Consider the following 70,317-nt stretch of genomic DNA (forward strand, 5'->3'; position numbering starts at 1 on the left):
TGGGCTAACAGGGATCTTCCTGCAGTTGTCACTTTCTCCATCATCACCTACAATAAGGAAAGCGAGGACATGCGTACGATTAGGCACCCGCATAACATTTATCGGTAGTAGCCTACAAGTCATTGCTCACCTTGACTGAGTTCCGGGAGATACATTTGAATGACCTACCGGGGGCCTCTGCATGCTGCAAAGGTTCTGGAAACAAGACACTCTGCTAGGAGAAGAGATTATATTAACAGCTATTAATACAGCAATACAAACCAAAAAACAACACTCCATCTTCATCGTAGTCAGGAATTATTGGAAAATGCAAAGCACCCGGAACTGAATCAACAAATGAAACATAATGACAAACAACCTTTCTACCACAGCTGCTACTGAACCTTTGCTGCGCCCGAAGCTCTTCCCTCAAACGGACACCTCCGCTTCTCCTGAGACGTCTGCCCAGGTAGCTGAAACGGCTCAAAAGCTGCCGACTGCCGAAGGAGCGGCAGAGAACCAGCACCAAAGCCATCCTGGAGCAGAGTGAGCTCCCTACCCGGGGACTGGGGCTCAAATACCCTGAGCCCTGCCCACCCCTTCCCACAATCCCCTAGGAAAGGGGAGGGATCAATCACCCCAGGCCCCACCCACCACCCTTATCAAATTACCTGGAATCTCACTTGAAGTGACAGCACCTGCACTTTATTACTGCTATTGCATCTACAATGAGACTCAGTATGGATGTCAACTTAGGTTTTCTAGGGAGCAGATAAAAAATGAGATACAATAACCAATGCTCCATCTTCATCGTGGTCAGGAATTACTGGAAAATGCAAAGCACCCGGAACTGAATCAACAAATGAAACATAATGACAAACAACTTTTCTACTACAGCTGCTACTGAACCTTTGCTGCGCCCGAAGCTCTTCCCTCAAACGGACACCTCCGCTTCTCCTGAGACGTCTGCCCACGTAGCTGAGACGGCTCAAAAGCTGCCGACTGCCGAAGGAGCGGCAGAGAACCAGCACCGCAGCCGTCCCGGAGCGGAATGAGCTCCCTAGCTGGGGACTGGGGCTCAAATACCCTGAGCCCTGCCCACCCCTTCCCACAATCCCCTGGGAAAGGGGAGGGATCAATGACCCCAAGCCCTGCCCACCACCCTTATCAAATTACCTGGAATCTCACTAGAAATGACAGCACCTGCACTTTATTACCGCTATTGCACTTGCCATGTGACTGAATACAGATTTCAACTTAGATTTTCTAGGGAGTAGATAGAAAATGAGACACAATAATTAGATTACTAATAAAATTGTGTATTGAAATTTCCTATAAAAGGGGTCAGAGGTCAGCAATGAAGGGTCTGAAGTCAAGAGTCATATGTCAAGGATCAAAAGTCAAGGGTCATAGCTCAAAGGTCACATGTAGATGGTCGGGGGGTCAGACTCAAAATGCAGAAGTCAAAGGTCTAGTGTCAGAGGTCCAAGGTCTAAGGTGGAAGGTCACGGGGTCAAAGGTCCCCAAAGGTCAAAAGGTCACCAGAGGTCAAAGGGTCACCTGAGGTCAAAAGGTCACCTGGGGTCAAAGGCCACGGGGTCAAAGGTCAGAGGGGTCCCGCACTGTATCCTTGGCTCCCGAGGACAGGGGTCCACACAACATCCTTAGGGTGTCCCCTAGCCCCTGTAGACTCTGCCCCTAGCCCCCGCTTTCAAGAACATGGATGGGGCTGTGTCCCCAAACAGCACCCCGGCCCTGTCCCCCAGAGAGCAGCAACAGCAGTAAAATCCATCACTTTAATGGAATGGGGGGGGCAAGGGGTGAGCCCCCTGCGAGGGTGAAAAAAAAATCACGGACTCCACACAATCCAATATGAATTCAAGCAAAGCTATTTATTACAGAAATAAGCCTCCTTATATATGCGGTTATTTCTTGATCACGCGTCCACGCTCCGAGCGTGCGTTAGCTGATTGGATATTGCCTGTGTTCGAGAGCTGTCCACGCGCCCGAGTCTCGCTGTCGGTAGGTTTGTTGATTTACGTTGTGTTTTCGGCTTTCCGAGGTGGCCTTGAAATTCCTTGGGGCCTGGCTAGTTCGGTAACAAATCTCCATCTAAAGAAACGCGTCCACACATTAACTTCAAGAAAATCCCTCAAATCTCTCACGGTCCCCCTTTTTCTTTTTGAACTGGCCAGGCCTGATTTCAGCGCGTTGTAAACAAGCTGTACTTATGTCGTTAATCATATGTTGTACGCTGCAGCGTAACTGCATGATGTGTAATTGTAATTAATAAGATCAAACAACTACCCACCTATTTCCCAGCTTTAAAACCATTTGTCAAACCCTAATTCTACTATAGAAAAACTAAAACAGCATGTTAATAAGATTGTGAAATTACTACGAATAGATTCCGAAGGATCGGACAAGTTAATATGATACATTCCCTCAAATTCTTCACAACCGTGACCTGGTGTTAAAAGGAAAAGGTCTACGGGGAATCGGGCGGCGTGGGAAACGCGGCATCCGCGGAAGAAAAAGCAATAGCGAAAAGTATTCTGCGGCTGGCTGCACGAACAGAAAAATCTTTGGAAAAAGGCGCGGTGGGGCCTCTTTTACTATTGGCCCGACGGAAGGGGTGTGTCCGATCGACGGACGGATTTTTTTTCTCCCGGTACGTGGGAGGAGATCGGGACTGAACTGTGGGAAGCGGTCACCAGGGGGAGCCGCGAGGCTCGCGCCCTCGCCGGACCCTGGCGGGGGGAGGTCAGTCGGCCGACGGAGGATGTCTCGGGGGAGCCGGAAGCGTGTGCCGTCGCCTCGGAGCTGCCTGTCGCGGGCTGCCCCCGCTCTGAGAACTCTGAAAAATCGATACCCCTGGTATGTCCAGTATCACATTTGGAGTTCTGGAGCGGAGAGCAAATTATACCCTCTGCACCCTTTGAGCCGTCGCCTGCCTACGAAGACAAACGGCAGCAACCGGCAAGTTTCGACGAGCCGGGACGAGTTAATCCGGCTGACGTGCCTTTGCCGGAGGACCTGATGGAGCGCTGGGATGGAGCGCCGCGGATTTGCCCTGACTGCCGGGAGGAGAGCCGTGTGCAGAGCCCGAATGACTTACTGAGACGGCAGGAGAGCCAGATGCAGGAAGTTTTAAAAGCTAAGAAACCATTAGATGGCAGTAAAGGTAAAACTTCGTGGTTAATAGCGTATCAAAAGGCATCATATACAATGAAGGACGGGTGAGAGGTGATTGGCAGGGAATGTGAAAAACGGGGAAAATGGGAACGGGAGGGGCGGAATTGGACCTCGTTCCCGAGGAGCTCCGTATTAAAACGGAGCGACTACAGAAATGGGCTAGATGATGTGCAGAGGATGGGATGTGGTCTGTGCTTCTGTAAGAGAAGCGGATGAATATTTGAGAGCGCGATATGGAAAAGGGCTGGAGACTGGGTCGCTAGATCGATTTACAAATATGCGTCGACTTACTGATCTGCAGGGAAAGACAAGGGAATTGTATAGGAGTGATAGTAATGATATTTTGGGTGCTGCCCCTATGCATCAGGGTAGAGATACTCCTCGAGATGACTCTCATAATGCAGGGCGACGCTGACAATGGGTAGTGAGCGATGCGACCGTTGAAGGGATTGTTACCTGGCGGTATTACAGCAATGCCAGTGCACATAAATAACGGAGGACAAAGGCAGTGGTCGCCCTTTGATCGGAAAACGGTTAGGCGATTGCAAAGTGCAGTTATGCAATATGGTATGGATAATAGGCCCGTGATGTAGCTAAGGGATTCATTTTTCAAGGGGCAAGTACTAACTCCGACAGATATTAAGGCATTGCTAGAGTTATTGCTTCCCCCAATGGGGTATTAGCTGCTCTTGGACAAGTGGCAGGAAAAGGTGGAATTGGCAGTATTAGAAAATGTTCATTTACCAGCTGATGATCCGTTACGATTAGCTAGCGCGGACCGATTACCGGGTCGTGGCGACATGCGAATGGTGCTCCTCGGGCGGCGCTTCCTCCGAGGATTTTGTGGCGAGGGCTCGCTGTGGCGGCGGTGAAAGAATTACCAAATATAGGTAACCCTGTGCCACCCTATTCTACAATAAAGCGGGATCCTGGGGAGCCATATATGAAGTTTGTGGACCGCTTAAAAGAAGCTATAGATGCTTCTCCTAACCTGACTCCAGAGGCAAAAGCTGCTGTGGGAAAGATTTGACCGTGACAAATGCAAACACCCGATACTGACGGATGTGAGCCGGCTTGGGAAAAACAGCTTCTCGGGCGGAGATGGTGGAAGCTTGTATAAGGGTACCGATTATGCGACAGGAGGTAGAAAAAGCAAAAATACGCGCTCGAGCCCACACTGAGGCTTTGGCTGTGGCGTTTTTAGCCGGCGACGAAAGGCCGAAGCCCTTCTTGTCGCGGCCTAGCGTGTTTTACTTGCGTACAGACGGGACATCTTAGAAGAAACTGCCCTCGATACGCTTAGCGGCGTTACAAAAATGGCATAACTGCCCAATTAGTCCGGTAGCAGATTCTCTTTACGGTGTGGGAGTTGTACAAACGCTACGTACAGCGCTTTTGCGGTGAGTTTCCAATGCCTTGTTGTTTGAGGCATCGTTAGATGTGTGGAACGTGTTCGATTATAGGACAGTGCCAGTATTTATAATGCATATAAAAAGCCACTCTAACCTACCAGGTGGTCTAGTTGAGGGAAACAACATTATACGCAAACTTGAGGCAGTGACAGATGTATCTCCTTTTGAACAAGCCAGACGGGCTCACGAGTACTTCCGTCTATCCTCGGCATCGCTCCGAAAGCGGTTTGCGCTTACCGAGGAACGAGCTCGATCCGTTGTTGCGGCTCGTCCCGATCGTGCCCGCGTAATGCCTTTGCGACAAAAAGGAGTAAATCCTCGGGGCTTGCGGCCGGGTCGGTTACGGCAAATCGATATTACTGAATTTGCACCGTTTGGCCGACAAAAGTACGTTCGTGTGTCCATAGATACCTGTGTGGGGCTGCTGCTGGAGTCCTCGGCGAATGCAAAAGCGGTAAAGCGTTATTTATTACGAGCTTTTGCTGTCACGGGTGTTCCTACGCAGATTTAAACAGAGAATGGTCTTGCGTATCGTTCTGACACGCTTGCGACCTTCCTCGTCCGGTGAAATGTACGACACCTGTTCGGAGTCCCTTATAATTCTCCTGTCCGGGCAATTATTGAGCGTGCACATGGCACCCTGAAAAATCTTTCGTCTGTTTTGAAAAAACAAGGGGGAATTGGTGTGAGTCCAGAAGAGGTTTAGATAAAGGCACTGTATGTGATGAACTGGCTTAATCCTAAAAGTGAGACTGAAATGGAACCTGTTGTTATGCACTGTATAAAAAATGTCAAAGACTTTCCCGAAAATGTACTTAAGGTTAGTGTGTTTAATCGGACAACGCAACAATGGGAAGGTCCGACATCATTAATAACCTGGGGAAGGTGATATGCTTGTGTTTCTACAGGTAACCATAAAAATTTGTGGATCTCAGCAAAGGGGGTGAGACCTTCCTAGCGAACAAATAAGAAACCTATTACAATGACAACAACCTTTAACCTCAAAGGTGTTATCGCTTTTAGCGACGGATGTAGCCGATGTTGAGAATACCGCTTGTCCTGTCCCGACGGACGGAATGAGGAATGAGTTGACTCTGAACGCGACACGCGCCCCGACTCGACGGATGAGATCGGGTGTGAGTTAACTCCGGGTAATTCGGCGGGGCGATGCGAAGTGAATGACAGACGATCGTTCCGGGGGTCCAAATATGAATTTACTAAAAGCACATGGTGGTATACAAATTACAGCAATCGGTGACTTGGCAAAAGTATGTTATAATACCACAAAACTTATCAATACATTGACAGCAAAAGCCCTTCTAAAAGCAGTGGATTGGCAACAATTACTAACTGTAATGCAAAACTTAACAAGACTTTAGCAGCAGAACTTAAACATATAAATACCATTGTAAGGAAAAGGAAGAGAGAGAGAAGAGGAAAACTAAGATATCAGAAAGAGAAAGGGAGAGAGACAGAGAGAGAGACGGACAGTAAGATATCACCGCTCCACGGGTACGTCGGTCCCGCGACGACCTCCGGAGGGGGGGACGCGTTGAAGATTTACACGCCGCCGACCGGTATCGTACGTGAGGTTGTTTTATAAGCCGGTTCATTTACGTGCAAGATAGGAGAAGGCGGTTCGTCTCCTCCCTCTGCTCGCTCTTCCTGCTAATTTGGAAAACTCTTTGGGAAAGACTCTGGGGTCTTCAAACTAGGGGAAAGTTCACGGTACTGACCAGAAGCGAGTTGTCTTGCCCGTCAGGGGTAGCTGTTGGTTCGCGGTCTCTTTGGGTAGTTGGTTGTCCGACAGATGGTTCATCTCTATCATGCCAATTAGGCCATGAAACCTTTCACGGCAACACTGTTAATTGTCCGTATCTTCCAAGGTGTCCGCCTTCGTGGCCATAAAACTTTGGGAAAGATAACATGAGGTGTCATCTATCTCTTCCTCCCAACGTAACTAAAAACAGACGTTTAATGGATAACAAGGTCTTTGTTCTGCTAAACATGAGGGGCAGTACTTCAAGGTTGTCCCACCACTTTGTAAAACAGAGCAGCGATTAATTTTGTATTATTAGCCATGGTCACAGTTATGAAGAGTTTGACAGTGTGAAATACAGCGTATTTTTTAGGTTCAAACAACACATACAGTCTTCAAAGCATGATACAGCTTAGGAACATTAAGGCTAATATAATTACAATTAACAAGAACAGTTCCGTTTTCAATATTCCTTTGAACCAAACTGGGTATCCAACTCAGAAAACCCAACATCTTCTGTTATTTTCATGTTCTGCAAATCTTTTATCTTATATTTTATTTAATACAATATTAACGAGGGGGAGATGTAGTGGCAGAGCCCCCCCTCCTGGAGGGATGGGGTTGTCGCCAGCCTGGCGGAGCGGTGAAGCCAGAGACCAAGGAAACAAAAGGAGCCCCATTAGAAGGTAACAATGAATGAGCAAGCGCGGGACACGCGTGTGCAGAGCGCGTGGACAGTGCGTGCAGCCTATCACGTTATTGTATAGCATGTGTTACAACCCATCACATTGTTACAAGGCACGTGGAGAGGGCAGCTTTGGTATAAAGCTAACCCGGTCCGACAGCAAAGTGAACTCGGTAAAATCACATTGGTGCGTCAGGTTCCGTCTCTCGCATGGAAAAGCGACAATACAGTCCAAGAGTAATAGTTGAGTCTGGGGTCTTTGTGATTCTCAGAGGATTTTTTTGTACTGATCACAGACAGGTATTTGATTTGTGCAGCTGTAGATATTATTTACAGTCATATTAACAATGTGGTCACCTAAAAAAAAAAAAAATTATTAGAATACTCTGTGAAAAAACAGCACACTACAGAAAACGGTAGCCAAAAACAGTCTTGAGTAAGAACTGTAAAACACCAGTAAAGGGACTGTCCACCCTCCTGCCCATCGCAACTCCCTGCCAGATGATCGTACAATCTTTGCCTACGCAATTTAATGTGTCAACAAATTAACGGTGGACGCCTAGAGCTCAGTCCACCCACCCCTGACTCTACAAGTCCAGGCACAGCAGCTCCGAGCCAAACATCCACATGTGCACACCAAGGCTCCACAGAACGTGATAGACAACATGACTCCAACAACAACAAAAAAGCTAAACAACAAGAACAACTCCAAGACCAGACACGGCATCGATCAAAAGAACCTGCAGGGAGGCAGTGGTAAGGCAAGGGGCCACTACTGCAACCCCAGAATAAAAAGGAACCAAACTCCACGACACCGCCGCAACGAGCCGAGACGGCAGCACCAGCGCAAAAAGCTGGTGCAAACCCTAAAAACTTCAAGATGCTGGGAAGAAGTGCCAGTCCCTCAGACTGGATGAGTAGAGAGCAGAGCTGCCGACGCAGCCCTCAACAACACCATAAACACAACTGAACGGAAAGGTTCAAAACGCAAGGACCTGCCACGCTTTCAATTGCTGATACAAGAAAACCAGCAGACGATTAGCGCTACGCCAATCGGCACCGGCGTTCCAGATCCTGGGACGGCACCCGAGATGCCTTTCGTGTCCCTCGAACGCAACGAGACCCCAGGATCGTCTGACAGGCGCAAGGCAGGCTTCCCGAACTACACCACAACGCAGACACAGGCTGGAGCTGCCCTGCCCGGCACAAGCAGGCATCGCACTGTGAAATCCCCCAGGCCCTTTACCTGCGCCAAGGGGACGGTTCCTGGACGGCCCTTGCCCCGAACAGAACTAAACCCCCCGTCCCTGCGGTTCCCAGCCCCTCCCCAGCCCTCGTGCCTCCACTTAGCTTTCAGAGGGCCAAGGGGCTGCATCAACCTTCAGAGAAAAACACCACGTGCGCTAATAAGCATCTTCCTGCATTGCCCAATTTCTCCTCAACATCTGCAGTAACACAAGAAAACACACACTCACTTAGCAGAGACAACACACATTATACAGGCACACAGCACATCTTCCCACTGACACCACCCAACGACCCACCTGCTTACGGCGCACAGCTCGCCTCCTCTGTCGCTCTTTCGTGCCAAGTTGTCCCTCTGCACCTAAAATCAAGTTATTCAGCAAGTCACCCAGATGCTCATCAACAGCTTGACCATTCCACAGGTCTGCTTTCTGTTTAGGAATCCCACCAGAAGCTCTAATTGAGTCTCTAAAACCCTGGGGAAGGGACAGTCCGCTCCCCTGCCCACGGCTACTCCATCCCAGATGACTGCACAACCTTTGCCTGCGCAGTTTAACACGTCAACAGATCAACCGTGCACCCCTAGAGCTCCGTCCACCCACCCCTGACTCCACGCCTCCGGGCAGAGCAGCTCCTAGCCAAAGGTGCACGTGCGCAGACAGACGCACCTCAGAACGTTATCGACAACACATCAACAGCGCCAAAAACGCTCTATAACAACAACGACTCCAAAACAGAGACTGCATCGATCAAAAGAACCTGCAGGGAGGCAGAGTGAGGCGAGGAGTCTCTACCGCAACCCCAGAAAAAAATAAGAGCCAAACGGCACGGCCCCTTACGAGACGGCGGCGCTGGCGCAAACACACAGAGACGGCGGCGCTGGCGCAAGCACACAGAGACGGCGGCGCTGGCACAAACACACAGAGACGGCGGCACGGCTTAAAAACTTCAAGATGCTGGGAAGAAGTGCCAGTCCTTGAGACTGGATGCGTAGAGAGCAGAGCTGCCGACGCAGCCCGCAACGACACCAGAAAACACAACTGACCAGAAACGTCCGAAACGCAAGGACCTCCCATGCTTTCAATTGCTGATACAAGAAAGCCAGCACCCGATTGGCGCTACGCCAGTCGGCACCGGGGTTCCAGATCCCGGGACGGCACCCGAGACGCCTTTCGTGTTCCTCGAACGCAACGAGACCCCAGGATCGTCTGACAGGCGCAAGGCAGGCGTCCCGAACTACACCACAACGCAGACACAGGCTGGAGCTGCCCTGCCCGGCACATGCTGGCGTCACACTGGGAAATTCCCTGGACCCTTCACCTGCCCAAAGGGGACTGTTCCTGGATGGCCCTTGCCCCGAACAGAAATTTACCTCCCTCCCTGCAGTTCCCAGCCCCTCCCCAGCCCCCCAGCCTCCACTTAGCTTTCAGAGGGCCAAGAGACCGAATCCATCTTCAACAGATGAAAACGCCACGTGCGCTGACAGGGATATTCCAGCGTCGCCGGGTTCCTCCTCAACATCTACAGCAACACAACACACGCTGACTAAGCAGAGCAAACACACAGTATAAAGGCACAAGGCACATCTTCCCTCTGACACCACGCACCGCCCCACCTGCTTACAGTGCTCGGCTCGCCTCTTTTCTCACTCTTTCTTGCCAAGTTGTCCCTCTGCCTACAACCTTTGCCTACACGAGAACAGACACGGGCTGGAGCTGCCCCGCCGTGCACAAGCTGGCATCAGTCCGTGAAGTTCCCTGGACCCTTTAGCTGCCCAAAGGGCACTGTTCCTGGACGGCCTTTGCCCCTATGAGAGCTTTAAACCCCCTCCATGCAATTCCCAGCCCCTCCCCAGCCCTCGAGCCTCCGCTTACCTGTCAGAGGGCCAAGGGGCTGCATCAATCTGCAGAGAAAAACACCACGTGCACTAGTAAGCATCTTCCTGCATTGCCCAATTTCTCTTCAACATCTGCAGTAACACAAGAAAACACACACTCACTTAGCAGAGACAACGCACATTAGAAAGGCACACAGCACATCTTCCCACTGACACCACGCAACAACCCACCTGCACCCCTAGAGCTCCGTCCACCCACCCCGGACTCCACGCCTCCGGGCAGAGCAGCTCCTAGCCAAAGGTGCACGTGCGCAGACAGACGCACCTCAGAACGTTATCGACAACACATCAACAGCACCAAAAACGCTCTATAACAACAACGACTCCAAACCAGAGACTGCATCGATCAAAAGAACCTGCAGGGAGGCAGCGGTGAGGCGAGGAGTCTCTACTGCAACCCCAGAAAAAAATAAGAGCCGAACATCACGGCCTATTATGAGACGGCGGCGCTGGCGCAAGCACACAGAGACGGCGGCGCTGGCGCAAACACACAGAGACGGCGGCGCTGGCGCAAACACACAGAGACGGCGGCAAGACTAAGAACTTCTTCCCAGCATCTTGAAGTGCCAGTCCCTTAGACTGGATGGGTAGAGAGCAGAGCTGCTGCTGATGCAGCCCAGAAGGATGCCATAAATCACAACTGACCGGAAACATCCGAAATGCAAACACCATCCACACTTTTGGCTGATGACACAAGAATCCAGGACCCAATTGGCACCAAGCCAATTGGCACTGGCATTCCAGATCCCGGGAAGCACGCAAGATGCATGTTGTGCCCGTTGAGCACAACGAGACCCCAGGATCGTCTGACAGGTGCAAGGCAGGCTTCCCGAACTACACCACAACGCAGACAGGCTGGAGCTGCCCTGCCCGGCACACGCTGGCGTCGCACTGGAAAGGTCCCCGGGCCCTTTACCCGCGCCAAGGGGACGGTTCCTGGACGGCCCTTGCCCTTATCAGAACTAAACCCACCGTCCCTGCGATTCCCAGCCCCTTGCCAGCCCTCGTGCCTCCACTTAGCTTTCAGAGGGCCAAGGGACCGAACCCGTCTTCAACAGAGGAAAACGCCACGTGCGCAAACGGCCGTCTTCCTGCATCGCCGGGTTCCTCTTCAGCGTCTGCAGGAACACGAGAAAACGCACGCTCGCTAAGGCGTGCCAGCACACGGCGTCGTGGGGTAAACGCCGACCCCTTCCGCAACACCCACCTCCTGCTAAGTTCCACGGCGTTCCGTTCGGCGCGTCGTACCGTGGGCGCGGTCACCAACCCTTGTCGCTCGTGACGCCTAAGACGGCGAGAAGCAAAAGAACTGTAGCGCCTGGAACGAGTCCCCGGCCGCAAACGCTCCTCCTCGCCCCTAGCCCGGCTCACCTCAAATGCTCCTCCCAGGCCAAAGGGCCCACAAAGCGCCTGCAAAGGGAGAAGGAAGCGCTGAACCGAGTCACCGGGCAATACCGGGCTCCTCAACACCCACCGCCGCCTCACCTTCTCGGCTGCCGGCCGGCGTGCGGCTTCGCCCCTCCCAGCTCGTCTGCGGCACCTGCAAAACCAGAGGCACGCGCTCGGACGCCGCCCGAAAACACAGCCTGCCGCAGACGCCCCCATCTCGCCCTCCCTTACCGGGGCCGCTCGCCCACCCGGCCGCCCTTGCTTTTGGCTGCCACGCTGTTGACCACGAAGACGCTCAGCTACCGCCTGTAAAACACAACCAAAGGACGCTCAGACCTGCACCAGCAACACGGCACCTGAAACGAGCTGCCGCTTCAGCCCAGCACTCCGTGCTCACCTTGCCCCAGGACCTGCGCTGCCGATACCCAGCTTTCCTCTTCGCTTCCCACCTAGGAAAAGCAGAAACGACTGGGCTTAGCTAGAGCCACACAGCACAGCTTCCCTCTGGCACCACGCACCGACCCACCTGCTTACGGCGCACAGCTCGCCTCCTGCGTCGCCCCTTCTGTGCCAAGCTGTCCCTCTGCACCTGAAATCAAGTTATTCAGCAAGTCACCCAGCAGCTCATCAACAGCTTGACCATTCCGCACGTCTGCTTTCTATTGCGCAATAGCATTCCAAGCTCTCGGGGAGTCTCCAAAACGCCTGCGCGGGGACCCTCCACTCCCCTGCCCACGGCTACTCCAGCCCAGATGACCGCGCTACCTCTGCCTACGCAATTTAACGCGTCAGCAGATTGGCCGGGGACTCCCAGAGCCCCGTCCACCCACCCCGGACTCCACGCGTCCCGGCAGAGCAGCTCCGAGCCAAACGCGCACCCGCGCGGACAGACGCTCCACAGAACGTTATCGACCACACGACGGCCACAGCACCAAAAACGCTCCACAACGAAAACGACACTCCGAGACCAGACAGGCATCCATCCAAAGAATCTACGGGGAGGCAGCGGTGAGGCCAGGAGCCTCTCCTACAACCCCAAATGAAAAAGGAGCCCAACGTCACGGCTCCTGACGAGACGGCGGCACCGCCGCAACCCAGCAGAGACGGCGCAACCAAACGAGAAGCTGCTGCAACGCCTAAGAACTTCTTCCCAGCATCTTGAAGTGCCAGTCCCCGAGACTGGAAGGGTAGAGAGCACAGCTGCCGGCACAGCCCAGGACAACGCCACAAACACCACCGACCAGAAACGACCGAAACGCAAGAACCCTCTACGCTTTCGGCTGCTGATACCAGAAAACCAGCGCCCAACTGGCGCTACGCCAGTCGGCACCGGGGTTCCAGATCCCGGGACGGCACCCGAGACGCCTTTCGTGTCCCTCGAACGCAACGAGACCCCAGGATCGTCTGACAGGCGCAAGGCAGGCGTCCCGAACTACACCACAACGCAGACACAGGCTGGAGCTGCCCTGCCCGGCACACGCTGGCGTCGCACTGGAAAGGTCCCCGGGCCCTTCACCTGCCCAAAGGGGACTGTTCCTGGATAGCCCTTGCCCCGAACAGAACTTTACCCCCCTCCCTGCGCTTCCCAGCCCCTTCCCAGCCGCCCAGCCTCCACTTAGCTTTCAGAGGGCCAAGAGACCGAATCCATCTTCAACGGATGAAAACGCCACGTGCGCCGACAGGGATATTCCAGCATCGCCGGCTTCCTCCTCAACATCTACAGCAACACAGGAAAACACACGCTGACTAAGCAGAGCAAACACACAGTATAAAGGCACAAGGCACATCTTCCCTCTGACACCACGCACCGCCCCACCTGCTTACAGTGCTCGGCTCGCCTCTTTTCTCACTCTTTCTTGCCAAGTTGTCCCTCTGCCTACAACCTTTGCCTACACGATAACAGACACGGGCTGGAGCTGCCCCGCCGTGCACAAGCTGGCATCAGTCCGTAAAGTTCCCTGGACCCTTTAGCTGCCCAAAGGGCACTGTTCCTGGACGGCCTTTGCCCCTATGAGAGCTTTAAACCCCCTCCATGCAATTCCCAGCCCCTCCCCAGCCCTCGAGCCTCCGCTTACCTGTCAGAGGGCCAAGGGGCTGCATCAATCTTCAGAGAAAAACACCACGTGCACTAGTAAGCATCTTCCTGCATTGCCCAATTTCTCCTCAACATCTGCAGTAACACAAGAAAACACACACTCACTTAGCAGAGACAACGCACATTATACAGGCACACAGCACATCTTCCCACTGACACCACGCAACGACCCACCTGCTTACGGCGCACAGCTCGCCTCCTGCGTCGCCCCTTCTGTGCCAAGTTGTCCCTCTGCACCTGAAATCAAGGTATTCAGCAAGTCACCCAGATGCTCATCAACAGCTTGACCATTCCACAGGTCTGCTTTCTGTTTAGGAATCCCACCAGAAGCTCTAATTGAGTCTCTAAAACACTGCGGAAGGGACAGTCCGCTCCCCTGCCCACAGCTACTCCATCCCAGACGACTGCACCACCTTTGCCTGCGCAGTTTAACACGTCAACAGATCAACCGTGCACCCCTAGAGCTCCGTCCACCCACCCCGGACTCCACGCCTCCGGGCAGAGCAGCTCCTAGCCAAAGGTGCACCTGCGCAGACAGACACACCTCAGAACGTTATCGACAACACATCAACAGCGCCAAAAACGCTCTATAAAAGCAACGACTCCAAACCAGAGACTGCATCGATCAAAAGAACCTGCAGGGAGGCAGCGGTGAGGCGAGGAGTCTCTACTGCAACCCCAGAAAAAAATAAGAGCCGAACGGCACGGCCCCTTAGGAGACAGCGGCGCTGGCGCAAACACACAGAGAGGGCGGCACGGCTTAAAAACTTCAAGATGCTGGGAAGAAGTGCCAGTCCCTGAGACTGGATGGGTAGAGAGCAGAGCTGCCGACGCAGCCCTCAATGACACCATAAAACACCACCGACCAGAAACGTCCCAAACGCAAGGACCTGCCACGCTTTCGGCTGCTGATACCAGAAAACCAGCGCCCAATTGGCGCTACGCCAGTCGGAACCGGGATTCCAGATCCCGGGACGGCACCTGAGACGCCTTTCGTGTCCCTCGAACGCAATGAGACCCCAGGATCGTCTGACAGGCGCAAGGCAGGCGTCCCGAACTACACCACAACGCAGACACAGGCTGGAGCTGCCCTGCCCGGCACACGCTGGCGTCGCACTGGAAAGGTCCCCGGGCCCTTTACCCGCGCCAAGGGGACGGTTCCTGGACAGCCCTTGCCCTTATCAGAACTAAACCCACCGTCCCTGCGATTCCCAGCCCCTTGCCAGCCCTCGTGCCTCCACTTAGCTTTCAGAGGGCCAAGGGACCGAACCCGTCTTCAACAGAGGAAAACGCCACGTGCGCGAACGGCCGTCTTCCTGCATCGCCGGGTTCCTCTTCAGCGTCTGCAGGAACACGAGAAAACGCACGCTCGCTAAGGCGTGCCAGCACACGGCGTCGTGGGGTAAACGCCGACCCCTTCCGCAACACCCACCTCCTGCTAAGTTCCACGGCGTTCCGTTCGGCGCGTCGTGCCGCGGGCGCGGTCACCAACCCTGGTCGCTCGTGACGCCTAAGACGGTGAGAAGCAAAAGAACTGTAGCGCCTGGAACGAGTCCCCGGCCGCAAACGCTCCTCCTCGCCCCTAGCCCGGCTCACCTCAAATGCTCCTCCCAGGCCAAAGGGCCCACAAAGCGCCTGCAAAGAGAGAAGGAAGCGCTGAACCGAGTCACCGGGCAATACCGGGCTCCTCAACACCCACCGCCGCCTCACCTTCTCGGCTGCCGGCCGGCGTGCGGCTTCGCCCCTCCCAGCTCGTCTGCGGCACCTGCAAAACCAGAGGCACGCGCTCGGATGCCGCCCTCAATATACTTTTTAACGGAAATTATGTGAATATACTACATATTAGAGCAGCCTCTTGACATCAGGAAGGAGACCTGTCTTAACAGTGATGCTGCTGAAGAACATTAAATGAACAATATACATCTTGTCCTGTTAAAGGGCTTTACAGAAGACCATAATAAAGTTTTCTGTGAGATGTGGCTCTGGGCTGGTTCAGACCATCTCTTCCCCAGTCCATCTCTCCTTTAAGTACCAGAAATAAGCTTCCACACGGACAAGGGGTGGTTTAGGAAAAGTCAACAGACTAGGAGGCATTTATATGAAAAGCACTTAAATTATCTAATCTCTGTAGCTCATTTAAGGACTGCTAGGGGAAGAGAAGGTAGAGATAAAGAAACTTAATGAGGTCAGGCCAAAAAATCAACACATGATCAGCAATCAAATGCTTGCTAACTGCTGCCTGGTCACTATAAGTGATGAGTTTGACAGTTTCTCAAGAAGGGAGACCATTACAAAAATAGTAAGAACGTTCCACTAAAAAAAACCCCACTGAGCCAGTATTAAAGCCATAGTAAACAGTGAAAGCCTAGTAAAGCACTGTTAGTCATTGCTAAAGTATCGCTAAGCAACCCTTTAGCCTCCTCAGGACCGGATCAGCTTAATCACAGCAATAACTCACAGCCCCTCAGCCCTGCTTGCAAGGTTTAGTTTGAAGGGCTGTGTAATTTCCTCTGACACTCAGTGAGAGTTGCCACTCCAACTCCCAGCCCCTACAGGACTGCAGATCCCAGGGGTTCCAGAAGCCAGGCTGCAGGACACAGCAGCCAACTCATCCTAAAAGACACACAATGTTAATTCATCCTCACACTTCACTTCTTTGCTGGTTGATAATCAGCAGCTGATACCCATTTCAGTACTGATTTAAAGGAGCTCAGCCTTGTTCTTGCCCAAAGCTACACTAGCTGCAGTCAAGATTTCTGCTAAAACTGGATTTAACTCCAGTAAAAGACTGAAACCAGGGAACTCCTGGGCACAGACCTCATTGGACTATTGCTCTGAGGTGACAGCTTACTGCTAGGCATTGCTACCATTTCCCATCTTTATTTTGTATGCCATTTACATCTGTACCATCTCAGCAGGACCTCCAGAGTGGTCCTTCCCTGTATATTAGTAATAAATCACCCACCACAGTGAATTCAACCAGGGTGCCAGCCCACTTGGTCTAGTCTCTAAAGCAAGCTCCAAAGAAAGACAAAAGGAATAAGTGACTTGACCATCACCAACCTGATGTGAAACCCAATGTGATGAGAGGTCAATTAGAGAAGAGCACAAATAAACTGATACTTCAAAAAAAGCCAAGGAGCCTGAGAAAAACAAGTTAAGCAAGTCTTGCAGGTATCCCTAGTGCTGCCCACCCTGTGGTCCCAGGCGCTGGGGAAGCAGCATCCGGCAACACATCCACTTTCCCAGACTGCAGCCAACAACACGGGGAGTTCCCAGACACCTTCCCAGCCTTTCTTTGCCTCCATCTGAACGTCATTCTCAGATTAGCATAGCTATACTAACAACCAAGCTCCTCAGCCTACCCAGTGCTTTGACAAAGGTACAGCCACTTTCATCTCCAGTCTGACAGATGTGGTTTGTCACCAGCTAGACCCACAGCGTGGTTTTAACGAGCCGTGAGGATTTACTCCTGTAGTTATCTGCTTCCCTTGGCAAGGTGATAATTTCCCGTGAACCAGAATTACTTGTTCACTCCAAAAGTTTAAGTCCATGCCACAAGAGACATATTTGCTCACAGTAATTTTTATAACAGGAAAATAAAGAGATGGGGGGCAGTATTGCTTTTTAGTGAAATCAGGGTGACAGCTACAGAAATACATACTCAGATATTGCGCCTTTGTCAGAATTACCATTTCAGAGCAGGAAAGAGGCGCCATAGAAGTCAGAAACCATTATATATTATCTTTGCTTGAGGAAGATCCCAAAAAATTCATGCCCTGTCATAGAGCTTGATGTCTGAGGCAGATGGGGCCAGCTCATGTACTCTTACTCACATGGATGAAGAAATGCTCTCCCGCCAACACGACGGTCTGGGGGAACTCCTCCCTAATTTAAACAATTCAACTCCCAGCTCACGAAGAAAGAGTTCCTTTCTTTACTTCCTGAAAAGACAATGCACATAAGCAACGTACAAGGTGGTTTAGCTTCATTACAGCGACTGCTCCAGATGCTCCCTGAGGGAAAGGAACCAAGAGCAACCCCAGTGAGGGCTCTGCCCAGCTCCCACAGAGCCCAGACACAGCAAACAGAACCACCAAGGGATGAACAGGCCCAGGGCCACCCAAGGAACCCAGTCAGGAGCAAATGCAGACAGGACCAGACAAGCCACAACACACACGCAAGGGGCCATCCAGGAGACACCTACCGACAGCATCAGTCCAAGGAGCACAGGCAACAACAAGGCTGCAGACCAGCACTCCTGCAGCAGAGCTCAAAGAGCAGGTGAGAGCCCTGGGCTGAGCTTAAATAGGATCCAGGGCCTGTGGTCAGGCTGTGGGTGAGGTCCCAGGTGAAGCTGTTCAGACCCATTAAGTCCACCTGACACATAGACCTGCTGATATACGGTGCATTAAGCCATACTGATTTATTCCTGTGTAAGACCAAAAGCAGACACCCGTCACATATCAGAACATCTCCCAAAACAACCCCGTGATAAAATCCTTTGGCTTCCCTGAACCGTGGATCTCTGGTTGTGAGCAGCCCATTCTCAGGTTAGACCTCGCCTTGCCTGATGAAAATGCTGGGCTGACAACAGGCAGTGGCAGTGCAGATAGATTTTATGTTTTTTTCTGAGTTCCCAAATTCCTCCGGTTAACGCCACCCCAGAAAAAGCACATCACGCAGTTTAAAAACTAAGCCGCCTCCAGTTGAATTTACTTTCCCGCACACCAGCTCCCCTGGGGCAGAGCTCTGAGGAACAGAAATGCCTGGCTTTAGACAGTCAGATTTGAATAAGGCCGTGATAAATTTATTTTTCCTAAAATCCAGCATGTATAGACAGTGTAGCCCACCCTTCCTTTCACGTCTTCCCTATCTGAGGCTGAGCCATCTTCCTTATATTATCATCTCGTGCTCTGGTACAGCACAATTATTTGTTACCCACTAGCAGTACCAAACAGAACACTGTAGCATAATGTAAGTCAAAATGGCTCGCATCAACATCAGACTCATAAGATCAACACTGATGGAGCTGTGAAGCCGCAGCTCCTGCCGGTTCTGACGGTTCTTTCTTATCTGGCACCTCTGACTGCTTGTGTTTCTTATCTGGCACCTCTGGCTGCTTCGGGGCAAGCAGCGTCTCTGCCCCCTGGCCGTGCGCTGCAGTACCCGAGTTTCGCCACAGGGCGGCAGCACTGAGACCCGCCGCAGCACCGCATTGGGGCGGCCGGTGCAGCACCGCGCTTTGTCCACAGGACGGCGACACTGAGACCCGCCGCGGCACCGCATTGGGGCGGCCGGTGCAGCACCGCGCTTTGCCCGCAGCCTTTCCCTCCTTGTCCAGTTCATACAGTGGCCTCTGCTCACAGCAGCTTCTGCTGTAGTTTTTGCCGTTCGAGTGCACAGTCAGAACCGAGACGACCCGACCGAGACGAGGAGTCTCTCCAGAGAAATCCCCCGGGCGCACCGAGAGAGTCCTCGACTCTAACCCTAAGCCTAACCCAACCCTAACCCAACCCAACCCTAACCCAGCCATAACGCAACCCTGACCCCCTACTGTTATTTTGGGATCACCCTGTGATGTGAGGCACCAAATCCCCCCAAACCGATTTCAAATCCCATCACTTTGGGGTGTTTTATTGTGCACGTTCAGCCGCGGGGACCCCGGGAGCCGCCGCTGGGGACACCGGGGACACCGGGGACACGTGGCGGTGCCGCTCGCACACGGGGCGCCCGTTGTCCTCGAAGAAGGTGCCGCTGGGGAAGGGGGAGGAGCACACCTGGGGACGTGGGGACATTAGGGGTACGGGGACATGGGATGTGGGACACCAGGGATGGGGACACACAGGGAACATGGGGACACCGGGGCCCATGGGGACACCAGGGATCACGGGGAGATGGAGACATGGGGACACCAGGGACACCAAGGACCAGGAGACACGGGCCGGGGGGACCCCAGGGGCACAGAGATGCAGGGACACGGGTGGGGTGTCCCAGGGGACACGGGTGGGGGTTCCCAGGGTGTCACCTGGCAGACGAAGCACCGCGGGTGCCACAGCCCCCCCATGGCGGCCACGAACTCGGCGACAACGGGAGCCGAGCAGCCCGGGCAGCGCGGGGAGAACAGCAGCGAGAAGTCGCGGGGACAGAAGGGACGGCCGTCCTGCTCCACGAACCCTGCGGCACCGGGGACAGCGCGGGGACATCAGCGGGGGGACATCACGGGATGGAGGGGACAGCGCGGGGACATCAGCGGGGGGACATCACGGGATGGAGGGGACAGCGCGGGGACATCACAAGGGCATCATAGGGACGTCACAGGGCCATGGGGACGGAGGGATGAGGAGACAGGGGGACGGGGGGATGGGGGAACATGGGGACAGAGGGACAGTGGGACAGGGGGACGGGGGGACAGGGGAACGGGGGGACAGAAGGACAGGGCGACATGGGACATGGGGACAGGGAGACATGGGCAATCCCTGACATTCTGTGATTCTGTGATGGGGACATGGGGACAGGGGGACATGGGGACATGAGGACACGGGGACAGGGGAACGGGGGGACAGAAGGACAGGGGGACATGGGACATGGGGACAGGGGGACATGGGCAATCCCTGACATTCTGTGATTCTGTGATGGGGACATGGGGACAGAGGGACTGGGGGATGGGGGGACATGGGGACAGGGGCACTGGGGAGCGGGGGACGTGGGGACAGGGGCACTGGGGGATGGGGGGACGTGGGGACAGGGGCACTGGGGAACGGGGGGACGTGGGGACAGGGGCACTGGGGAGGGGGGGACGTGGGGACAGGGGGACAGGGGCACTGGGGAGGGGGGGACGTGGGGACAGGGCACCCACCCTGGTCCCCCAGGGCCTTCCCGCAGTGGGCGCAGCAGAAGTGCTGCGGGTGCCACGTGTGTCCCAGCGCCGTCACCACCTCCTGGGGACACGGGGACGTGGGGACGTCACCCGGGAGCTCCCGCCACCCCGTGTCCCCACGCGGCCTCCCACGGCCCCCATGGCCCCCCAGAAGGTCCCACGTCCCCCCCGACCCCCCATAAGGTCCCATGTCCCCCACATCCCACCATGTCCCCCCATATCCCCCCAGAAGGTCCCATGTCCCCTCCTGACCCCCACATCTCCCTCTGACCCCCCATAAGGTCCCATGTCCCCCCAACCTCCATGTCCCCCCACATCCCCCCATGTCCCCCCATAAGATCCCATGTCCCCCCACATCCCCCCATGTCCCCCCATAAGGTCCCATGTCCCCCCATAAGGTCCCATGTCCCCCCCAACCTCCATGTCCCCCCACATCCCCCCATGTCCCCCCATAAGGTCCCATGTCCCCCCATAAGGTCCCATCTCCCCCCACATCCCCCCATGTCCCCCCATAAGGTCCCATGTCCCCCCATAAGGTCCCATGTCCCCCCCAACCTCCATGTCCCCCCACATCCCCCCATGTCCCCCCATAAGGTCCCACGTCCCCCCATAAGGTCCCATGTCCCCCCCAACCTCCATGTGCCCCCCACATCCCCCCATGTCCCCCCATAAGATCCCATGTCCCCCCACATCCCCCCATGTCCCCCCATAAGGTCCCATGTCCCCCCAACCTCCATGTCCCCCCACATCCCCCCATGTCCCCCCATAAGGTCCCATGTCCCCCCATAAGGTCCCATGTCCCCCCCATAAGATCCCATGTCCCCCCACATCCCCCCATGTCCCCCCATAAGGTCCCATGTCCCCCCATAAGGTCCCATGTCCCCCCACATCCCGCCATGTCCCCCCATAAGGCCCCACGTCCCTCCATGCCCCCTCATGTCCCCCCATCCCCCGTGTCCCCATTGTCACCTGCAGCACGGGCTGGTGGCACTGGGCGCATTTGGGGGCAAAGAGGCGTCCGTAGTCGGGGGGGCAATAGGGGACCCCCCCCCGCTCCAGAAACGGGGACCCCCCCAGGGCCCCCCCGCAATGGCCACACACCAGATGTTCGGGGTGCCAGAGGCGCCCCAAAGCCACCAGAGCCTGGGGGGACATTAGGGACACCCTCCAGTTGGGGGACACCCCCACTTGGAGGGGGCACCAAAGGACCCCCCATTGTTGGGGTTCAATGAGGGACCATCCCCATCTTGGCCCATTGAAGGGGCCTCCAAAGAAGCCCCAACTTTGGGGTTCACCGCAAGACCCCTCCCCACAACATTGGGGTTCCCCACCAGCCCCCCATGTTGGGGTTCACCAAGTGTCCCCCCCACGCTGAGGTACACAAACACCCCCCACACTTTGGGGTTCACCAAAAGACCCCCCCATTTTGGGGGTTCAATGAAGAGCCATCCCCATCTTGGCCCCATTGAAGGTACCTCCAAAAAAGCCCCAACTTTGGGGTTCCCCACAAAAACCCCCAACTTTTTGGGGTCTCCCCCACCTTTGGGCTCCCCCCCCGCCCAGGGGGGCCCCCACAAACCTACCTTGCCCGCGATTGGCCGCCGACAACCCCCACAAACCCCCTTGTCCTGCGTGGGGACTCCCCGATTGGCCAGGTCCTGCTCCAGTGTCACCAGAAGCTCCTCAAGGTTCCCCCCGCTGGGACCCCCCAATTTTTGGGGGAGCTGGGGGGGGAAATGACCCCAAAAGAAACTTATGGGTGGGGAGGGGTCATGTGGGGGGGGACACCCCAAAACCCCCTGGGACTTACGGGGGGGTGAAGGTTGAAGTCGGCGAGTGAGGCCATCAAACGGTCCAGCTCCTGCATGGCCGAGGAGGGGGGCGCCCCCACATTTCTACGGGGCATGGGGGGAGTTTTGGGGTGAAAATGGCGGGTTTGGGGGGTCGGGGGGTGGGGAGGTACTCACTGCGCCCCAGATTTGGGGGGAGGTGGGAGCTCTGGGGTCTTCGTGGGGGAGACGTGGGGCTCGAGTTCAGCTGGAGGGGGATTTGGGGCCATTTAGGGAGTGATTTGGGGGGTGCTGTTGAAGGGTTTGGGGGTGATTTGGGGGATCTTTGGGGTGACTTCAGGTCTGATTTGGGGGTGATTTGGGAGTTTTTGGGGTCCCGGTACCTGCGGGTCCCCCCTGGGTGCCGTCCAGGTCCTGCAGGAGGCGCTCGAGCTGCCCCAGGGTGGGCGGGGCCCGGGGGGGGCGGGGCCTCCACACCGAGCTGGGGGAGGGGACACGGCCCCATGGCCCCAATGGCCCCGTGTCCCCATTGTCCCCATTGTCCCCATATCCCCGTTGTCCCCAACATCCCCCTGTCCCCATTATCCCATTATCCCCATTGTCCCCATATCCCCATTGTCCCCAACATCCCCATGTCCCCATTATCCCATTATCCCATTATCCCCATTGTCCCCATTGTCCCCATATCCCCATTGTCCCCAACGTCCCCATGTCCCCATTATCCCATTATCCCCATTGTCCCCATATCCCCATTGTCCCCAACGTCCCCATGTCCCCATTATCCCATTATCCCCATTGTCCCTATATCCCCATTGTCCCCAACATCCCCCTGTCCCCATTATCCCATTATCCCCATTGTCCCCATATCCCCATTGTCCCCAACATCCCCCTGTCCCCATTGTCCCCATATCCCCATTGTCCCCATGTCCCCATTCTCCCCAACATCCCCCTGTCCCCATTGTCCCCAACATCCCCATGTCCCCATTGTCCCCATTATCCCATTATCCCATTATCCCCATTGTCCCCAACGTCCCCATGTCCCCATTATCCCCATTGTCCCCATTGTCCCCATATCCCCATTGTCCCCAACGTCCCCATGTCCCCATTGTCCCCATTATCCCATTATCCCCATTGTCCCCATTATCCCCATTGTCCCCATATCCCCATTGTCCCCAATGTCCCCATGTCCTCATTGTCCCCATTATCCCCATTGTCCCCATTGTCCCCATATCCCCATTGTCCCCAACGTCCCCATGTCCTCATTGTCCCCATTATCCCCATTGTCCCCATTATCCCATTATCCCCACTATCCCATTGTCTCCCCGTTGTCCCCATTGTCCCCCAATGTCCCCATGTTCCCCCCCAGACCTGTAAAGCTGCTCCGTGTCCCCCCCCGGCACCTGGGGACAGAAACATTGGGGGGTTAAATGGGGACATGAGACATCGTCACCCCCCAGTGCCCCCAGTGTCCCCAGTGTCCCCAGTGCCCCCAGTGCCCCCAATGTCCCCAGTGTCCCCAGTGTCCCCCAGTGCTGCCAGTGTCCCCTGTGCTCCCAATGTCCCCAGTGTTCCCAGTGTCCCCCAGTGCTCCCAGTGTCCCCAGTGCCCCCAATGCCCCCAATGTCCCCAGTGTCCCCAGTGCCCCAAATGTCCCCAGTGCTCCCAGTGTCCCCCAGTGTCCCCCAGTGTCCCCCAGTGTCCCCATCGCTCACATGACCGTAGGGGAGCGGTGGTCGGGGTGGGGGGATGTCCCCGCCCGGGGGGGAGGGGGGGCGCGCCAGCCGTGACGTCATCTCCAGGTCAGCCAATAGGGCGTCTGGGGAGGGGGTGTGAGGGGACCCAGGAGTTCAGGAGGGACCCAGGCGTCCAGGTCCCCCCCCCCCCCCCCCGCCCAGGACCGACGGACGGACGGACAGACGGACGCAGTCCTTACCCAGGTCCTCCATGGCTGGGATTGGGTGTGGCCCCCCCGGGTGACGTCACTGCACGCGGGCCCCTTGGTGGCCTTGTATGGAAGCAGCCGGACGCCTGGGTCCCCCCCCGGACGCCTGGGTCCCCCCGGACCCCAGGGTCCCCTGCAGTTTCAGGGTGCTCCCGGATGCCTGGGTCCCCTGTGGCGGGGGGGGTTTCCCCGGACGCCTGGGTCCTCACTGGCTTTGGGGTGCTCCAGGAGGCCTGGGTCCCCCCGGATGCCTGGGTCCCCTGTAGTATTGGGGTGCTCCTGGATGCCTGGGTCCTCAGTGATCCTGGGGTTCCCTATAGTATTGGGGTGCTCCCGGATGCCTGGGTCCTCAGTGATCCTGGGGTTCCCTATAGTATTGGGGTGCTCCCGGACGCCTGGGTCCTCAGTGATCCTGGGGTTCCCTATAGTATTGGGGTGCTCCCGGACGCCTGGGTCCTCAGTGATCCTGGGGTTCCCTGTAGTATTGGGGTCCCCCCGGACGCCTGGGTCCTCAGTGATCCTGGGGTTCCCTGTAGCGTTGGGGTCCTCCCGGATGCCTGGGTCCTCAGTGATCCTGGGGTTCCCTATAGTATTGGGGTGCTCCCGGACGCCTGGGTCCTCAGTGATCCTGGGGTTCCCTATAGTATTGGGGTGCTCCCGGATGCCTGGGTCCTCAGTGGTCCTGGGGTGCTCTGTGATTTCAGGGTTCCCCCGGACTCCTGGGTCCCCTGTAGTACTGGTGTTCTCCCGGACGCCTGGGTCCCGCGTGGTTCCAGGGCTCTCCCGGACGCCTGGGTCCCCCATTGTTGGGGTGTCCCCCCAGTCTCCAGGCTCCTCCCAGCTGTCGGGGTCCCCCCAGATGTCGGGGTCCCCCCCGTCCTCCTCTTCCTCCTCTTCCTCGCGGGGGTCGGGGGGGGTCTGGCTGAAATAGGCCTCCCGGGTGACCCCCAGAATCCAGCGCTCGTATTGGGGGGCGGCCGTGAACTTGGGGGGGCCCTGGGCCCCGCAGCCCCCCCCGCCGGCCACCCCCAGCAGGAACCAGACCCCCCGCTCCAGGCAGAACAGGGGGGACCCCGGCGGCGCCTGCGGGGACACCCCAAAGTCAGGGTCATGGCGGGGGGGAGGACACCCCGAAAGTGGGGACGGAGTGTCCTGGGGTCACCCCCCCCAAAGGGAGACACCCCGAGGGACCCCAAAACATCCCAGAAGGGACCCCAGAAAGGGACATGAGGACACCAGGGACCCCAAAAAGGACCCCAACCCACCCAAAAGGGACCCCAGAATGAGACACGGGGACTCCAAAATGGGACCCTGGGACCCCAAAACCCCCCAAAAGGGATCTGGGGACCCCAAAAGGGATGTTTGGGACCCCCCAAAGGACCCAAAAGGGACATGGGGACCCCCACCCCCCCAAAGGGACATGGGGACCCCGGGAGGCCGTTTGGGGACCTGGCAGGCGCTGTCGCTCTCGGGGCCGGTGACACAGACGGTGTCAGGGGGGGTCGGGGTCCCCTCGGGGTCCCCAGCGTCCCCGCAGGACTCGGCCATTGTCACCTCCACGCTGAGCAGCTGCTCGGGGACCCAGGGACCTGGGGGACACGGGACGGGGGACATGGGGACGGGGGGACATGGGGGGACGGGGGACATGGGGACAGGGGGGGACAAAGGGACATGGGGATATGGGGGGACATGGGACAGGGGACATGGGGACAGGGGAACATGGGGATGTGGGAGGACACGGGGACACAGGGACATGGGGATATGGGGGGACACGGGGACAGGGGACATGGGGACGGGGGACATGGGGACAGGGGGGGACACGGGGACACAGGGACATGGGGATCATGGGGATTTGGGGGGACACGGGGGTTATGAGAGGACATGGCGGGGGACATGGGGATGTCACCGGGGGGGACACAAGAGATGGCAACACCAGGGATGGAGGTGACACTGAAACTGGCGACACCAAGGTTGGGGACATCAGGGCCAAGAGTGACACCAGGGATGGAGACAACAAGGATGGAGGTGACACCAGAAATGGGGACACCGGGGAGGGGGACACCGGGGAGGGGGACACCGGGGAGGGGACACCGGGGTGCAGGTGACACAGGTGACACGGGGTGACGGGATGACACGGGCTGCCCGGCGCCACTCACCCCGCGGCCCCAGGAGGGTCCAGCAGCGCGTCCCCGGGGGCGGCCGGTGGTCCCCGTAGGGCAGGCAGAGCGGGCGCAGGCTCCTCCCGAGCTGCAGGGGGCGCTGCAGCCGCAGCAGCGCCACGTCGTGGCCCCGCCCGGCGCCCACGAAGGCGCCGTGGAGCTGCAGCCGCGACCCCGCGTGGGCAGCACCGCCCGTGGCCACCACCTGCCAGCCCTGCGGGTCCTGAGCCCTGCGGGAAACGGGCCTCACCGGACGCCGGGGTCCCTCCCGAACGCCTGGGTCCCTCCCGGACGCCTGGGTCCCTCCTGGATGCCTGGGTCCCTCCTGAACTCCTGGGTCCCTCCCGGACATCGGGGTCCCTCCTGAACTCCTGGATCCCTCCCGGACGCCTGGGTCCCCTCCCGGACGCCTGGGTCCCCCCCGAACTCCTGGGTCCCCTCCCGGATGCCTGGGTCCCTCCCGAACTCCTGGGTCCCTCCTGAACTCGTGGGTCCCCCCCGAACTCCTGGGTCCTTCCTGAACTCCCGGGTCCCCCCCCGAACTCCTGGGTCCCTCCTGAACCCCTGGGTCCCCCCCCGAACTCCTGGGTCCCTCCTGAACTCCTGGGTCCCCTCCCGAACTCCTGGGTCCTTCCTGAACTCCCGGGTCCCCCCCCGAACTCCTGGGTCCCTTCCGGACGCCTGGGTCCCTCCTGAACTCCTGGGTCCCCTCCCGAACTCCTGGGTCCCCTCCCGAACTCCTGGGTCCCCTCCCGAACTCCTGGGTCCCTCCTGAACTCCTGGGTCCCCCCCCGAACTCCTGGGTCCCTCCCGAACACCTGGGTCCACCCCCGAACTCCCGGGTCCCTCCTGAACTCCCGGGTCCCTCCCGAACTCCTGGGTCCCTCCCCGAACTCCTGGGTGCCCCCCGGTTCAGGGTTCCCCAGCTCACCCAGGCACAGTCCGTCCTCCAGCCCAGCAGGGGGCGCCTCCCTGGGGCTGGGCGGGAAGGCGGCAGGCGGGAGGTGGCGCCGCAGCCACCGCGCGTGGGCCGGGAGCCCCGTGGCTACGGCCGGACCCCCCGCGCGGGCACAACCCGCCGAGAACGACAGGACCCCGGCCTGGACCCACCGACCGCCGGACAGACACACAACCGGGCCCCCCGAGTCCGCCTGGGGGGACACAGCCATAGAGACACCATGGAGACGCCATAGAGCGTCTACAAACCCCAGAGAGACACCATGGAGACACCATGGAGACGCCATAGAGCGTCTACAAACCCCAGAGAGACACCATGGAGACACCATGGAGACACCATGGAGCGTCTACAAACCCCATAGAGACACCATGGAGACACCATGGAGACACCATAGAGCGTCTACAAACCCCATAGAGACACCATAGAGACACCATGGAGACACCATAGAGCGTCTACAAACCCCAGAGAGACACCATAGAGACACCATGGAGACGCCATAGAGCGTCTACAAACCCCATAGAGACACCATAGAGACACCATGGAGACGCCATGGAGACGCCATAGAGCGTCTACAAACCCCATAGAGACACCATGGAGACACCATGGAGACACCATAGAGCGTCTACAAACCCCATAGAGACACCATAGAGACACCATGGAGACGCCATAGAGCGTCTACAAACCCCAGAGAGACACCATAGAGACACCATGGAGACACCATAGAGCGTCTACAAACCCCATAGAGACACCATAGAGACGCCATGGAGACGCCATAGAGCGTCTACAAACCCCAGAGAGACACCATAGAGACACCATGGAGACACCATAGAGCGTCTACAAACCCCATAGAGACACCATGGAGACACCATGGAGACGCCATAGAGCGTCTACAAACCCCATAGAGACACCATAGAGACACCATGGACACACTATAGAGCGTCTACAAACCCCATAGAGACACCATAGAGCATCCACAGGTACCATAGAGACACTTAAAGGCACCATGGAGACCAATACAGACCACACAGAGACCACATACAGACCCACGGACATAAAACGCCCCCCCCGAGTCTGCCTGGGGGGTACAGAGCACCTATAGACACCTATAGAGCCCTGTGTATCCATATAGAGCTCTATAGAGCCCCACAGACCAGCCCCAGCGCCCCCAAGTCCGCCTGGAACCCCCATAGGGCCCATAGCCCCCCTATGGACTCTACACATTCTACAAGATCTGTAGGTGACCCTATGGATTCTATGGCATCTATAGGGTGTTCTATAGGTCCCTGACGGGCCGCATGCCCCTCCTGTCCGCCCACACACACCATGCCGCGCCCCCGAACCCCCATAACCCCACACCCCCATATCCCTATGGGAGGCTCCCGAGGGTCTATAGGGTGTATAGGTGGCTCTATAGGCACCTGGCAGGCTCCGTGGCCCTCGGTGCCGCCCGCGCACACCATGCCGTGCCCCCGAACCCCCATAACCCCACACCCCCACATCCCTATGGGAGGCTCCTGAGGGTCTATAGGGTGTATAGGTGGCTCTATAGGCACCTGGCAGGCTCCGTGGCCCTCGGTGCCGCCCGCGCACACCATGCCGCGCCCCCGAACCCCCATAACCCCCACACCCCCACATCCCTATGGGAGGCTCCCGAGGGACTATAGGGTGTATAGGTGGCTCTATAGGCACCTGGCAGGCTCCGTGGCCCTCGGTGCCGCCCGCGCACACCATGCCGCGCCCCCGAACCCCCATAACCCCCACACCCCCACATCCCTATGGGAGGCTCCCGAGGGACTATAGGGTGTATAGGTGGCTCTATAGGCACCTGGCAGGCTCCGTGGCCCTCGGTGCTGCCCGCGCACACCATGCCGCGCCCCCGAACCCCCATATCCCCCACACCCCCACATCCCTATGGGAGGCTCCCGAGGGTCTATAGGGTGTATAGGTGGCTCTATAGGCACCTGGCAGGCTCCGTGGCCCTCGGTGCCGCCCGCGCACACCATGCCGCGCCCCCGAACCCCCATAACCCCACACCCCCACATCCCTATGGGAGGCTCCCGAGGGTCTATAGGGTGTATAGGTGGCTCTATAGGCACCTGGCAGGCTCCGTGGCCCTCGGTGCCGCCCGCGCACACCATGCCGCGCCGCGCCGGCCGCTCCAGCTCGCGCCGCCGCAGGGTCCCGTGCAGGCAGTTACAGGTCGGGGGGCTCAGCAGGGACAGCGCCACCTGCTGGAGGGGGGACCCCGCGGGCAGGGACACTGCGGGGGACAGGGACATGGGGGACAATGGGGACAATGGGGACAATGGGGACAATGGGGACAATGGGGACAATGGGGACAACAGAACAGGGAGACATGGGGACAGGGGGGACAATGGGGACAATGGGGACGGGGGGAAATGGGACAATGGGGTCAATGGGACAATGGGGACAATGGGACAGGAGGACAGGGGGACAATGGGATATGGGATAATGGGGACAATGGGGACAATGGAACAGGGAGACATGGGGACAGGGGGACAATGAGGACAATGGGGACGGGGGGAAATGGGACAATGGGGTCAATGGGGACAATGGGGACAATGGGACAATGGGGTCAATGGGACAATGGGGTCAATGGGGACAATGGGGACGGGGGAAATGGGACAATGGGACAATGGGGTCAATGGGACAATGGGGTCAATGGGACCATGGGGTCAATGGGACAATGGGGACGGAGGGACATGGGGACAATGGGGGCAATGGGATAATAGGGACAGGGGGACATGGGGACAGGGGGAAAATGGGACAATGGGGACAATGGAGACAATGGGACAATGGGACAGGGGACGGGGGACAATGGGAACAATGGGCCATGGGGCCGTGTCCCCCCCAAGAGGACCCAGGCATCCGGGTCCCCCTCACTGTTCTCGGCCACGTGTCCCCAGCCGGTGACCCAGCAGGTGGCGCCGTATGGGAGGGCGTGGCCGGGGCGGGGCAGGCACACGGGGGCCACGCCCGAGCCCGGCCCCGCCCACAGCGGCTCGGCCAATCGCAGCAGGGCCAGGTCGTGACCGCCAGCCACGCCCCGGAAACCAGGGTGAACCAAGATGGCCGACAGCGCCCGCTGACCTCATCGCTGACGTCATCGCCATCGGCCAATCGGAGCTGCCCGGCCACCACCTGCCACGCCCGCAGCTCCGCCCGGGGGCCCGAGGGGCTGGGGGGGGACAGGGGGGACAATGGGGGAGGGGGGCGAGGAGGGACAGGGTGACAATGGGGAGGGGAGCGGGGGGGTCTGGGTGTTCACGGGCCCGGGGGGGCCCAACAGGGGTCTACGTGGCCCAAGAAGGTTTCAGGTGGCCCAGTAGGGTTCTGGGTGGCCCAACCAGGTTCTAGGGCTCCCAACCGGGTTCTAGGTGGCCCAAGGGGGTTCCAAGTGGTTCCAGGGGGTTCAAGGGATCCCGGCGATGCTCTAGGTAGCCCAATAAGGTCCCAGGTGGCCCAAGGAGGTTCTAGGGAGCCCAACGGGGGTCTGGGTGGCCCAAGGGGGCTCTAGGGGGCCCGGTGCCATTATAGGTGGCCCAGTGATGCTCTAGGTGGCCCAGGGAGGGTCCCGGGCTCTCCCAAGGCCCCAGGGGGTTCCCCAGCCCCCCCACAACCCCCAGACTCACCCCATGAAGCAGTGAGCGGCCGACAGGACCCACCGGGGGGCCACCAGGGTCCCCCCGCAGAAGTGCTGCCCCCGCAGCTGCAGACTCACCTGCCACGGCCACTGCCCGGCCCTGGCGGCCGAGCCCCCGACCACGCGGCCCCGCTCGCGCTGCCGCCCGCACTCCAGCCCTGGAACGCGCCCGCACGCCTGGGTCCGGCCCCCAGAAACCTGGGTCCCCCCCGGGACACCTGGGTCCAGCCCCCCCAGACACCCGGGTCCATCCCCCCCAGACACCCGGGTCCATCCCCAGACACCTGGGTCCATCCCCCAGACACCCGGGTCCATCCCCCAGACACCCGGGTCCATCCCCCCAGACACCCGGGTCCATCCCCCCAGACACCCGGGTCCATCCCCCCCAGACACCCGGGTCCATCCCCCCAGACACCCGGGTCCATCCCCCAGACACCCGGGTCCATCCCCCCAGACACCCGGGTCCATCCCCCCCAGACACCCGGGTCCATCCCCCCCAGACACCCGGGTCCATCCCCCCCAGACACCCGGGTCCATCCCCCCAGACACCCGGGTCCATCCCGGGACACCCGGGTCCATCCCCCAGACACCCGGGTCCATCCCCCAGACACCCGGGTCCATCCCCCCCAGACACCCGGGTCCATCCCGGGACACCCGGGTCCATCCCCCAGACACCCGGGTCCATCCCCCAGACACCCGGGTCCATCCCCCAGACACCCGGGTCCATCCCCCCCAGACACCCGGGTCCATCCCCCAGACACCCGGGTCCATCCCCCCCAGACACCCGGGTCCATCCCCCCAGACACCCGGGTCCATCCCCCAGACACCCGGGTCCATCCCCCAGACACCTGGGTCCATCCCCCAGACACCCGGGTCCATCCCCCAGACACCCGGGTCCATCCCCCAGACACCCGGGTCCCCCCCGGGACACCTGTGTTCCCCCTCCCGGACGCCTGGGTCCCTCTCCCTGGACACCCAGGTCCCCTCCCGGACGCCTGGGTCCCCTTAGCGGAGGGTCCCCTGGACTCCTGGGTCCATCCCCCCAGAAACCCGGGTCCCCCCCGGGACACCTGGGTTCCCCTCCCGGACGCCTGGGTCCCTTTGGAGAGGGTCCCCCGGATGCCTGGGTCCGTTGTTCCTCCCCCTCCCGTTTCAACTGTCCTGGGGGTTGTTGCGACAGCAGGGTGGGGGATGGGGGTCCCTCCCGGACGCCTGGGTCCCCTCCCGAACTCCTGGGTCCCCCCGGACTCCTGGGTCCCCCCGGAATCGCTGTGGGAGGAGCCAAGGGGCTGCTCATGAATATGCAGAGTCTCATTTGCATGTTTCTCACCTGGGGGAACCTCCCCAGCTGGAATTCCAGCGTCTGTGGGGAAAAATAATCCATAAAAATGCCGGTGGCAGAACCTGGGAGCGACCCCCGCTCCCCAACGAGGGACCCAGGAGTTCGGGAGGGACCCAGGAGTTCGGGGGGGGACCCAGGCGTCCGGGAGGGGACCCAGGCGTCCGGGAGGGGACCCAGGCGTACGGGAAGGACCCAGGAGTTTGGGAGGGGACCCAGGAGTTCGGGAGGGGACCCAGGCGTCCGGGAAGGACCCAGGAGTTCGGGAGGGGACCCAGGTGTTCGGGAGGGGACCCAGGAGTCCGGGAGGGACCCAGGAGTTCAGGGGGGACCCAGGTGTTCGGGAGGGACCCAGGAGTTCGGGAAGGACCCAGGAGTTCGGGAGGGGACCCAGGTGTTCGGGAGGGGACCCAGGTGTTCGGGAGGGACCCAGGCGTTCGGGAGGGGACCCAGGTGTTCGGGAGGGACCCAGGAGTTCGGGAAGGACCCAGGAGTTCGGGAAGGACCCAGGAGTTCGGGAGGGACCCAGGAGTTCGGGAAGGACCCAGGAGTTCGGGGGGGACCCAGGAGTTCGGGGGGGACCCAGGAGTTCGGGAAGGACCCAGGAGTTCGGGAAGGACCCAGGTGTTCGGGAAGGACCCAGGAGTTCGGGAGAGACCCAGGAGTTCGGGGGGGACCCAGGAGTTCGGGAAGGACCCAGGAGTTCGGGAGGGACCCAGGAGTTCGGGAGGGGACCCAGGCGTCCGGGAGGGGACCCAGGCGTTCGGGAGGGGACCCAGGAGTTCAGGGGGGACCCAGGTGTTCGGGAGGGACCCAGGAGTTCGGGAGGGACCCAGGAGTTCGGGAAGGACCTAGGAGTTCGGGAAGGACCCAGGAGTTCGGGAGGGACCCAGGAGTTCGGGAGGGACCCAGGAGTTCGGGAGGGGACCCAGGAGTCCGGGAGGGACCCAGGCGTTCGGGAGGGGACCCAGGAGTTCAGGGGGGACCCAGGTGTTCGGGGGGACCCAGGTGTTCGGGAGGGGACCCAGGAGTTCGAGGGGACCCAGGTGTTCGGGAAGGACCCAGGAGTTCGGGAGGGGACCCAGGAGTTCAGGGGGGACCCAGGAGTTCAGGGGGGACCCAGGAGTTCAGGGGGGACCCAGGTGTTCGGGAGGGACCCAGGAGTTCGGGAGGGACCCAGGAGTTCGGGAAGGACCCAGGAGTTCGGGAGGGACCCAGGTGTTCGGGAAGGACCCAGGTGTTCGGGAGGGACCCAGGAGTTCAGGGGGGACCCAGGTGTTCGGGAGGGACCCAGGAGTTCGGAAGGGGACCCAGGAGTTCAGGGGGGACCCAGGTGTTCGGGAGGGACCCAGGAGTTCGGGAAGGACCCAGGAGTTCGGGAGGGACCCAGGAGTTCGGGAAGGACCCAGGAGTTCGGGAGGGACCCAGGAGTTCAGGGGGGACCCAGGAGCTCGGGAGGGACCCAGGCGTTCGGGAGGGGACCCAGGAGTCCGGGAAGGACCCAGGAGTCCGGGAGGGGACCCAGGAGTCCGGGAAGGAACCAGGCGTCCAGGAAGGACCCAGGAGTTCGGGAAGGAACCAGGCGTCCAGGAAGGACCCAGGAGTTCGGGAGGGGACCCAGGCGTCCGGGAAGGACCCAAGAGTTCGGGAGGGGACCCAGGAGTTCGGGAGGGACCCAGGCGTTCGGGAGGGGACCCAGGCGTTCGGGAGGGGACCCAGGAGTCCGGGAGGGGACCCAGGAGTCCGGGAGGGGACCCAGGAGTCCGGGAGGGGACCCAGGAGTTCGGGAGGGACCCAGGAGTTCGGGGGGGGACCCAGGAGTTCGGGGGGGACCCAGGAGTTCGGGAGGGACCCAGGAGTTCGGGAAGGACCCAGGAGTTCGGGAGGGACCCAGGAGTTCGGGGGGGACCCAGGAGTTCGGGGGGGACCCAGGAGTCCGGGAGGGACCCAGGAGTTCGGTAGGGGACCCAGGAGTCCGGGAAGGACCCAGGACTTCGGGAGGGGACCCAGGAGTGCCCCAAGGGACCCAGGAGTCCGGGAGGGACCCAGGAGCTCGGGAGGGACCCAGGAGTCCGGGAGGGGACACAGGAGTCCGGGAAGGACCCAGGCGTCCGCGAAGGACCCAGGAGTTCGGGAGGGGACCCAGGCGTCCGGGAAGGACCCAGGAGTTCGGGAGGGGACCCAGGAGTTCGGGAGGGACCCAGGCGTCCGGGAGGGGACCCAGGCGTTCGGGAGGGACCCAGGCGTCCGGGAGGGGACCCAGGCGTCCGGGAGGGGACCCAGGAGTTCAGGGGGGACCCAGGAGTTCAGGGGGGACCCAGGAGTTCGGGAGGGGACCCAGGAGTTCGGGAAGGACCCAGGAGTCCGGGAAGGACCCAGGAGTTCGGGAAGGACCCAGGAGTTCGGGAGGGACCCAGGAGTTCAGGGGGGACCCGGGTGTTCGGGAGGGACCCAGGAGTGCCCCAAGGGACCCAGGAGTTCGGGAGGGACCCAGGAGTTCGGGAGAGGACCCAGGAGTTCGGGAGGGACCCAGGAGTTCGGGAGGGGACCCAGGCGTCCGGGAGGGGACCCAGGAGTTCGGGAGGGGACCCAGGCGTCCGGGAAGGACCCAGGAGTCCGGGAGGGACCCAGGTGTTCGGGAGGGGACCCAGGAGATCGGGAGGGACCCAGGAGTTCGGGAGGGGACCCAGGAGTTCGGGAGGGACCCAAGAGTTCGGGAGGGACCCAGGAGTTCGGGAAGGACCCAGGAGTTCGGGATGGACCCAGGAGTTCGGGAGGGGACCCAGGAGTTCGGGAGGGGACCCAGGAGCTCGGGAGGGACCCAGGCGTTCGGGAGGGGACCCAGGAGTTCGGGAGGGGACCCAGGAGTTCGGGAGGGGACCCAGGTGTTCAGGAGGGACCCAGGTGTTCGGGGGGACCCAGGTGTTCGGGGGGACCCAGGTGTTCGGGAGGGACCCAGGAGTTCGGGAGGGGACCCAGGAGTTCGGGAGGGGACCCAGGTGTTCGGGAAGGACCCAGAAGTTCGGGAGGGGACCCAGGAGTTCGGGGGGACCCAGGAGTTCAGGAGGGGACCCAGGAGTTCGGGAGGGACCCAGGAGTTCGGGAGGGGACCCAGGAGTTCAGGGGGGACCCAGGTGTTCGGGAGGGACCCAGGTGTTCGGGAGGGACCCAGGAGTTCGGGAAGGACCCAGGAGTTCGGGAGGGACCCAGGAGTTCAGGGGGGACCCAGGAGTTCGGGAGGGACCCAGGAGTTCGGGAGGGGACCCAGGCGTCCGGGAGGGGACCCAGGAGTTCGGGAGGGGACCCAGGAGTCCGGGAATGACCCAGGAGTTCGGGAGGGACCCAGGAGTTCGGGAGGGACCCAGGAGTTCGGGAGGGGACCCAGGAGTTCGGGAGGGGACCCAGGAGTTCGGGAGGGACCCAGGAGTTCGGGAGGGGACCCAGGAGTTCGGGAGGGGACCCAGGAGTTCGGGAGGGGACCCAGGAGTTCGGGAGGGACCCAGGAGTTCGGGAGGGACCCAGGAGCTCGGGAGGGACCCAGGAGCTCGGGAGGGACCCAGGCGTTCGGGAGGGGACCCAGGAGTTCGGGAGGGGACCCAGGAGTTCGGGAGGGGACCCAGGAGTTCGGGAGGGGACCCAGGAGTTCGGGGGGACCCAGGTGTTCGGGAAGGACCCAGGAGTTCGGGAAGGACCCAGGAGTTCGGGAGGGGACCCAGGAGTTCGGGAAGGACCCAGGAGTCCGGGAAGGACCCAGGCGTCCGGGAGGGACCCAGGAGTTCGGGAAGGACCCAGGAGTTCGGGAGGGACCCAGGTGTTCGGGAGGGACCCAGAAGTTCGGGAGGGACCCAGGAGTGCCCCAAGGAACCCAGGAGTGCGGGAGGGGACCCAGGCGTCCGGGAGGGGACCCAGGAGTTCAGGGGGGACCCAGGTGTTCAGGAGGGACCCAGGAGTTCGGGAAGGACCCAGGTGTACGGGAGGGACCTAGGAGTTCGGGAGGGACCCAGGAGTTCGGGAAGGACCCAGGAGTTCGGGAGGGACCCAGGAGTCCGGGAAGGACCCAGGAGTCCGGGAAGGACCCAGGAGTCCGGGAAGGACCCAGGAGTTCGGGGGGGACCCGGGTGTTCGGGAGGGACCCAGGAGTGCCCCAAGGGACCCAGGAGTTCGGGAGGGACCCAGGAGTTCGGGAGAGGACCCAGGAGTTCGGGAGGGACCCAGGAGTTCGGGAGGGACCCAGGAGTTCGGGAGGGGACCCAGGCGTCCGGGAGGGGACCCAGGAGTTCGGGAGGGGACCCAGGCGTCCGGGAAGGACCCAGGAGTCCGGGAGGGACCCAGGTGTTCGGGAGGGACCCAGGAGTTTGGGAGGGACCCAAGAGTTCGGGAGGGGACCCAGGAGTTCGGGAGGGACCCAGGAGTTCGGGAGGGACCCAGGAGTTCGGGAGGGACCCAGGAGTTCGGGAGGGACCCAGGAGTTCGGGAGGGACCCAGGTGTTCGGGAGGGACATAGGAGTTCGGGAGGGACGCAGGAGTTCGGGAGGGACCCAGGAGTTCTGGAGGGACCCAGGAGTTCGGGGGGGACCCAGGTGTTAGGGGGGACCCAGGTGTTAGGGGGGACCCAGGTGTTAGGGGGGACCCAGGTGTTCGGGAGGGACCCAGGTGTTCGGGAGGGACCCAAGAGTTCGGGAGGGACCCAGGTGTTAGGGGGGACCCAGGTGTTCGGGAGGGACCCAGGAGTTCGGGAGGGAACCAGGAGTTCAGGGGGGACCCAGGAGTTCGGGAGGGGACCCAGGCGTTCGGGAGGGACCCAGGAGTTCGGGAGGGGACCCAGGCGTTCGGGAGGGGACCCAGGTGTTCGGGAGGGACCCAGGAGTTCAGGGGGGACCCAGGTGTTCGGGAGGGACCCAGGAGTTCGGGAAGGACCCAGGAGTTCGGGAGGGGACCCAGGTGTTCGGGAGGGACCCAGGCGTTCGGGAGGGGACCCAGGTGTTCGGGAGGGACCCAGGAGTTCGGGAAGGACCCAGGAGTTCGGGGGGGACCCAGGAGTTCGGGGGGGACCCAGGAGTTCGGGGGGGACCCAGGAGTTCGGGGGGGACCCAGGAGTTCGGGAAGGACCCAGGAGTTCGGGAGAGACCCAGGAGTTCGGGGGGGACCCAGGAGTTCGGGAAGGACCCAGGAGTTCGGGAGGGACCCAGGAGTCCGGGAGGGACCCAGGAGTTCAGGGGGGACCCAGGTGTTCGGGAGGGACCCAGGAGTTCGGGAAGGACCCAGGAGTTCGGGAAGGACCCAGGAGTTCGGGAGGGGACCCAGGTGTTCGGGAGGGACCCAGGCGTTCGGGAGGGGACCCAGGTGTTCGGGAGGGACCCAGGAGTTCGGGAGGGACCCAGGAGTTCGGGAAGGACCCAGGAGTTCGGGAGGGACCCAGGAGTTCGGGAAGGACCCAGGAGTTCGGGGGGGACCCAGGAGTTCGGGGGGGACCCAGGAGTTCGGGAAGGACCCAGGTGTTCGGGAAGGACCCAGGAGTTCGGGAGAGACCCAGGAGTTCGGGGGGGACCCAGGAGTTCGGGGGGGACCCAGGAGTTCGGGAAGGACCCAGGCGTTCGGGAGGGGACCCAGGCGTCCGGGAGGGGACCCAGGCGTTCGGGAGGGGACCCAGGAGTTCAGGGGGGACCCAGGTGTTCGGGAGGGACCCAGGTGTTCGGGAGGGACCCAGGAGTTCGGGAAGGACCTAGGAGTTCGGGAAGGACCCAGGAGTTCGGGAGGGACCCAGGAGTTCGGGAGGGACCCAGGAGTTCGGGAGGGGACCCAGGAGTCCGGGAGGGACCCAGGCGTTCGGGAGGGGACCCAGGAGTTCAGGGGGGACCCAGGTGTTCGGGGGGACCCAGGTGTTCGGGAAGGACCCAGGAGTTCGGGAGCGACCCAGGAGTTCGGGAGGGGACCCAGGAGTTCAGGGGGGACCCAGGAGTTCAGGGGGGACCCAGGTGTTCGGGAGGGACCCAGGAGTTCGGGAGGGACCCAGGAGTTCGGGAAGGACCCAGGAGTTCGGGAGGGACCCAGGAGTTCGGGAGGGACCCAGGTGTTCGGGAAGGACCCAGGAGTTCAGGGGGGACCCAGGTGTTCGGGAGGGACCCAGGAGTTCGGAAGGGGACCCAGGAGTTCAGGGGGGACCCAGGTGTTCGGGAGGGACCCAGGAGTTCGGGAAGGACCCAGGAGTTCGGGAGGGACCCAGGAGTTCGGGAAGGACCCAGGAGTTCGGGAGGGACCCAGGAGTTCAGGGGGGACCCAGGAGCTCGGGAGGGACCCAGGCGTTCGGGAGGGGACCCAGGCGTTCGGGAGGGGACCCAGGAGTCCGGGAAGGACCCAGGAGTCCGGGAGGGGACCCAGGAGTCCGGGAAGGAACCAGGCGTCCAGGAAGGACCCAGGAGTTCGGGAAGGAACCAGGCGTCCAGGAAGGACCCAGGAGTTCGGGAGGGGACCCAGGCGTCCGGGAAGGACCCAGGAGTTCGGGAGGGACCCAGGCGTTCGGGAGGGGACCCAGGCGTTCGGGAGGGGACCCAGGCGTTCGGGAGGGGACCCAGGAGTCCGGGAGGGGACCCAGGAGTTCGGGAGGGACCCAGGAGTTCGGGGGGGGACCCAGGAGTTCGGGGGGGGACCCAGGAGTTCGGGAAGGACCCAGGAGTTCGGGAGGGACCCAGGAGTTCGGGAAGGACCCAGGAGTTCGGGAGGGACCCAGGAGTTCGGGAGGGACCCAGGAGTTCGGGGGGGACCCAGGAGTCCGGGAGGGACCCAGGAGTTCGGTAGGGGACCCCGGAGTCCGGGAAGAACCCAGGACTTCGGGAGGGGACCCAGGAGTGCCCCAAGGGACCCAGGAGTCCGGGAGGGACCCAGGAGCTCGGGAGGGACCCAGGAGTCCGGGAGGGGACACAGGAGTCCGGGAAGGACCCAGGCGTCCGCGAAGGACCCAGGAGTTCGGGAGGGGACCCAGGCGTCCGGGAAGGACCCAGGAGTTCGGGAGGGGACCCAGGAGTTCGGGAAGGACCCAGGAGTTCGGGAGGGGACCCAGGAGTTCGGGAGGGACCCAGGAGTTCGGGAGGGGACCCAGGAGTTCGGGAGGGACCCAGGCGTCCGGGAGGGGACCCAGGCGTCCGGGAGGGGACCCAGGCGTTCGGGAGGGACCCAGGCGTCCGGGAGGGGACCCAGGCGTTCGGGAGGGGACCCAGGAGTTCGGGAGGGACCCAGGAGTTCGGGAGGGACCCAGGAGTTCAGGGGGGACCCAGGAGTTCAGGGGGGACCCAGGAGTTCAGGGGGGACCCAGGAGTTCGGGAGGGGACCCAGGAGTTCGGGAAGGACCCAGGAGTCCGGGAAGGACCCAGGAGTTCGGGAAGGACCCAGGAGTTCGGGAGGGACCCAGGAGTTCAGGGGGGACCCGGGTGTTCGGGAGGGACCCAGGAGTGCCCCAAGGGACCCAGGAGTTCGGGAGGGACCCAGGAGTTCGGGAGAGGACCCAGGAGTTCGGGAGGGACCCAGGAGTTCGGGAGGGGACCCAGGCGTCCGGGAGGGGACCCAGGAGTTCGGGAGGGGACCCAGGCGTCCGGGAAGGACCCAGGAGTCCGGGAGGGACCCAGGTGTTCGGGAGGGGACCCAGGAGATCGGGAGGGACCCAGGAGTTCGGGAGGGGACCCAGGAGTTCGGGAGGGACCCAAGAGTTCGGGAGGGACCCAGGAGTTCGGGAAGGACCCAGGAGTTCGGGATGGACCCAGGAGTTCGGGAGGGGACCCAGGAGCTCGGGAGGGACCCAGGCGTTCGGGAGGGGACCCAGGAGTTCGGGAGGGGACCCAGGAGTTCGGGAGGGGACCCAGGTGTTCAGGAGGGACCCAGGTGTTCGGGGGGACCCAGGTGTTCGGGAGGGACCCAGGAGTTCGGGAGGGGACCCAGGAGTTCGGGAGGGGACCCAGGTGTTCGGGAAGGACCCAGAAGTTCGGGAGGGGACCCAGGAGTTCGGGGGGACCCAGGAGTTCAGGAGGGGACCCAGGAGTTCGGGAGGGACCCAGGAGTTCGGGAGGGGACCCAGGAGTTCAGGGGGGACCCAGGAGTTCAGGGGGGACCCAGGTGTTCGAGAGGGACCCAGGTGTTCGGGAGGGACCCAGGAGTTCGGGAAGGACCCAGGAGTTCGGGAAGGACCCAGGAGTTCGGGAGGGACCCAGGAGTTCGGGAAGGACCCAGGAGTTCGGGAAGGACCCAGGAGTTCGGGAGGGACCCAGGAGTTCAGGGGGGACCCAGGAGTTCGGGAGGGACCCAGGAGTTCGGGAGGGGACCCAGGCGTCCGGGAGGGGACCCAGGAGTTCGGGAGGGGACCCAGGCGTCCGGGAAGGACCCAGGAGTCTGGGAGGGACCCAGGTGTTCGGGAGGGACCCAGGAGTTCGGGAGGGACCCAGGAGTTCGGGAGGGGACCCAGGAGTTCGGGAGGGACCCAGGAGTTCGGGAGGGGACCCAGGAGTTCGGGAGGGGACCCAGGAGTTCGGGAGGGACCCAGGAGTTCGGGAGGGACCCAGGAGTTCGGGAGGGACCCAGGCGTTCGGGAGGGGACCCAGGAGTTCGGGAGGGGACCCAGGAGTTCGGGGGGACCCAGGTGTTCGGGAAGGACCCAGGAGTTCGGGAGGGGACCCAGGAGTTCGGGAAGGACCCAGGAGTCCGGGAAGGACCCAGGCGTCCGGGAGGGACCCAGGAGTTCGGGAAGGACCCAGGAGTTCGGGAGGGACCCAGGTGTTCGGGAGGGACCCAGAAGTTCGGGAGGGACCCAGGAGTGCCCCAAGGAACCCAGGAGTTCGGGAGGGGACCCAGGCGTCCGGGAGGGGACCCAGGAGTTCAGGGGGGACCCAGGTGTTCAGGAGGGACCCAGGAGTTCGGGAAGGACCCAGGTGTACGGGAGGGACCTAGGAGTTCGGGAGGGACCCAGGAGTTCGGGAAGGACCCAGGAGTCCGGGAAGGACCCAGGAGTCCGGGAGGGACCCAGGAGTTCAGGGGGGACCCGGGTGTTCGGGAGGGACCCAGGAGTGCCCCAAGGGACCCAGGAGTTCGGGAGGGACCCAGGAGTTCGGGAGAGGACCCAGGAGTTCGGGAGGGACCCAGGAGTTCGGGAGGGGACCCAGGCGTCCGGGAGGGGACCCAGGAGTTCGGGAGGGGACCCAGGCGTCCGGGAAGGACCCAGGAGTCCGGGAGGGACCCAGGTGTTCGGGAGGGACCCAGGAGTTCGGGAGGGACCCAAGAGTTCGGGAGGGGACCCAGGAGTTCGGGAGGGACCCAGGAGTTCGGGAGGGACCCAGGAGTTCGGGAGGGACCCAGGTGTTCGGGAGGGACATAGGAGTTCGGGAGGGACGCAGGAGTTCGGGAGGGACCCAGGAGTGCCCCAAGGGACCCAGGAGTTCTGGAGGGACCCAGGAGTTCGGGGGGGACCCAGGTGTTAGGGGGGACCCAGGTGTTCGGGAGGGACCCAAGAGTTCGGGAGGGACCCAAGAGTTCAGGGGGGACCCAGGTGTTAGGGGGGACCCAGGTGTTCGGGAGGGACCCAGGAGTTCGGGAGGGAACCAGGAGTTCGGGAGGGGACCCAGGTGTTCAGGGGGGACCCAGGAGTTCAGAGGGGACCCAGGAGTTCGGGAGGGGACCCAGGTGTTCGGGGGGAACCAGGAGTTCGGGAGGGGACCCAGGTGTTCGGGAGGGACCCAGGAGTTCTGGAGGGACCCAGGCGTCCGGGAGGGGACCCAGGAGTTCTGGAGGGACCCAGGCGTCCGGGAGGGGACCCAGGAGTTCGGGAGGGGACCCAGGCGTCCGGGAAGGACCCAGGAGTCCGGGGAGGACCCAGGAGTTCGGGAAGGACCCAGGTGTTCGGGAGGGACCCAGGAGTTCGGGAGGGACCCAGGAGTTCGGGAGGGACCCAGGAGTTCGGGAGGGACGTAGGAGTTCGGGAGGGACGTAGGAGTTCGGGAGGGGACCCAGGAGTTCGGGAAGGACCCAGGAGTTCAGGGGGGACCCAGGTGTTCGGGAGGGACCCAGGAGTTCGGGAGGGGACCCAGGAGTTCGGGAGGGGACCCAGGAGTTCGGGAGGGGACCCAGGCGTCCGGGAGGGGACCCAGGAGTTCGGGAGGGGACCCAGGCGTCCGGGAAGGACCCAGGCGTCCGGGAGGGACCCAGGAGTTCGGGAGGGGACCCAGGAGTCCGGGAGGGGACCCAGGAGTCCGGGAGGGGACCCAGGAGTTCGGGAGGGACCCAGGAGTTCGGGAGGGACCCAGGAGTTCGGGGCGACCCAGGTGTTCGGGAAGGACCCAGGAGTTCGGGAGGGGACCCAGGAGTTCGGGAGGGACCCAGGAGTTCGGGAAGGACCCAGGAGTTCGGGAGGGACCCAGGAGTTCAGGAGGGGACCCAGGAGTTCAGGGGGGACCCAGGTGTTCGGGAGGGACCCAGGAGTTCGGGAAGGACCCAGGAGTTCGGGAGGGACCCAGGAGTTCGGGAGGGACCCAGGAGTTCGGGAGGGACCCAGGAGTTCAGGGGGGACCCAGGTGTTCGGGAGGGACCCAGGAGTTCGGGAGGGACCCAGGAGTGCCCCAAGGGACCCAGGAGTGCCCCAAGGGACCCAGGAGTTCGGGAGGGACCCAGGAGTTCGGGAGGGACCCAGGAGTTCAGGAGGGGACCCAGGTGTTCAGGAGGGACCCAGGAGTGCCCCAAGGGACCCAGGAGTTCGGGAGGGGACCCAGGCGTCCGGGAGGGGACTCAGGAGTTCGGGAGGGGACCCAGAAGTTCGGGAGGGGACCCAGGTGTTCGGGAGGGACCCAGGAGTTCAGGGGGGACCCAGGTGTTCGGGAGGGGACCCAGGAGTTCAGGGGGGGACCCAGGTGTTCGGGAGGGACCCAGGAGTTCAGGGGGGGACCCAGGTGTTCGGGAGGGGACCCAGGAGTTCAGGGGGGGACCCAGGCGTCCGGGAGGGACCCAGGAGTTCGGGAGGGACCCAGGAGTTCGGGAGGGGACCCAGGAGTTCGGGAGGGGACCCAGGCGTCCGGGAAGGACCCAGGAGTTCGGGAAGGACCTAGGAGTTCGGGAGGGACCCAGGAGTTCAGGGGGGACCCAGGTGTTCGGGAGGGACCCAGGAGTTCGGGAGGGACCCAGGAGTGCCCCAAGGGACCCAGGAGTTCGGGAGGGACCCAGGAGTTCGGGAGGGGACCCAGGAGTTCGGGAGGGGACCCAGGAGTTCGGGAGGGGACCCAGGAGTTCAGGGGGGACCCAGGAGTTCAGGGGGGACCCAGGAGTTCGGGAAGGACCCAGGAGTTCGGGAGGGACCCAGGAGTTCGGGAAGGACCCAGGAGTTCGGGAAGGACCCAGGAGTTCGGGAGGGGACCCAGGAGTTCGGGAGGGACCCAGGAGTGCCCCAAGGGACCCAGGAGTTCGGGAAGGACCCAGGAGTTCGGGAGGGACCCAGGAGTTCGGGAGGGACCCAGGAGTGCCCCAAGGGACCCAGGAGTTCGGGAGGGGACCCAGGCGTCCGGGAGGGGACCCAGGAGTTCGGGAGGGGACCCAGGAGTTCGGGAGGGACCCAGGAGTTCGGGAGGGACCCAGGAGTTCGGGAGGGACCCAGGAGTGCCCCAAGGGACCCAGGAGTTCGGGAGGGGACCCAGGAGTTTGGGGGGGACCCAGGTGTTCGGGAGGGGACCCAGGAGTTCGGGAAGGACCCAGGAGTTCGGGAGGGACCCAGGAGTTCGGGAAGGACCCAGGAGTTCGGGAGGGGACCCAGGAGTTCGGGAGGGACCCAGGAGTGCCCCAAGGGACCCAGGAGTTCGGGAGGGACCCAGGAGTTCGGGAGGGACCCAGGAGTGCCCCAAGGGACCCAGGAGTGCCCCAAGGGACCCAGGAGTTCGGGAGGGGACCCAGGCGTCCGGGAGGGGACCCAGGAGTTCGGGAGGGGACCCAGGAGTTCGGGAGGGGACCCAGGAGTTTGGGGGGACCCAGGTGTTCGGGAAGGACCCAGGAGTTCGGGTGGGGACCCAGGAGTTCAGGCGGGACCCAGGAGTTCGGGAGGGGACCCAGGAGTTTGGGAGGGACCCAGGAGTTCGGGAAGGACCCAGGAGTTCGGGAAGGACCCAGGAGTTCGGGAGGGGACTAAGAACTTCGGGAGGGGACCCAGGAGTTCGGGAGGGACCCAGGAGTTCGGGAAGGACCCAGGAGTTCGGGAGGGGACCCAGGAGTTCGGGAGGGGACCCAGGAGTTCGGGAGGGGACCCAGGTGTTCGGGAAGGACCCAGGAGTCCGGGAGGGACCCAGGAGTTCGGGAGGGACCCAGGAGTTCAGGGGGGACCCAGGTGTCCGGGAAGGACCCAGGAGTCCGGGAGGGGACCCAGGAGTCCGGGAAGGACCCAGGAGTCCGGGAGGGACCCAGGAGTTTGGGAGGGGACCCAGGCGTCCGGGAAGGACCCAGGAGTTCGGGAGGGACCCAGGAGTTCAGGGGGGACCCAGGTGTTCGGGAGGGACCCAGGAATTCGGGAGGGACCCAGGAATTCGGGAGGGACCCAGGAGTTCAGGGGGGACCCAGGTGTCCGGGAAGGACCCAGGAGTCCGGGAGGGGACCCAGGAGTCCGGGAAGGACCCAGGAGTCCAGGAAGGACCCAGGAGTTCGGGAGGGGACCCAGGAGTTCGGGAGGGACCCAGGTGTTCGGGAAGGACCCAGGAGTTCAGGGGGGACCCAGGTGTTCGGGAGGGACCCAGGCGTTCGGGAGGGACCCAGGCGTTCGGGAGGGACCCAGGAGTTCGGGAGGGACCCAGGAGTTCGGGAGGGACCCAGGAGTTCGGGAGGGGACCCAGAAGTTGGGAAGGGCCCAGGAGTTCGGGAGGGACCTAGGAGTTGGGAGGGGACCCAGGAGTTCGGGAGGGGACCCAGGTGTTCGGGAGGGACCCAGGAGTTCGGGAGGGACCCAGGAGTTCGGGAGGGACCCAGGAGTTCGGGAAGGACCCAGGAGTTCGGGAAGGACCCAGGAGTTCGGGAAGGACCCAGGAGTTCGGGAGGGACCCAGGCGTTCGGGAGGGGACCCAGGAGTCCGGGAAGGACCCAGGAGTTCGGGAGGGGACCCAGGAGTCCGGGAAGGACCCAGGAGTTCGGGAGGGACCCAGGAGTCCGGGAGGGAGCCAGGAGTCCGGGAAGGACCCAGGAGTTCGGGAGGGACCCAGGAGTTCGGGAGGGACCCAGGAGTCCGGGAAGGACCCAGGCGTTCGGGAGGGGACCCAGGAGTTCAGGGGGGACCCAGGTGTTCAGGAGGGACCCAGGTGTTCGGGGGGACCCAGGTGTTCGGGAGGAGACCCAGGAATTCAGGAGGGGACCCAGGAGTTCGGGAAGGACCCAGGAGTTCGGGAGGGGACCCAGGAGTTCGAGGGGACCCAGGTGTTCGGGAAGGACCCAGGAGTTCGGGAGGGGACCCAGGAGTTCGGGAGGGACCCAGGAGTTCGGGAGGGGACCCAGGAGTTCGGGAGGGGACCCAGGTGTTCGGGAAGGACCCAGGAGTTCGGGAGGGGACCCAGGAGTTCGGGAAGGACCCAGGAGTTCGGGAGGGACCCAGGAGTTCAGGGGGGACCCAGGTGTTCGGGAGGGACCCAGGTGATCGGGAGGGACCCAGGAGTGCCCCAAGGGACCCAGGAGTTCGGGAAGGACCCAGGAGTTCGGGAGGGACCCAGGAGTTCGGGAGGGGACCCAGGAGTTCGGGAGGGGACCCAGGAGTTCAGGGGGGGACCCAGGAGTTCAGGGGGGGACCCAGGTGTTCAGGGGGGACCCAGGTGTTCGGGAGGGGACCCAGGTGTTCGGGAGGGGACCCAGGAGTTCAGGGGGGGACCCAGGTGTTCGGGAGGGACCCAGGAGTTCAGGGGGGGACCCAGGTGTTCGGGAGGGGACCCAGGAGTTCAGGGGGGGACCCAGGCGTCCGGGAGGGACCCAGGAGTTCGGGAGGGACCCAGGAGTTCGGGAGGGGACCCAGGAGTTCGGGAGGGGACCCAGGCGTCCGGGAAGGACCCAGGAGTTCGGGAAGGACCCAGGAGTTCGGGAGGGACCCAGGTGTTCGGGGGGGACCCAGGTGTTCGGGAGGGACCCAGGAGTGCCCCAAGGGACCCAGGAGTTCGGGAGGGACCCAGGAGTTCGGGAGGGACCCAGGAGTTCGGGAGGGGACCCAGGAGTTCGGGAGGGGACCCAGGAGTTTGGGGGGACCCAGGTGTTCGGGAAGGACCCAGGAGTTCGGGTGGGGACCCAGGAGTTCAGGGGGGACCCAGGTGTTCGGGAGGGACCCAGGAGTTCGGGAAGGACCCAGGAGTTTGGGAAGGACCCAGGAGTTCGGGAAGGACCCAGGAGTTCGGGAGGGACCCAGGAGTTCGGGAAGGACCCAGGAGTTCGGGAGGGGACCCAGGAGTTCGGGAGGGACCCAGGAGTGCCCCAAGGGACCCAGGAGTTCGGGAAGGACCCAGGAGTTCGGGAGGGACCCAGGAGTTCGGGAGGGACCCAGGAGTGCCCCAAGGGACCCAGGAGTTCGGGAGGGGACCCAGGCGTCCGGGAGGGGACCCAGGAGTTCGGGAGGGGACCCAGGGGTTCGGGAGGGGACCCAGGAGTTTGGGGGGACCCACGTGTTCGGGAAGGACCCAGGCGTTCGGGAGGGGACCAAGAACTTCGGGAGGGGACCCAGGAGTCCGGGAGGGACCCAGGAGTTCGGGAGGGACCCAGGAGTTCAGGGGGGACCCAGGAGTTCAGGGGGGACCCAGGTGTCCGGGAAGGACCCAGGAGTCCGGGAGGGGACCCAGGAGTCCGGGAAGGACCCAGGAGTCCGGGAGGGACCCAGGAGTTCGGGAGGGGACCCAGGCGTCCGGGAAGGACCCAGGAGTTCGGGAGGGACCCAGGAGTTCAGGGGGGACCCAGGTGTTCGGGAGGGACCCAGGAATTCGGGAGGGACCCAGGAATTCGGGGGGGACCCAGGAATTCGGGGGGGACCCAGGAATTCGGAGGGGACCCAGGAGTTCGGGAGGGGACCCAGGTGTCCGGGAAGGACCCAGGAGTCCGGGAGGGGACCCAGGAGTCCGGGAAGGACCCAGGAGTCCAGGAAGGACCCAGGAGTTCGGGAGGGGACCCAGGAGTTCGGGAGGGACCCAGGAGTTCGGGAGGGACCCAGGTGTTCGGGAAGGACCCAGGAGTTCAGGGGGGACCCAGGAGTTCGGGAGGGGACCCAGGAGTTCGGGGGGGACCCAGGAGTTCGGGAGGGACCCAGGAGTTCGGGAGGGGACCCAGGAGTTGGGAGGGACCCAGGAGTTCGGGAGGGACCTAGGAGTTCGGGAGGGGACCCAGGAGTTCGGGAGGGGACCCAGGAGTTCGGGAGGGGACCCAGGTGTTCGGGAGGGGACCCAGGAGTTCGGGAGGGACCCAGGAGTTCGGGAAGGACCCAGGAGTTCGGGAAGGACCCAGGAGTTCGGGAGGGACCCAGGAGTTCGGGAGGGGACCAAGGAGTTCGGGAGGGACCCAGGCGTTCGGGAGGGGACCCAGGAGTCCGGGAAGGACCCAGGAGTTCGGGAGGGACCCAGGAGTCCGGGAGGGAGCCAGGAGTTCGGGAAGGACCCAGGAATTCGGGAGGGACCCAGGAGTTCAGGGGGGACCCAGGTGATCGGGAGGGACCCAGGAGTGCCCCAAGGGACCCAGGAGTTCGGGAGGGACCCAGGAGTTCGGGAGGGGACCCAGGAGTTCGGGAGGGGACCCAGGAGTTCAGGGGGGACCCAGGTGTTCGGGAGGGACCCAGGAGTTCGGGAAGGACCCAGGAGTTCGGGAGGGACCCAGGAGTTCGGGAGGGACCCAGGAGTTCGGGAGGAACCCAGGAGTTCGGGAAGGACCCAGGTGTTCGGGAAGGACCCAGGTGTTCGGGAGGGGACCCAGGAGTTCGGGAGGGACCCAGGAGTCCGGGAAGGACCCAGGAGTCCGGGAGGGGACCCAGGAGTCCGGGAAGGACCCAGGAGTTCGGGAGGGGACCCAGGCGTCCGGGAAGGACCCAAGAGATCGGGAGGGGACCCAGGAGTTCGGGAGGGACCCAGGAGTTCGGGAGGGGACCCAGGAGTTCGGGGGGGGACCCAGGAGTTCGGGAGGGACCCAGGAGTTCGGGGGGGGACCCAGGAGTTCGGGGGGGGACCCAGGAGTTCGGGAAGGACCCAGGAGTTCGGGAGGGGACCCAGGAGTTCGGGAGGGGACCCAGGAGTTCGGGAGGGGACCCAGGAGTTCGGGAGGGGACCCAGGAGTTCAGGGGGGACCCAGGTGTTCGGGAGGGACCCAGGAGTTCGGGAGGGACCCAGGAGTTCGGGAGGGGACCCAGGAGTGCCCCAAGGGACCCAGGAGTCCGGGAGGGACCCAGGAGCTCGGGACGGACCCAGGAGTTCGGGAGGGGACCCAGGTGATCGGGAGGGACCCAGGAGTGCCCCAAGGGACCCAGGAGTTCGGGAGGGACCCAGGAGTTCGGGAGGGGACCCAGGAGTTCGGAAGGGGACCCAGGAGTTCAGGGGGGACCCAGGAGTTCGGGGGGACCCAGGAGGGCGGGGACCCAGGAGTTCGGGAAGGACCCAGGAGTTCGGGAGGGACCCAGGAGTTCGGGAGGGACCCAGGAGTTCGGGAGGGACCCAGGAGTTCGGGAGGGACCCAGGAGTTCGGGAAGGACCCAGGTGTTCGGGAGGGGACCCAGGTGTTCGGGAGGGGACCCAGGAGTTCGGGAGGGACCCAGGAGTCCGGGAAGGGACCAGGAGTCCGGGAGGGGACCCAGGAGTCCGGGAAGGACCCAGGAGTTCGGGAGGGGACCCAGGCGTCCGGGAAGGACCCAAGAGTTCGGGAGGGGACCCAGGAGTTCGGGAGGGACCCAGGCGTTCGGGAGGGGACCCAGGAGTCCGGGAGGGGACCCAGGAGTCCGGGAGGGGACCCAGGAGTTCGGGAGGGACCCAGGAGTTTGGGGGGGGACCCAGGAGTTCGGGGGGGGACCCAGGAGTTCGGGAAGGACCCAGGAGTTCGGGAGGGACCCAGGAGTTCGGGAGGGACCCAGGAGTTCGGGAGGGACCCAGGAGTTCGGGAGGGACCCAGGAGTGCCCCAAGGGACCCAGGAGTGCCCCAAGGGACCCAGGAGTTCGGGAGGGGACCTAGGCGTCCGGGAGGGGACCCAGGAGTTCAGGGGGGACCCAGGTGTTCAGGAGGGACCCAGGAGTTCGGGAGGGGACCCAGGAGTTCGGGAAGGACCCAGGTGTTCGGGAGGGACCCAGGAGTTCGGGAGGGACCCAGGAGTTCGGGAAGGACCCAGGAGTTCGGGAGGGGACCCAGGCGTCCGGGAAGGACCCAGGAGTCCGGGAAGGACCCAGGAGTTCGGGAAGGACCCAGGAGTTCGGGAAGGACCCAGGAGTTCGGGAGGGTCCCAGGAGTTCAGGGGGGACCCGGGTGTTCGGGAGGGACCCAGGAGTGCCCCAAGGGACCCAGGAGTTCGGGAGGGACCCAGGAGTTCGGGAGAGGACCCAGGAGTTCGGGAGGGACCCAGGAGTTCGGGAGGGACCCAGGAGTTCGGGAGGGGACCCAGGCGTCCGGGAGGGGACCCAGGAGTTCGGGAGGGGACCCAGGCGTCCGGGAAGGACCCAGGAGTCCGGGAGGGACCCAGGTGTTCGGGAGGGACCCAGGAGTTCGGGAGGGACCCAGGAGTTCGGGAGGGGACCCAGGAGTCCGGGAGGGACCCAGGAGCTCGGGAGGGACCCAGGAGTTCGGGAAGGACCCAGGAGTTCGGGAAGGACCCAGGAGTTCGGGAGGGGACCCAGGAGTTCGGGGGGGACCCAGGAGTTCGGGGGGGACCCAGGTGTTCGGGAGGGACCCAGGAGTTCGGGAAGGACCCAGGAGTTCGGGAGGGGACCCAGGAGTTCGGGAGGGGACCCAGGAGTTCGGGGGGGGACCCAGGAGTTCGGGAGGGGACCCAGGAGTTCGGGGGGACCCAGGTGTTCGGGAAGGACCCAGGAGTTCGGGAGGGGACCCAGGAGTTCGGGAGGGGACCCAGGAGTTCAGGGGGGACCCAGGTGTTCGGGAGGGACCCAGGTGTTCGGGAGGGACCCAGGTGTTCGGGAGGGACCCAGGAGTTCGGGAGGGACCCAGGTGTTCGGGAGGGACCCAGGTGTTCGGGAGGGACCCAGGAGTGCCCCAAGGGACCCAGGAGTTCGGGAGGGGACCCAGGAGTTCAGGGGGGACCCAGGTGTTCGGGAGGGACCCAGGAGTTCGGGAAGGACCCAGGAGTTCGGGAGGGACCCAGGAGTTCGGGAGGGACCCAGGAGTTCGGGAAGAACCCAGGAGTTCGGGAAGGACCCAGGAGTTCGGGAAGGACCCAGGAGTTCGGGAGGGGACCCAGGAGTTCGGGAAGGACCCAGGAGTTCAGGAGGGGACACAGGCGTCCGGGAGGGGACCCAGGAGTTCGGGAAGGACCCAGGAGTCCGGGGAGGACCCAGGTGTTCGGGAGGGACCCAGGAGTTCGGGAGGGACCCAGGAGTTCGGGAGGGACCCAGGAGTGCCCCAAGGGACCCAGGAGTGCCCCAAGGGACCCAGGAGTGCCCCAAGGGACCCAGGAGTTCGGGAGGGGACCCAGGAGTTCGGGAGGGGACCCAGGCGTCCGGGAGGGGACCCAGGCGTCCGGGAGGGACCCAGGAGTTCGGGAGGGGACCCAGGAGTTCGGGAGGGGACCCAGGAGTTCGGGAGGGGACCCAGGAGTTCGGGAAGGACCCAGGAGTTCGGGAGGGGACCCAGGCGTCCGGGAAGGACCCAGGAGTTCGGGAGGGACCCAGGAGTTCGGGAGGGACCCAGGAGTTCGGGAGGGACCCAGGAGTTCGGGAGGGACCCAGGCGTTCGGGAGGGGACCCAGGAGTTCGGGGGGACCCAGGTGTTCGGGAGGGACCCAGGTGTTCGGGAGGGACCCAGGTGTTCGGGAGGGACCCAGGAGTTCAGGGGGGACCCAGGAGTTCGGGAAGGACCCAGGAGTTCGGGAAGGACCCAGGAGTTCGGGAGGGACCCAGGAGTTCGGGAGGGACCCAGGAGTTCGGGAGGGGACCCAGGAGTTCGGGGGGGACCCAGGAGTTCGGGGGGGACCCAGGAGTTCGGGAGGGGACCCAGGTGTTCGGGAAGGACCCAGGAGTTCGGGAGTGGACCCAGGAGTTCGGGAGGGACCCAGGTGTTCGGGAGGGACCCAGGAGTTCGGGAAGGACCCAGGAGTTCGGGAGGGACCCAGGAGTTCGGGAGGGGACCCAGGAGTTCAGGGGGGACCCAGGAGTTCAGGGGGGACCCAGGTGTTCGTGAGGGACCCAGGAGTTCGGGAAGGACCCAGGAGTTCGGAAGGGACCCAGGAGTTCGGAAGGGACCCAGGAGTTCAGAAGGGACCCAGGAGTTCAGGGGGGACCCAGGTGTTCGGGAGGGACCCAGGAGTTCGGGAGGGACCCAGGAGTTCGGGAAGGACCCAGGAGTCCGGGAGGGACCCAGGAGTTCGGGAGGGACCCAGGAGCTCGGGAGGGACCCAGGAGTTCAGGGGGGACCCAGGTGTTCGGGAGGGACCCAGGAGTCCGGGAAGGACCCAGGCGTCCGGGAGGGGACCCAGGAGTTCGGGAGGGGACCCAGGCGTCCGGGAAGGACCCAGGAGTTCGGGAAGGACCCAGGAGTTCGGGAGGGGACCCAGGAGTTCGGGAGGGGACCCAGGAGTGCCCCAAGGGACCCAGGAGTGCCCCAAGGGACCCAGGAGTGCCCCAAGGGACCCAGGAGTTCGGGAGGGACCCAGGAGTTCGGGAGGGACCCAGGAGTTCGGGAGGGACCCAGGAGTTCGGGAGGGACCCAGGAGTTCGGGAAGGACCCAGGAGTTCGGGAGGGGACCCAGGCGTCCGGGAAGGACCCAGGAGTTCGGGAAGGACCCAGGAGTTCGGGAAGGACTCAGGAGTTCGGGAGGGGACCCAGGAGTTCGGGAGGGGACCCAGGAGTTCGGGAGGGGACCCAGGAGTTCGGGAGGGGACCCAGGAGTTCGGGGGGACCCAGGAGTTCGGGAGGGACCCAGGAGTTCGGGAGGGACCCAGGAGTTCGGGAAGGACCAAGGAATTCGGGAAGGACCCAGGAGCTCGGGAGGGACCCAGGCGTTCGGGAGGGGACCCAGGAGTCCGGGAAGGACCCAGGAGTCCGGGAGGGGACCCAGGAGTCCGGGAAGGACCCAGGAGTTCGGGAGGGACCCAGGCGTCCGGGAAGGACCCAGGAGTTCGGGAGGGGACCCAGGAGTTCGGGAAGGGACCCAGGAGTCCGGGAAGGACCCAGGAGTTCGGGAGGGGACCCAGGAGTTCGGGAGGGGACCCAGGAGTCCGGGAAGGACCCAGGTGTTCGGGAGGGACCCAGGAGTTCGGGAGGGACCCAGGAGCTCGGGAGGGACCCAGGAGCTCGGGAGGGACCCAGGAGCTCGGGAGGGACCCAGGAGTCCGGGAGGGACCCAGGAGTCCGGGAGGGGACCCAGGCGTCCGGGAGGGGACCCAGGCGTCCGGGAAGGACCCAGGAGTTCGGGAGGGGACCCAGGAGTTCGGGAGGGGACCCAGGAGTTCGGGAGGGACCCAGGAGTTCGGGAGGGACCCAGGTGTTCGGGAGGGGACCCAGGCGTCCGGGAGGGGACCCAGGCGTCCGGGAGGGGACCCAGGAGTTCGGGAGGGACCCAGGAGTTCGGGAAGGACCCAGGAGTTCGGGAAGGACCCAGGAGTTCGGGAGGGACCCAGGAGTTCGGGAGGGACCCAGGAGTTCGGGGTGACCCAGGAGTTCGGGGGGGACCCAGGAGTTCGGGAGGGACCCAGGAGTTCGGGGGGGACCCAGGAGTTCGGGAGGGACCCAGGAGTTCGGGAGGGACCCAGGAGTTCGGGAAGGACCCAGGAGTTCGGGAGGGACCCAGGAGTTCGGGAGGGACCCAGGAGTTCGGGAGGGGACCCAGGAGTTCGGGAGGGACCCAGGTGTTCGGGAGGGACCCAGGTGTTCGGGAGGGACCCAGGTGTTCGGGAGGGACCCAGGAGTGCCCCAAGGGACCCAGGAGTTCGGGAAGGGACCCAGGAGTTCGGGAGGGGACCCAGGAGTTCGGGAGGGGACCCAGGAGTTCAGGGGGGACCCAGGTGTTCGGGAGGGACCCAGGAGTTCGGGAAGGACCCAGGAGTTCGGGAGGGACCCAGGAGTTCGGGAGGGACCCAGGAGTTCGGGAGGGACCCAGGAGTTCGGGAGGGACCCAGGTGTTCGGGAGGGACCCAGGAGTGCCCCAAGGGACCCAGGAGTTCGGGAGGGGACCCAGGAGTTCAGGGGGGACCCAGGTGTTCGGGAGGGACCCAGGAGTTCGGGAAGGACCCAGGAGTTCGGGAGGGACCCAGGAGTTCGGGAGGGACCCAGGAGTTCGGGAAGAACCCAGGAGTTCGGGAAGGACCCAGGAGTTCGGGAAGGACCCAGGAGTTCGGGAGGGGACCCAGGAGTTCGGGAGGGGACCCAGGAGTTCAGGAGGGGACCCAGGCGTCCGGGAGGGGACCCAGGAGTTCGGGAAGGACCCAGGAGTCCGGGGAGGACCCAGGTGTTCGGGAGGGACCCAGGAGTTCGGGAGGGACCCAGGAGTTCGGGAGGGACCCAGGAGTGCCCCAAGGGACCCAGGAGTTCGGGAGGGGACCCAGGAGTTCGGGAGGGGACCCAGGCGTCCGGGAGGGGACCCAGGCGTCCGGGAGGGGACCCAGGCGTCCGGGAGGGGACCCAGGAGTTCGGGAAGGACCCAGGAGTTCGGGAAGGACCCAGGAGTTCGGGAGGGGACCCAGGAGTTCAGGAGGGGACCCAGGAGTTCGGGAGGGGACCCAGGAGTTCGGGAGGGGACCCAGGAGTTCGGGAAGGACCCAGGAGTTCGGGAGGGGACCCAGGAGTGCCCCAAGGGACCCAGGAGTTCGGGAGGGACCCAGGAGTTCAGGGGGGACCCAGGAGTTCGGGAAGGACCCAGGAGTTCGGGAGGGACCCAGGAGTTCGGGAGGGACCCAGGAGTTCGGGAGGGACCCAGGAGTTCGGGAGGGGACCCAGGAGTTCGGGGGGGACCCAGGTGTTCGGGAGGGACCCAGGAGTTCGGGAGGGACCCAGGAGTTCGGGAGGGGACCCAGGAGCTCGGGAGGGACCCAGGAGTCCGGGAGGGACCCAGGAGTCCGGGAGGGGACCCAGGAGTCCGGGAGGGGACCCAGGAGTTCGGGAGGGGACCCAGGAGTTCGGGAGGGACCCAGGAGTTCGGGAGGGACCCAGGAGTTCGGGAGGGGACCCAGGCGTCCGGGAGGGGACCCAGGCGTCCGGGAGGGGACCCAGGAGTTCAGGGGGGACCCAGGAGTTCGGGAGGGACCCAGGAGTTCGGGAAGGACCCAGGAGTTCGGGAAGGACCCAGGAGTTCGGGAGGGACCCAGGAGTTCGGGAGGGACCCAGGAGTTCGGGGTGACCCAGGAGTTCGGGGGGGACCCAGGAGTTCGGGAGGGACCCAGGAGTTCGGGGGGGACCCAGGAGTTCGGGGTGACCCAGGAGTTCGGGAAGGACCCAGGAGTTCGGGAGGGACCCAGGAGTTCGGGAGGGACCCAGGAGTTCGGGAGGGGACCCAGGAGTTCGGGAGGGGACCCAGGAGTTCGGGAGGGACCCAGGTGTTCGGGAGGGACCCAGGTGTTCGGGAGGGACCCAGGAGTGCCCCAAGGGACCCAGGAGTTCGGGAGGGGACCCAGGCGTCCGGGAGGGGACCCAGGAGTTCAGGGGGGACCCAGGTGTTCGGGAGGGACCCAGGAGTTCGGGAGGGACCCAGGAGTTCGGGAGGGGACCCAGGAGTGCCCCAAGGGACCCAGGAGTTCGGGAAGGACCCAGGAGTTCAGGGGCGACCCAGGAGTCCGGGAGGGACCCAGGAGTTCGGGAGGGGACCCAGGAGTCCGGGAGGGGACCCAGGAGTTCAGGGGGGACCCAGGAGTCCGGGAGGGACCCAGGAGTCCGGGAGGGGACCCAGGAGTCCGGGAAGGACCCAGGAGTTCGGGGGGACCCAGGAGTGCCCCAAGGGACCCAGGAGTGCCCCAAGGGACCCAGGCGTCCGGGAGGGGACCCAGGAGTTCAGGGGGGACCCAGGAGTTCGGGAGGGACCCAGGCGTCCGGGAAGGACCCAGGAGTTCGGGAGGGACCCAGGAGTTCGGGAGGGACCCAGGAGTTCGGGAAGGACCCAGGAGTTCGGGAGGGATCCAGGAGTTCGGGAGGGGACCCAGGAGTGCCCCAAGGAACCCAGGAGTCCGGGAAGGACCCAGGCGTCCGGGGTTCATTTTTGGGGCGCTGACCTCAGGATTTTGGGGGCGGTGACGCCATTGCCCCTTCCGGTCCGACTGGTCCAGCGGGCAGCTCGCCCGGATGCCTGGGTCCCTTCCGGCGCCGGACGCCTGGGTCCCCCGGGGGTCACCCGTGTGTCCCCCCCCCGTGCCCCCCACTCACGGAGCAGCAGCAGCAGGAGGGCGGGGCCGGGGGGGCGGGGCTCCGCATGGGGGTCCTGGGGGGAACACAAGGGGTTGGGGGTCAATGGGGGCTGGGGGGTCCCTGTGGGTCTATGGGGGGATCTGGGGGTACAGGGGGGTCTGGGGGGGTCATTGGGGGTCAATGGGGGGCTGGGGGGTCCCTGTGGGGCTCAGGGGGGGATCTGGGGGTACAGGGGGGTCTGGGGGGGTCATTGGGGGTCAATGGGGGGATCTGGGGGTCTGTGTGGGTCTGGGGGTACAGGGGGGTCTCTGGGCGTCCCCGTGGGTACCTGTGTGTCCTGTCCGTGTGTCCTGTCCGTGTGTCCCTGTCCGTGTGTCCTGTCCGTGTGTCCTGTCCGTGCGTCCCTGTCCGTGCGTCCCTGTCCGTGCGTCCCTGTCTGTGTGTCCCTGTCCGTGCGTCCCTGTCCGTGTGTCCGTGCGTCCCTGTCCGTGTGTCCCTGTCCACAGTTCCCAGCAGACCCCGCGGCCGCGCCGGGGCGGGGCGCGGCGGCCGGCCAATCAACGTGCGGGCCGCCTCGGCGAGGGTGGGGGGGTGCGGCGGGCGCACCGGCCAATCAGCGCGGGCGGGGCAGTGGGAGGAGCGGCGGGAGCTTTGGCCCAATCGGCGGGCGCGGCGGGGCGGGGCGGACCAATGGGAAGGGCGGCGATGGCGGCGCTGTCGATGTACGCGCTGCGCGTGGAGCGGGAGCACGCGCGGGACCCCGCCTACCGCGCCGCGTGCGCCCTGGCGCCCGCCGTGTCCTGCGCGCGCGTGTTCGGCTCCCGGTAACCGGGAAATGGGGGGGGGGGGGGGGGGGGGGGAAGGCGGGGGCGGGAGCCGGCGCGCGGGTAAACAGCGCCACGCGGCGCGGGAGGCGGGGCTTTGGCGGCGGCCAATGGCGCGCGGCCGAGCCGGGGGGCGAGGCTTCGCGGCGGCCAATGGCGGGAGGAGCGGGGGGAGGGCTTTGAGCGCTAAGGGGGCGGGGCTTGCGGGGGCGTGGTCACGCTCACTGTATGGGCATGTGGGCGTGTCTCGGCGGGTGGGGGCGTGGCCACACTCCCTGCATGACATGGTGGGCGTGTCTCGGCAGGTGGGGGCGTGGCCTCGGGCTGGTGCAGCAGCCCGATCAAATCTATGGGGCCCGGACGCCTGGGTCCCTCCTTGATCGAATCTATGGGGCCCGGACGCCTGGGTCCCCCCTCAGTCCCATCTATGGAGCCCGGACGCCTGGGTCCCTTCGCTATCAACTCTGTGGGGCCCGGACGCCTGGGTCCCTCCCCGTTCAAATCTATGGGGCCCGGACGCCTGGGTCCCTCCCCGTTCAAATCTATGGGGCCCGGACGCCTGGGTCCCTCCTGAATCAAATCTATGGGGCCCGGACGCCTGGGTCCCTCATCGGTCAAATCTATGGGGCCCGGACGCCTGGGTCCCTCATATGTCAAATCTATGGGGCCCGGACGCCTGGGTCCCTCCTGAATCAAATCTATGGGGCCCGGACGCCTGGGTCCCTCATCGGTCAAATCTATGGGGCCCGGACTCCTGGGTCCCTCATACGTCAAATCTATGGGGCCCGGACGCCTGGGTCCCTTCGATATCAAATCTATGGGTCCCGGACGCCTGGGTCCCTCCTTGGTCAAATCTATGTGGCCCGGACGCCTGGGTCCCTGTTTCGTCAAATCTATGGGGTCCGGATGCCTGGGTCCCTCCCCGGTCAAATCTATGGCGCCCGGACGCCTGGGTCTTTCCTTGTTCAAATCTATGGGGCCCGGACGCCTGGGTCCCTCCTCGGTCAAATCTATGGGGCCCGGACGCCTGGGTCCCTCCCCGGTCAAATCTATGGGGCCCGGACGCCTGGGTCCCTCCCCGTTCAAATCTATGGGGCCCGGACGCCTGGGTCCCTTCTATATCAAATCTATGGGGCCCGGACGCCTGGATCCTGTCGCTGCCAAATCTATGGGGCCCGGATGCCTGGGTCCCTCCTCGGTCAAATCTATGGGGCTCGGACGCCTGGGTCCCTTCTCAGTCAAATCTATGGGGCCCGGACACCTGGGTCCCTCCTCGGTCAAATCTATGGGGCTCGGACGCCTGGGTCCCTTCTCAGTCAAATCTATGGGGCCCGGACGCCTGGGTCCCTCCTCGGTCAAATCCATGGGGCCCGGACGCCTGGGTCCCTCCTCGGTTGAATCTATGGGGCCCGGACGCCTGGGTCCCTTCTTGGTCAAATCTATGGGGCCCGGACGCCTGGGTCCCTTCTCGTTCAAATCTATGGGGCCCGGACACCTGGGTCCCTTCTCGGTGTAATCTATGGGGCCCGGACGCCTGGGTCCCTCCTTGGTCAAGTCTATGGGGCCCGGACGTTTGGGTCCCTTCTCTATAAAATCTATGGGGCCCGGACGCCTGGGTCCCTCCTCAGTGAAATCTATGGGGCCCGGAAGCCTGGGTCCCTCCTTGGTCAAATCTATGGGGCCCGGACGCCTGGGTCCCTCTTTGGTCAAATCTATGGGGCCCGGACGCCTGGGTCCCTCCCCGTTCAAATCTATGGGTCCCGGACGCCTGGGTCCCTTCTTGGTCAAATCTATGGGCCCCGGACGCCTGGGTCCCTTTTAAGTGCAATCTATGGGGTCCGGACGCCTGGGTCCCTCCTCGTTAAAATCTATGGGGCCCGGACGCCTGGGTCCCTCTTTGGTCAAATCTATGGGGCCCGGACACCTGGGTCCCTCCTCGGTCAAATCTATGGGGCTCGGACGCCTGGGTCCCTTCTCAGTCAAATCTATAGGGCCCAGACTCTTGGGTCCCTCCTCAGTCAAATCTATGGGGCCCGGACGCCTGGGTCCCTCCTCAGTCAAATCTATGGGGCCCGGACGCCTGGGTCCCTCCCAATTGAAATCTATGGGGCCCGGACGCCTCGGTCCCTCCTCGGTCAAATCCATGGGGCCCGGACGCCTGGGTCCCCTCTTTGTCAAAACTATGAGGCCCGGACGCCTGGGTCCCTTCTTGGTCAAATCTATGGGGCCCGGACGCCTGGGTCCCTTCTCGTTCAAATCTATGGGGCCCGGACACCTGGGTCCCTTCTCGGTGTAATCTATGGGGCCCGGACGCCTGGGTTCCTCCTTGGTCAAGTCTATGGGACCCGGACGTCTGGGTCCCTTCTCTGTAAAATCTATGGGGCCCGTACGCCTGGGTCCCTCCTCAGTCAAATCTATGGGGCTCGGATTCCTGGGTCCCTTCTCAGTCAAATCTATGGGGCCCGGACGCCTGGGTCCCTCCTCTGTCAAATCTTGGGCCCGGACGCCTGGGTCCCTCCCAATTGAAATCTATGGGGCCCGGACGCCTGGGTCCATGTTTGGTCAAATCTATGGGGCCCGGACGCCTGGGTCCCTTCTCTGTAAAATCTATGGGGCCCGGACGCCTGGGTCCCTCCTTGTTCAAATCTATGGGGCCCGGACACCTGGGTCCCTTCTCTGTAAAATCTATGGGGCCCGGACGCCTGGGTCCCTCCTCAGTCTAATCCATGGGGCCCGGACGCCTGGGTCCCTCCTCAGTCTAATCTATAGGGCCCGGACGCCTGGGTCCCTCTTCGGTCAAATCTATGGGGCCCGGACGCCTGGGTCCCTTATTTGTCAAATGTATGGGGCCCGGACGCCTGCGTCCCTCCCCATTACTATCTATAGGACCCGGACGCCTGGGTCCCTTCTCTGTAAAATCTATGGGGCCCGGACGCCTGGGTCCCTCCTCATTCAAATCTATGGGGCCCGGATGCCTGGGTCCCTCATCCATCAAATCTATGGGGCCCGGACGCCTGGGTCCCTACTCAGTGCAATCTATGGGGCTTGGACGCCTGGGTCCCTTTTTGGTCACATCTATGGGGCCCGAACGCCTGGGTCCCTTCTTGGTCAAATCTATGGGGCCCGGACGCCTGGGTCCCTCCTCGGTCCAATCTATGGGGCCCAGACGCCTGGGTCCCTTCTCGGTGTAATCTATGGGGCCCGGACGCCTGGGTCCCTCCTCGGCAAAATCTATGGGGCCCGGACGCCTGGGTCCCTCCCCGTTCAAATCTATGGGGCTCGGACGCCTGGGTCCCTTCTTGGTCAAATCTATGGGGTCCCGGACTCCTGGGTCCCTCCTCAGTCAAATCTATGTGGCCCGGACGCCTGGGTCCCTCCTCGGCAAAATCTATGGGGCCCGGACGCCTGGGTCCCTCTTTGGTCAAATCTATGGAGCCCGGATGCCTGGGTCCCTGTTTGGTCAAATCTATGCGTACAGTATCCCATATACAGCATCGCAGATACCGCATCCGAGATACACCATCCCAGATAGAGCAACCTAGATACAGCATCCTACATACAGCATCCCAGATACAGCATTCTAGACAAAGTATCCCAGATAAAGTATCCCAGATATAGTATGCCAGATACAGCATCCTAGGTACAGTATCCCAGATACAACATGCGAGATACAGCATTCTAGATACACCATCCTAGATATAGCATCCCAAATTCAGCATCCCAGATACAGCATCCCAGATACAGCATCCCAGATACAGCATCCCATATACAGCATCCCAGATACAGTATCCCATATACAGCATCCTAGATACAGCATCCCAGATACAGTATCCCAGATACACTATCCTAGATACCATATCCCACATAGAGTATCCCAGATACAGAATCGGAAATACAGCATCCCAGATACAGCATCCTAGATACAGCATTCCAGATACAGCGTCCTAGATACAGTATCCCAGGTACGGTGTCCTAGATACAGCATCCCAGATACAGCATCCTAGATGCAGCATCTCAGATACAGCATCCCAGATAGAGTATCCTAGGTACAGTATCCCATATAAAGCATCCTAGATACAGCATCCCAGATACAGCATCATAGATACAGTGTTCTAGATACAGTATCCCACATACAGTACCCTAGTTACAGCTCCCCAGATTCAGCATACGTGATACATCATCCCAGACACAACATCCCAGATACAGCATCCCAAGTACAGTATACTAGATACAGCATCCTAGATACAGCATCTCAGACAAAGCATCCCAGATACAGCATCCCAGGTACAGCATCCTAGATACAGCCTCCTAGATATAGTATCCCAGATACAGTATCCTATCTACAGTATCCCAGATACAGAATCCTACATACAGCATCCTAGATACACCATCATAGATACAGCATTCCAAATTCAGAATCCTAGATACAGCATCCCAGATACAGGATCCTAGAAACAGTATCCCAGATACAGCATCTCAGATACAGCATCCTAGATACAGTATCCCAGGTACAGCATCCTCGATACAGCATCCTAGATACAGCATCTCAGATACAGCATCATAGATACAGCATCCTAGATACAGCTTCCCAGATACAGTATTCCATATACAGCATCCTAGATACATCATCCCAAATGCAGCATCCTAGATACAGTATCCCAGATACAGCATCCCAGATATAGTATCCCAGATACCGTATCCTAGATACAGCATCCCACATAGAGTATCCCAGATACGAATCGTAAATACAGCATCCCAGATACAGCATCCTAGATACAGCATCCTAGATACAGCATCCTAGATACAGCATCCCAGATACAGCATCCTAGATACAGCATCCTAGATACAGCATTCCAGACACAGCATCCTAGATACAGCATCCTAGATACAGCATCCCAGATACAGCATCCTAGATACAGTATCCCAGATGCAGGGCCCTAGATACACATTCCTAGATGCAGCATCCTAGATAGAGTATCCCAGATCAAGCGTCCTAGATACAGCATCCCAGATACAGTATCCTAGGTACCGTATCCCAGATACAGCATCCTAGGTAGAGCATCCCAGATACAGCATCCCAGATACAGCATCCCAGATACAGCATCACAAATTCAGCATCCTAGATACAGCATCCTAAATACAGCATCCTAGATACAGCATCCCAGATACAGCATCCCAGATACAGCATCCTAGATACAGCATCCCAGATACAGCATCCTAAATACAGCATCCTAAATACAGTATCCCAGATACAGCATCCCAGATACAGCATCCCAGATACAGTATCCCAGATACAGCATCCCAGATACAGCATCCCAGATACAGCATCCTAAATACAGCATCCCAGATACAGCATCCCAGATACAGTATACTAGATACAGCATACTAGATACAGCATCCTAGATACAGCATCCCAGATACAGCATCCCAGATACACCATCCCAGATACAGCCGCGGGGGCGGCTGCGCAGTGGAGCTCAGCGGACTTGAGAACCACTGGGCCGTGTGAGGATCAGACACGTACAGAGCAGCTTTGCGTCTCCAATGCCGAGGGTGATGTGCTTTGTTCTGCAGACATCAGATTGGGATGTTCAGGCAGCTGGACCTACCTTGGTGTTTCCTCCTCCCGCAGTCGCATTTCTGGTTCTGTCTGTCCAGCTGTGCTCCTCTCCCGCACCAAGCGCTGATCGTGGGGCTCAGGGTGGGGGGGGCAGGGAGGCCGGGGGGGCCGTGGGCTTCAATAAGTTTTGTTGGGGTTTTTCAAACGCCTCTGTTGACACGTCGTATAAAAACTGATTGCTGCAGTGCTAATGAATGAACAGGAGGATGAGCAACAGGCTGCAGAAACTGTTTGGGTGTTGGTTTATTGAAAAATTATTGTTGAACTCAAAACACAATACGATCTTGCAGTGGCCTTCTAATACCTAGTGACAGCTTTTTAATGTACTGGTTTGGAACTTTGAGATGATACTGGATATGGAGCGGCTGTTCATTGTGGAATATTGCAGGAGTAAACTCTTGCATTTCAGCATTCCTGGCAGATCTGCAGCTCGATCAAGACCTCAGGCTGTTTGGTTCAATCAGACTTTTGTAGATCCCACCTTCCCTGGTCAAAGCACCGGCTGCCAACGTGTTTGCTGGTGTTGTCACTGTTTCTGAACAAAGCCGGCAGAGGCGGCAGCTCTGCTGGTGGTGTCTGTTTATTGAAACATGGGTATCTACAGGAACTTTGACCTGAGAGCTCAGAAAGCTGTGGCCCGTGGTGTATCTTTGTAATGTTTGTAGATTCTTCCGCAGATATTCTTCCGCCAACGAGCACGGAACGTTTGTGAGTGTGACCTGCCGTGCAGTGAGAAGGAAGAAAGATGTGTGAGCTAAAGCAGCAGGAGGCTGCAGCCGTGTGAGGGGGGCGGGGCCCGGTGGCGGGCGCGGACGGGATTGGCTCCTGCGCGGGATGGGCGGGGCCACGCTGCAGAAGCGCGCGGGCCAAGGCGCGCGTGCCGCCGGTGCGGCGCGGGAGCGGCGCGCGAGGAGCGGCGGGGCCGGCGGTGAGCGAGGGGCGGGCGGACACCGGGGAGACTGGGCGGGGCCGCCGTGGGGGCGCCAGGGGCGCGAGGGGCGGGGGCGGCGCTGCCGCGGGGCGGGGCCGCGGGGGGGTCCTGTGGGGATGGGGGGGCCTGGGGGGGTCCTACAGGGGGCTATGGGGGGGTTATGGGGGTCTGTGGGGGTCTGTGGGGGGACGTGCAGGAGGGGCTGGGACAGCTGGACCAGTTTGGGCTGCTGCACCAGCCTATGGGGAGATATGGGGATGGGGGGGCCTGGGGGGGTCCTACAGGGGGTTATGGGGGGGTTATGGGGGTCTATGGGGGGTATAGGGGGAGGTCCAGGAGGGTCTGGGGGCGGCGGGAGCGGCGGAGGAGCCGGAGGGCGGGACGGCGGGGAAGGAGCCCTGGCGGGAAAGGCTGGGGGCCGCAGGGAGGGGGGACATCGGGGAGGCTTTGGCGGGAAAGGCTGAGGGGCCGCAGGGAGGGGGGACATCGGGGAGGCTTTGGCGGGAAAGGCTGAGGGGCCGCAGGGAGGGGGGACATCGGGGAGGCTTTGGCGGGAAAGGCTGAGGGACCTCAGGGAGGGGGGACATCGGGGAGGCTTTGGCGGGAAAGGCCGAGGGGCCGCAGGGAGGGGGGACATCGGGGAGGCTTTGGCGGGAAAGGCTGAGGGGCCGCAGGGAGGGGGGACATCGGGGAGGCTTTGGCGGGAAAGGCCGAGGGGCCGCAGGGAGGGGGGACATCGGGGAGGCTTTGGCGGGAAAGGCTGAGGGACCTCAGGGAGGGGGGACATCGGGGAGGCTTTGGCGGGAAAGGCTGAGGGGCCGCAGGGAGGGGGGACATCGGGGAGGCTTTGGCGGGAAAGGCTGAGGGACCGCAGGGAGGGGGGACATCGGGGAGGCTTTGGCGGGAAAGGCTGAGGGACCGCAGGGAGGGGGGACATCGGGGAGGCTTTGGCGGGAAAGGCTGAGGGACCGCAGGGAGGAGATGGCGTCGGGAGGCTGCAGTGGGCAGTGCTGAGGTAGCTCAGGACGGGATGGCACTGAGGTTGGTTTCAAAGGGAAATGCTGAGGTACCTTGAGGAATGGACGCTGGGCTGGGAACTGTGAACACAGCAGGCTGGTTCAGAGAGTGTTCATGACAGAAATTTGTGCAGTGAAGTATTCCAGCAAAGAGAGGGAGAAGAGCAAAACAGATCAGGGCTCCCAGGACGCCTGCAGGTTTGGGGACAGGGATGACGAGGTTGTTAATCCGGTCCTAACTGTTTCTTCTCTGTCCCTCTCTGCAGCACCGCACTGAATGGAGGAGCAAGTGGACGGGAAGTTCCTGCGCCACACACAGATCACATTTATTACTCTCGCCCTCAGAGACCCGGAGATCCGAACCGTTCCCATGGTGCCTTGAAGCAGCCTGTGCTCATGCGCTTCTCCCGGGGAGAAGGCGGAATGGCAGTGACGGCCACGTTAAGCCACAGGGTGCACGCTCTGCAGCTGTCAAGCCCAGCTCTGCGTTAGCTCACACCTGCGATTTTGCGCCGCACACGCAGATTTGAGTTGTCGCTGGCTGTTGCAGCGTTTGGCTTTGGTGAGGACAGCGTGTGTTTGTCAGCAGTTGGTGTAGGTGGAATCTTGAGGAGACAGCGATATTTCCGTGCCAGAACTGGTTGGTGTTTGCACGGTATTGTGGCGGTTGTTCCCGCAGGCGATCAGTGCTGGAGTGTTATTGCAGGATGAGGGCATTTTGGAGGCTTGTCTGTGAGATGCACTAGAGGCAGCAGCTGAAAGCGAAAGGCTGAGGTTTGGAGAGTTTGTCGGTGGGTTTGGGGCGGTTGTCAGCTGAAGAGTTGGCTGTTTGCAGGTGAGGTGTAGGCAGAGGGTGAAGCTGACTTTGCTTGTGACATCTCTAACCTGTGACACTGGGGTCCAGCAAGTACCAAAGAGCAGGTGAGGACCGTGGGCATTGGTGCTGAGCTGTGACATCTCTAACCCGTGACACTGGGGTCCAGCAAGTACCAAAGAGCAGGTGAGGACCGTGGGCATTGGTGCTGAGCTGTGACATCTCTAACCCGTGACATTGGGGTCCAGCAAGTACCAAAGAGCAGGTGAGGACCGTGGGCATTGGTGCTGAGCTGTGACATCTCTAACCCGTGACACTGGGGTCCAGCAAGTACCAGAGAGCAGGTGAGGACCGTGGGCATTGGTACTGAGCTGTGACATCTCTAACCCGTGACACTGGGGTCCAGCAAGTACCAAAGAGCAGGTGAGGACCGTGGGCATTGGTGCTGAGCTGTGACATCTCTAACCCGTGACATTGGGGTCCAGCAAGTACCAAAGAGCAGGTGAGGACCGCGGGCATTTGTACTGAGCTGTGACATCTCTAACCTGTGACATTGGGGTCCAGCAAGTACCAAAGAGCAGGTGAGGACTGTGGGCATTTGTACTGAGCTGTGACATCTCTAACCCGTGACACTGGGGTCCAGCAAGTACCAAAGAGCAGGTGAGGACCGCGGGCATTTGTACTGAGCTGTGACATCTCTAACCCGTGACACTGGGGTCCAGCAAGTACCAAAGAGCAGGTGAGGACCGTGGGCATTGGTGCTGAGCTGTGACATCTCTAACCTGTGACATTGGGGTCCAGCAAGTACCAGAGAGCAGGTGAGGACTGTGGGCATTTGTACTGAGCTGTGACATCTCTAACCCGTGACACTGGGGTCCAGCCTGAGCAGGACACGTGCGGAAGCTGTGCTGCAGGGAGGGCAGAGCTGAGGGGAAGGGCTGTGCGAGGGGCTGGTGCCAAGGCAAGGCGGGCGCGCTGTGGGTGTGGGGAGGTGTCAGCCCCGGACTCAGCCCCTGTCTGACTGTAGTGCCCTTGGGCTGGTGTAGCTCAGTCCTCCGTGTGTTTCTCTTCAGGTGGAGCAGCGTGCAAAGGAAAAGCAAGGAAGGAGGTGAACCTGTGAGGAAGAGTGATGGATAAAGAGGGTTGGAGCGCACCTGCCAGTCAAGAGGGATCAAGAAAGAAGACACCGGCGGTGGAACCGCAGGTCAGGAGAGCTCAAGGAGGGAGAAAGGTGATTGTGGCAGTATGGGTTTTTCTAGCTCACACACCAATGAAAACAGTTTGGATAATAAAAGAAATGTATGCAAAACCAATAATTAAAGGCAGAGAATGTTTATATGCTATGTATGGGGTAGACCTGAAGGTATATTTCTTCCTACAACAAAGGAGAATTCGGAATGGTAATTAACTGAAGATGTGAATTTCCAGATTGCATTGGCAACATACGCAGGGAACATATCAGTTTATTACCCTCAGCACAAACTGTGGGCTGAAATTGGTAATTTACCATTGTACGGCAAATGCTGCTGTCAACAACCAGTAAGCGACAAGACTGTATTTACTGATGCCTCTGGTCGCTCACGTAAAGTTGTAATGACGTGGCTAAACTCAGATACCCAGTGCTGCAAACACAAGGTAGAAAAAGAGACCAAGGGTCCAACAAGTTCTTGAGCTGACAGCTGTTGGGATCGCTTTGAGGTGTTCTGTAACAAACCTTTGAATGTTGGAACTGGCTCATATTATGCAGCTGGCGTACTTAACCGCCTGGAAGCTTCTTTTCTTAAGGAAGAGGATAATCCTCTTTCGATGGCTGAATTGAGAATGCTATGGTTTCTAATAGATCATAGACGTCATGGTTATTATGCAATGCACACCCGCTCTCGCACTGCCCTTCCAGGACCACTTGCGGAAGGCAATAGGAGGGATGATGCACGAGCTGTGCCGCTCGCTGTGCCTAAAGCCTTGGAGCAAGCTAAATGATCACATAAATCCTTTCACCAGAGTGCAAAGGCGTTAAAACGGCAATTTCAAATTACAGTGGATCAGGCCAGGAGCGTTCTTTTGTCCTGCCCTGATTGCCAACAGTTGGCACCCGTGCCATCCACAGAGGGTGTTAATCCAGGACGGATTAGTGCCAATGAAGTACGGCCAGCGGATGTAACGCATTGTTCTGAATTGGGTAAATACGTACGTGTTTCTGTAGACGCTCATTCCAGATTTCTCGTTGCTGCTGCATGCGCTGGTGAAAGAGCACGAGACGTCTGTAACATCGGTTGACATGTTTTGCTGTTTGAGGAGTTCCACGATCTGTAAAACCAGAGGAAAGCGGAATGCACGCTCAATTAGAGGAGCGATCCCCCAGCGCGCTGTAATAAAAGTGCCTGTTTTCTAACACTTTCAAAACAGTGTTAAAGAGTCTGTTTGCCGACTTTTCGGTATCGTTTTCTGGTGACGAGGATGGGATAATCTGCCTGACCTCCCGTGGATCCCAGGATCTCTGGGACCTTGTGCCGGCACCGGGGAATTCCCGGAAGGGACCACAGATCCTCGGACCAGCTCGGGACGCGGGTAAAACCCCATCAGTGAGATAAGGCACTTCCATTGTCTGGTTGGGTTGGTGCTGCCTGCGCGAGACGTGGGCGACACCAGCGCGTTGGGTCTGCGCATCTGCGCATTTTGGTAAACTGGGTAACTTAAAAAAAGAAAGAAATAAACAATTAAAAAGAAAAATGAGAAAACAATAAATTAAAGAGAAAAACGAGGGAACAGTAATTTGCTAAAGGTACCGTTAGTGATTTTGCGGTTTGTGCCTTAGCAATTGTATAATTGTTCGTGTCTTTAGTGGTTTGTTGTTGTTGTTACTTGTGTCTTGGGTGATTTTACAGTCCAGTACTTACGGTTCACCAATCGTCTGTTATTGTGATTGTGAAGTAGGTCGTGGACAATCGGCAGGAGGATTCGGGAGAAATCCCCCCCGGGCTGTGTTTTCTGACATTGGAAAAGGATCGTTTGCTGTTCAACAGGGAGTCAACCAGGGAGAATCTGATTGAATACTGTAATTAATGGCGGCCACTGTAAATAATATTAATATGCGGCACAGGTCTAGGTGGGTATACTTTGAGATGCATAGTACAGTAATGTGCTACATGTAATATATAGTAAGATATATATTTTAAATCATATATTGCCTATTACATAACGCATATTACACAATACATAATGTTACATATGCTTTGTCTTTATCCCCTTCAGATCCATTTGTTTTGAAAAAGGATAATCAGGGAAAGAAATGGAAACCAGTAAAAGGTTTGTTGAAGAACAGCTATTGGTGTAGAATACACAGAGAACATGAGATCAGAATTGTCCCTCGGTCAGTCCAGGGTGGGATCCTGATATCCTTATATCGGGGGACAGGCTGCATTGGTATGGACAGTGCATTTTATACGGGATTAGACACGCTGTGCCTAAAGCTGTAAATATGCCAAAACCTTCTGAGATTAAACAGGATCGTGAGGAGTCTCCCACTGAGTTTTTACACCATCTTAAACTGACAGCTCAGTAATATATTAATATAGGTCCTGACTTGGAGAACAGAGAATGAGAATTCTTAGTTGACTGGGAGCTCATTATTCTGTGTTAAACACTATGCAGGGAATATTAAGTAGCGATTCTGTACCAGTTATGGGTGCCACAAAAATTGCAAAACACGGCCCTTTAACCCACTGCTTAGAATGTTTGTATGTGGAGTCTGGTACTTATTGATTGTGTACCATGGGTCTTATCTTGTGCACAACAAATGGTTGAAAAAAGCTTTAATGGTGCAGTGGCTGTGCAGTTACACGCTGCTGTGGCTGCAATTGTTAAACAAAGAAGGGGAGATGTGGCAGGGTTGTGACATCAGGCGTGTGAGAAACTGCAAGAGTCACAGCGTGAGAACAAGCGCTGGTGGAACAACACACGCAGCAAGGACTGTGTGGGACATGAACCGTCAGGGACAGAGGGATTGATACGGGGTTGGTACATCAGGGACAGAGGGACTGATACAGGATCGGTATATCAAGGACAGAGGTACCCAATGTTTCAAATGCAAACCTGAGTTTGTATTAAATGTCTCTCTACATCTTAAAGAGAGTCTGTGCCTCATCTGCTACACCCCTTTATCTGTTTCCCAAATTACGATTTAGACTGTATTTACCATTGTAAAAACAAAGCTTTCCCCCCTAATTTTTGTCATGTATTGTAATTAGAATTAATAGAGATACTGAAGCCCATCCTAGCTAAACTGCAAAAAAGACAGCAGCCATGTGTATTTTTAAATAAAGATTAAATCAAATCTGCTCCCTCATTATCTTTAAGCGTTTTCCTGTGCTCACCTCCCTCCCAAGGTTTTGTGTCTGTTGTATCAAGGCCTGACACCCACGGCCACAGTGGATGAATCACATGGGCACAACACCAGGAACCGCCTGTTCGTGTCCAGGATATCCACTCCAGCAGACACTGTTAGTAAAAGAGCACATCATGGAACTGAAAAACCATCTAATTGTGTCATTATGCACATTCACTGCTCTTTTTTCCGCTTTATACCCATTGCAGCTTTTCAAAATGAAACAGTTTGAAAAGGGTTTCTGTTTTGGCTCTGCACACGGAGCCTGATTTTCCTTCTCTAGGGCCTTTCACCCGGTTCACCGCACCCGTGTGATCATTGTGCTGCACGTGGGCAAAATCAGCCGTGCCCTGTGTTTCTCCTGGAAAATAGTAAGAACGCTAATATAATCGTGCCAGGAACTGCCTTCACAGTGAATATTTGAAGGAACCACTGCTAATGTATTTTTAATTGGTACTTGCATTATGGATTAGATGCAACAAAAATCCATACTTTCTTTTATCCTTTGCTATACAGGAGGTGGTTGAACTTTTCCATAGCAGATTCAATCACTTGTTGTAAAGCAATGAAATAAATAACTTAGGCTTTTTCTATGGGTAAACAATGTTTAATCCAATTCCTTAATTGTATTCCTTAAACACGTGTTCATTAGAGCATAAATAAAATAGCGCTGGGTGCGCGGGGGATTCGCTCCGCCCAACACGCACACCTTTAAACAATAAGAGGTGTGCTTAAATACAGTGAGGTGTTACATATTCATAATGACCCCAGGAATGCCTGTACATGTTCATAACCTTTCCCGCTTCTCATTAAAATGAGTCTCAGAGAACCATTTCCATAGTCTCCTCCT

General features: G+C 61.0%; 1 protein-coding gene and 1 long non-coding RNA gene across 3 annotated transcripts; both read right to left on the bottom strand.

Moving 5' to 3' along the window:
• Positions 1 to 22,346: 22,346 nt before the first annotated feature.
• LOC309452220 lies at positions 22,347 to 23,729 on the bottom strand. Of its 2 annotated transcripts, XR_014186470.1 has the most exons (4): positions 23,695 to 23,729; positions 22,710 to 22,807; positions 22,504 to 22,573; positions 22,347 to 22,431 (listed from the first exon to the last, which is right to left on the bottom strand). It is a non-coding gene; the product is annotated as an uncharacterized lncRNA (long non-coding RNA). The 2 variants fall into 2 exon arrangements; XR_014186471.1 differs by lacking the exon at positions 23,695 to 23,729 and having other exon boundaries at positions 22,710 to 22,843.
• Positions 23,730 to 24,409: 680 nt separating this feature from the next.
• On the bottom strand, positions 24,410 to 55,948 carry LOC309452221 (serine protease 53-like; the record flags this gene model as incomplete). The annotated part of the gene is made up of 9 exons (XM_082076893.1): positions 55,897 to 55,948; positions 32,380 to 32,412; positions 31,128 to 31,207; positions 30,497 to 30,584; positions 29,482 to 29,613; positions 27,256 to 27,578; positions 26,425 to 26,657; positions 25,718 to 25,857; positions 24,410 to 25,351 (listed from the first exon to the last, which is right to left on the bottom strand). Exons 1-9 carry the CDS (start codon positions 55,942 to 55,944, stop codon positions 24,410 to 24,412), a joined length of 2,019 nt encoding a protein of 672 aa, XP_081933019.1. The 5' UTR covers positions 55,945 to 55,948.
• Between the last annotated feature and the right edge of the window lie 14,369 nt (positions 55,949 to 70,317).

This window comes from Streptopelia decaocto (genome assembly GCF_964273445.1).
Source record: "Streptopelia decaocto genome assembly, contig: HAP1_SCAFFOLD_163, whole genome shotgun sequence".
In the NCBI taxonomy this organism is placed as follows: Eukaryota; Metazoa; Chordata; class Aves; order Columbiformes; family Columbidae; genus Streptopelia; species Streptopelia decaocto.